This window comes from Natator depressus, chromosome 5 (assembly GCF_965152275.1).
Source record: "Natator depressus isolate rNatDep1 chromosome 5, rNatDep2.hap1, whole genome shotgun sequence".
NCBI lineage: Eukaryota > Metazoa > Chordata > Testudines > Cheloniidae > Natator > Natator depressus.
This window is the reverse complement of record NC_134238.1, coordinates 105,821,958-105,894,046: the sequence shown is the minus strand read 5'-3', so window position 1 is coordinate 105,894,046 and position 72,089 is coordinate 105,821,958.

Sequence of the window (72,089 nt, the reverse complement as noted above, 5' to 3'; positions counted from 1 at the left end):
TTAAAAATATTTGTCAGAAATAGATTTTTTCCCATAAAACTTCCCTTCAGGATACTGAAAAATGTCTAATTCCGAGAAAAAAGTAGAACAGGTAAAGCGTTTACTTTTTTCTAAAATAAAATGGGATGGGAAGTGATAGGAAACTTTTATGGTTCCATAATGGCCAAGAAGTGATACACTCTTGCTCACAAATCAAAGGATTGAAAGCTGCAAAACTTCAATATTGAACAGGGCTTCTCAGAGCCAGGGAAAATGCCATCTTTTTATAGGTTCAACAATATCCTTCTGTTTCTCATCTTTTACACAGGCATTATACCAGTCATTCAAATCCCTGGGATGTCTAGGATTTTTGACTCTTGTAGAGCATCTAAAACACTGGGTCAATGTAATGAAAAGGAAGACAAAAATTCACTGAAGAAAAAAAAGGGGTAAAATCTGTGGATGAATGGATGTTGTGTGGAACATCAAGATGTGTGTTCATGTTAACGAAAATGTTGCAATTTAGCAAAACCGTGGGTTCAGGACCTACATTACGTTCCTATAGCATATAAGCCACTTTAAAAAAAATCCTTTGTGCAGGATGAAATTGTACCATAATTTATTACTGAGTGAACAAAAGTTTTAAAAATTAACAGAAAAACAAAGTTGTCTTATATCACTGACTACACAAAGTAAACCTTAACCTATTCTATATTTAGGATCCTTCCAAACCTTTACTTCTATTAGTAATTTTATTGACGTCTAATGAAATCGCAATCCTGAGAAGATTTGAATTTGGTTGTAAACTTCAAATTGGACCAGAATCTATTGTATTTTGTGAACCTGGGTGGAGTTTTAATTGCACCTGGCTGTGTTTTAAATGAAATAGGTCTGTTCTATGGTTTTGGAAAGCAGAGAAATTGGATGGTTTCACCCAGTTTAAATCTGAAACCAGACAAAACTGGACTGTTGTGGCTGAGTATTACTACATTTTTGGAGTTCATTAGAACTGGAAACTGAACCTAAATTTCAGAGTGAGAACTTGGACAAAGTGAATAAAAAGGGTTGTAGAAAGCCTGTAGGTGTGTACAAGAAACAGCAAAGTTCCCATGACACTAATTACAATGGCATTCAGGTAAATCTGTCAATAGACAAGAGAAGAATTGAAGAGGCCAAGTACTGAGCAAGATAAACAATAGAACAGGTCAACATTTTAAAAATATTAAGACTGACAAATTTGGAATTGAAGGGAAAAAAATCAGGAAAAAATTTAAATGTGTGATTTTTTTGGTTTGTTTTAAAATAGCTCTCAAACAATTGTCAAGTTTTAGTGAGAATAATTGAGCATTGGGAGGAAATGAGAAACTCAAGGAAAATGTTTTGACTTTTATTAGAAATAAAGGGTAAGATTCTCTCCTGGACTATATTCCATTTGTCACTTAGGGCTGTGAAACTAGCTATCTGAGGAGTAGCCCATTGTAGGAGGAATCCCAGGTGATGTAGAGCTTTATACAGAGTCCGAGCTGATGTGGAGCCCTTATGTTACCCTTTCTTGTAGCCATTGTCATATAGGGAATGACAGGGAAAGAGGCATGACCAGAATGTCTCTGGGATCTGTCAATTCCCATTTACTAAAAGGGCTCCTTGGGCTCATAGATAGCTTGGAGTAAAGCCACCTTTACATCCACACCTTGTATCCTGTGTCAAGTACAGTTTGGCCAAGCCCACATGTCAGGGCAAAATGTTAAGCATATACCTTTCAACCTTCAAAATCACCAGTGTGTTACACAAGTCACTGGAATGTGTGAAAAGTTGTCAAAAGATGGAACACCCATATTTTGTTGTCCGTTGAGCCATTATCAAAAGATTAAAATGACTTTTTAATGTTTCAAATCTACTTTTAAGATGATTACTCACTGTGATAATTAATTTAACTAATTTTGTAATCTGTTACACATATGGGAGGGGCAGGGAGGAAGGGACATGGACATTGCCCTGGATGGCTGATTTTGGACTTTGGAATGTGTGGGCAGGGTTCATACCTGGGCTTCTAGAAGAGCAGTAGAAGGAGTGCAGAGGAGGGGTGATTGCTGCCCACAGTCCATTTAATTCTGGTGATGGCCCCATCCCCATGACAAGGCCCTAGCTTTCAATATGGCATCATTGCTACTGCCCCCAAAGAGGTCCTTGTTGCGGCTGCAGTTCTGGGCCCCTGCCACATCCCTTCCCTCCAAGAAGTGGAGAAGCATCTTACAGGGAGAGAGCCCAGGAATTGAGAGCAGTGTTTAGCTAGGGAAAGGATGAGGAGGGAACAGGTTGAGCTGCTATATTTTTTTCACAGGGAGAGGAAGTGGAGCTATCCAGCTGGGGAAAAGTCAAGTTGATCAGGGCCTGCTTCACTGCCTCCCCCACTTCCCTCCAGTGGAAAGTATAGCAGTTCAGCCAGCTCCCCTCACCCATCCTCTTTCCAAAAATTGTCAGAGAACAAGAAGTACTGATCTCAGAGAAATTTCCCCTTCAACAACTGGGCTCTGATTATTGTGAGTAGAGCTGGAATAAAACCATTTGGTGACCTAGTCACACCACAACGTGGACTTCCCTGTGGTTCTGCTCCCTGGCCTGCATGGGTCCCCTCCGGGAGCCAGAGGAGGACTTCCTGCAAGAGGGACCCAGCACTTGAGGTGAATCTGTTTGGGTGAGAGTAGAGCCTGCTGTGCTGTTCTCCTCCTGTCACACACAGCCTTGTTGGACAGGTATTGGTGGGGGCCCCAGAGCAATGCAAGGTGCATTTCACCCTTCTAAGAGTTATTGTCTCAGTTTGCCTGCAGACTCTGGCAACATCACTGCGATAGTTACACTCAGTTCATGTTTCCCAGCATTTATTCACAACCACGAGAGCTAGAAACTTACCTTTTTTCCCCATTCTATCACCATAATTTTTCAATATCTGCATTGAATGATATGACGAGGCAGCTGTCGGTGGTGTTGAGTTGAATACCAGTCTCCTTCAAGAACTCAACTACAGTTTGGAGAATCACTGCAGCTGATGGTTGATCTGGTCAAGAAAGGCGGCGCATGCATTGCTCTAATTATTCATTTGGCTAAAACTAAGCCACTGGCCTTTACCATCAAGCAGCCTCCAACTCCGGTTTACAACCAGCTCAGTATTAACCTGTCCAGATGGAGCAGTGAGCAAATGGCAACTGTCAAATATTTCAGCAGCATCATGGATGGTGCTGGAGGATGCTTGAAAGATGTGAACACTCATAGCAGCTGCTGCTGCCTTAATTTGACCTCTTCAGTGGCCTCTGTGGGGGTGTAATGACATCAGGCTTGCCGCAAAGCTGCAGATGGATAGAATCATGGTTCTACCAATTTTATTGCATGGAATGAAATATGGGCATTGGGGAAGGCTGAAGAATACTGGATTAACATTTTCAATTCTTGTCATCTTCATCAGCTGCTCCATAGTAAGTTGCAGGACAAAATTAGAAATGGGGGTGTGTGGCAAATTGCTGGTACGATTATGATGGGTCCTGCGCTTCCTCTTCTTGGGGAGGTGTTCAGGGTGCAGTTTCCTGCCCCTGAACTAGGGTATCTACTGTCCCACTAGTAACCCAAAGAAGAGTAGTGGAGAGGGAGAGACCCAGGCCCGCCCTCTCCTCCGGGTCCCAGCCCAGGGGCCCTAGGGATAGTAGTAAACCATTTGAACTAGTGCTTCCTTCCCCTGGGCTACTTCCCTCTCCTGCTCTTCAGCTTGTGGGGCTTCCTGCCCTCTATCTCTGCACAAGCCAGGTGTCTCTTTACCTAGGGTCTTGGTCTTTTGGCCAGCCACAGCACTCCTTCAAACTGCTCTCTGCTCCAACTCCTTCCCCTGGAAGATTGAAGCAGGGAGTTTTTAATCAGGTGACTAGCTTCAGGTGCTCTAATTCACTTTAGGTGCTTTTAATTAATCTATAGAAACCTTTCTTCCCTCTACAGGGAATAAGGCTTCCCCTCATCCTGGGACTTACATATCTCTCCTATATCACTCTCCTGCTGCCTTCTGGCCATGCTGTATCACAGGTGTTTGAACACAGCAACCACCTCCATGAGGACTGGTTTAGTTTCAGTGGCTTTAATGGAAAATCAATGATTGCTAGCGAGTGTCTAAGGACTAAGGAATGTTGTTACATGTCTGGCGATCAAAAGCTTCGGTGGTACAATAAGATTGCCACTAATGGACATAAATTGAATATCCAGCCTAAGTAGAAATCGATCAGGTGGCACTCGATCTGCAAGGAGGCCATTGTCCCTTTGGGATTTGCCAGGATGATGCTTACATACACAAACCTAATAATAATATTAATAATACAGTATATACAACTGAGCACAATGCCATGACTCAAAAACTGATCCATGGACAGAAGAGAGGATTTCTTCCACTCAGCACCAAAAAGAAGTTCACTATCATACAACCCCTTACTGCAACTGTGTGCTGTTACCCAGGATTAGGTCAGTATGTCTAGTGATCTATAATATAAAATAATTGTTTGCATTTGTATGGTAAATTTGTCCAGGTTGAAAAATAATAAAATATCCACAGTTACAATGGATCTCTTTTGTTGAATAAATTCAACACTTTGTACAGTCCTAACGTTGTTTTTACTTTTAATGCAACAGAACAGTCCTATGATAGCATTAGGTGGCAATCAAAATTCAGTATGTTCAGTTTGTTATACCTTGCAGCCTAACATCTTAATCTTTTGTAACTATATGCTCTGAAAGAGATTGTATATCCCTTGTTCAGTTATGTCATGAAAAGCACAGTCACCAACTTAGCATACTAGCAAAACCCTTCAGGAAACAAGGTAAATTCCCCCAAGAAGTGATTCCTGTTTTTTTGTAAGGTTATTATCTCAATTACAGCATTGTCAGATCTACTCACTGGAGTTCCTAAATAACCAGCTTATAGCCACGTCCTTAAAGTAAAGTAGTTAATACAGAGACAGTATGTGCTGATTTCCATTCATGAATTCAAAAATAATTTACACAGTGGCTTAGTAACTGAACTGTAGCCTAGATAGAGCTCATAGAAGGCAGATTTAATTCAAAATTTGCTTAATCCAACAAAGGAACAGTCTAGTCTGACTTTAAACTAGGTATAAAAAAGGAGAGCAAGGACCTTTTTAAAATGGAAACGAAGCAGCAGTAGAAGAGTATAATCTAGAAAAGGGACAGAAAACACCCTTTGGTGTCTTGCAATACATGCTAATGACAACATAATTTTATTTTTTAAATTTTTCTCTATTTGCCCATCAGCATTAACCTACTGGATATGTTCACTGACAAACTTCTCTAACAGATTCTGTATGTCAACTACTTTCTTTTTGGGGTAAATACATACATTATGATGAGGCTTAATAAAAATAGAGCTTATTGCTCTTGGTCACTTCTTCAAAGCCAGCTCACTAGTGACCAAATGTTGCTTCCTTCCAATGGCTGCACAGTTGCCTATACTCTCTCAAACATACAATGTAACACTACATTGGGCATCTTTTGTGACCATCTCAGTAGAGATGCTAAGGACTGGCATGAGTCTCAACTGCCTTTCTCACCCTGAGAGTTGAGAAAGGGAGCAGAACTAACTTCTGGCTTCCAGGCAGTGAGAGTTGTGGTAGCTATACAGGAAGAGAGCTCTCTCAAGAACTCCTGAGTTCAGAAAAGACTGCCATTGCTTTGTGACTCTACCTATACTACGCTTTTAAAGCATTGCATGCTGAAGGAAATGTTTGGGCCCAAGGGGCATCAACTCAGCATCCATTTGTGAATGCACAGATGTGTGCACTTGCAGTCTTCCAGCACTATCATCTCAATGTGTGGTCAGTAACTTCCATTAGATGGCGGCTCAGGTGTTAGAATGGTTCCAATGTACTTGCAGGTGTCAGAACTCAAAAAGTGCATAAAACTTTGGGTCAGCATGTGCAAAACTGTGCACAGCCAAATGGAAATAGGCTGAGTCGAGGCCTTTAAACATAGAGCCAGTATATTGAGACTACTTAAAGCAATTTGGGACTATCCAAATCCATTGAAATCTATGGAAGTCATTCCTTGGACTTCAAAGAGCTTTGGAGCAGCCCTTAATCTGCATGTATGAGCATCACAGAAGAGGGATGCTGAATGCTAAATAGCTTTTTGAGAGTATTTAATAGAGAAAGGTCAGGTGACTGTAGCTCTGTTCTAGCTAGACTCTGCTGCATGTGTTTTCCTCTATATTTGGGTTCTCTTTTCATCTGGTTCACCTACTTTAAGGTCACATTTTGCTAATGAAAAGAAACTCCTACAAATTTCATTTCAGTGTCCTTTTGAGACTGTAGTACACACATACATACACACAAAGACCAAAAAAGGAGAAAATCTGCTGAATTTCAGTTACAATGAAATCCTAGCTGAAATAATTATCCCTGGAACGGAGAAAGTACCTGCTAGGCAGCTTGTCAAAACAGAGTGTGACTGTGCGCTGGAGAAAAACATCTGACCACAAGAATTAAAGGTGACAAAAGCTTAACAAATATATAAAGCAATTTGTTTTAGCTGCAGAAAAGTGCTTTGACTTGAATATTTTCATTCCGATGTGTTGGGAGTCTTGCTGGAAAAGTTATCAGGAACTCAGAATTGAAGTGTTGATTATTTCTTGGGCTCACATTCCCATTATTTTAAGGCTGTTTGGGTAGAAATAAAAAGTATCCTTTTAAAGGACTTTTTCCCCCCCAGATAATAAGCGTACACTGAAAGCATGTCAAAGTGGGGAAAGTGAATGAGGATGGTAGCAATTAAAATGTCACTAAGATTTCATCAAGATTAAGGCAAAAATATGTATACAGCAAGCATTGCTTTTCATACAAATCAAAGGGTCTGTATATAAGTACAATAGAAAAAAAACCCCTCCGTCCTTTAACAAATGTGCCATGAGTTTCACTGCTGTGAAATGTATGAAAATATATAGTATGTAGCCAAAAAAACCCACAAACAACAACCCCCAAACAAAACAAAAAAATAAACCCAAGCCCAGCCTACATTAAGAGACTGTCAGGGTTGCAAAGTCAAGCACTCAAAAGCTAGGAAATACCAGAATTAAGGTTGCCTCTTCAACCTTAATTGTGACTCCTTGTGTGTATGCATTATAATATGGTCTTCAATTATATGATCCCATACTACTTTTCCCTCAGGAGCCCTGCCTCATTCAGTGCACAGGAGAGATGGTGCTTACTGAACAGGTACCTGTTCAGTATTTCTTTTATCCTTGTCATAAGATGTGTGGCCCCAGGCCTTATTCACTACACATCGTCCAAATCCTGCACTGATTACAAAATTATTAATATCCTCATTGGTTTTTACTGTGGTGCTCATCTCCACAGTGGTGCTCATCTCCACAGTATCTGGGTGTTTCACACACATTAATGAATGCAGCTTCACAACACCCCTCTGAGATGCAAGATGTATGCTATTCTCATTTTACAAATAGGAACTGAGGCCAGAATAGTCAGAAGTAGCCACGAGTATTGGATTTTGCAACCTAACACCTAGGTTCTAATTCTTTTAGAGTACTTAAAATTTATGTAATCTTTTGCATATGATTCTGCATATACAAAGCACAGCTCCCACTGACTTCAGTTGCAGGTGTGAGTGCTCAGTGCTTCTGCAAATCAGACCCCAAGGAGCTCAAGTCAGGTATCCAGAAAATGAGGAACACACAATTGGTGACCACCTCTGAAAAGTTTGCTTTAAGTGACCTACCTAGAATCATCCAGGAATGCTGTGGTAGAATCAAATTCTCCAAAGCAGCATTCAACTGCCTTAATCATGAGCCTGTACTTGCTCTTTTTTCAGTCCCGTACCTTATTGACAATATGTTTTCCATCAGCCAATAACCTTATTAATCCATAATCTGGATTCATTCCCTGAGCACCTGGCTTGCCCTGCCCCCCTCTGCACCTCACCTCTCTGCATTCAAGTCAGGCCATTCCCCCCTTCTTCTCAATGCTGCCTTGTGGTCACAGGTGAGAGATGCTCTCAATTCCGGTGTCTAGTGCCACAATGGTAGCTAGGAAGATCAGTTGCAGCAAAAGCCCTAGTAAGTGCCTGTCATCCCGGGCTAAAGGAATACTCAATGCAGACAGAATCTTTGGAGAATTTACTTCCACCTTCCAACAAACTTCCATTGAGCATGTGCAAATAGTGATTTTTAGAGGTTTATGGCTAAGGCCCTTTGGCTTCAGTTTTTATTTTGTTTAACATTTCCCAGGAATTTATAGTGTTTATTACAAACATTAAAATCAGATGAAAATCAGTGCAATTAACTTCACAGTTTTCTCGAATGCACTCACACAGAAAAATGATAAAAGACAAAAAACACACTATTACTGTTGTTGGATCATATTAAATAAGTTCTGTATTAAAATCACCAATGAGTTTGATTCCCCATAATTAGTAATACTCTGGAATTTAAATAATGAGGTCTCTTGGTTTTTGGTACTGTTTCTCTCCCTCTGTGTGTGAAACGTGCAAGCTGCTAATTGTGTTAGTACATTCTAAGACAAAGTCTGCTCTCAAAGCAATTCTTTGTAACAACTACTCACACAGAGAGAGACTCAAAGCAATACTCTGTAACAGAAACAGCACCCAGAGACTCCCCACCCTTTTGTTGTATTCATCTCGCTTTGTTAACAATTGTGATTAAAATAGAGATAGAGGATGTATGTGGATGATAACTGAATGACCAGGGAAGTGCCAGCCTAAGAATCCGGTGTCCATCGGCTGAAGAAGGCGTCAAGCGGAAATAACCAGAGGACCACTGGAGGGCAGACTGGAATCCACCCAACAGCCTCAAGGATGGGAGAACCAAAGAACAAGGTAACATCTGGCAGCACGGAGCCATCAGGAATGTGCTGTCTGCTGATTGATTCAGCAACAGCATGATGAAGCAATTCCCATAGACTGGCATAGGAAGAAATTCCTATAAAAATGGACTCTAGAAAGTGAGAACTTTGGGGTCTGATTCTGCAAACCAACTTCCAGGAGCATCAGATGTGCATCTGATGAGGCCCTGCTCCCTTCTCACGTCCAGGCCACCTGGCCAGTGGCTTGGCATGAGCAACTCTAAGGCTGGTAACTATGATAACAACCTTTCAGAACCTGTGTGTGTTTGTATGAATGAATGTGTGAATAAATATGAGATTGAATGGAATGTTATAGCTATAACTAACTGCTTACTATGATTCTTTCTGTATTCACAATAAATGTGGTATTTTGCCTTTTCCCCTTTAATAAGATCCTGCTGGTTTTTATTTTATTGGTATAACACTGTGGGAGAACACTTTTCACAAAACGATCAATTGATATCTGACCTCTCAGTCCTTGTCTGCAAAAGAAACCTGTACAATGCTTTCAAAAGACAAGCCTGGGAACTTAAATTCATAACTTTTCTAGATACTAAAATCATGGCCTTGATAAAGACAATGGACTTAAGGGCTTATTACAACAATCTGTAACAAATTAACGCCCCCCTGCCCTCCTCCCCCGACTTTTCATCCTACAACTGCTACCTAGGGCACTACCCACCTCAAATGCAGATGAGTTAGATCTGTGATCTGGGCCCTATCTTATCCCCACTCCTCCACTAGCCAGCAAAGCTATCCAGCTTTGCAGTGAAGCCAATTGTGGCCCCAGGGTGAGCTCTCCTTGCATGTCACGTTAAATAGCATAAGAGTGGGATCCAGTGGAAGGTTTACTGGGTGCCAGTAACTCAGAGCAGTGAATAGGTTACTGAGTTCTGTCAGGAAGATATGATCTGAGTGAACTGAGATTGGTTAATATCTGTATAACTGAACATTATAAGTGCCACATATTATCAGTATAGATTTTGATGAAATGGTATCAGACTGCCCCCAATACAGACCCAACTACAGCATAAGGAGCAGGCTTTCTGGCCATCCCAAGAGAAGACCCCTACAATGCTGGAGGCTGGAAGGTGGAGGGCTTTGCACCTTCCATGGAGAGCAGATGAGGATAGCAGATCCTGCTCTCCTCCTCTGAGAAGACATCACACTAGGTAGAAGAATCTATGGCTGTTGGAGGGAGGGGATTGTTTAGGGTGAGTTAAAGTTGTGAGGAAGGGTTGTAGGGCCTGGTTAGAGAGATCTCACAGATTTGAGAAATTTGGGTGGGAAACAGAAGTTTTGTTTGCTTATACAAATCAAACGATCTCCAAACCAGAAAACTAGAACCAGACAATTTGCCTTTCATCCAATATAGATCAAAGAGTAAATCTTTTTCCTTTAGTTGAAAATAGATTTCTTCCTCTTCAAGATGCAGATGGAAATACAAGTAGAATGCCTTTCCACCCCCACCCCCCTTTGTAAACAACCCATTTTAGAAGACAAACTGGATTTTTCAGAGTAACAAAGAGTTTGCAAGTTCCAGAGAGATTTCAAATAATCTGACTCTTGCCTCGCTCGGTTTAGATTTATTCAGCATTTCAAGGTTGATAAAAAGAAAAAAAAAAAAGTATACAGAGTAATCAGCTCTAGCTTGCTGGAGCCAGTTTTGCTTGTGTTCAGAAAAGGAAAAAATATCAAGATTATCAATCATTGTGTTATCCCTAGAAAGTGTAAGATTGGTCTCTTCTTAGAGTGCTGCAATTATAGTGGCCAGATATCTTGATTAATCAGGTCTAACTGTAATGTCTTCTTTAAATTGTGTTCTTCTTTGGCTAGTTTATTATGTGCCATTTAATTATCAAATATTTATAGGCATACAATTTTATATATATATAGTGACCAAGTCAGGCCAGACAGCTACAAGAGAGAGTGGTAAAAGGCAGGTATATCAGCCTTAGATGGTAAAGGCCCTTTTCTCTATGAGCTGAAAAGAGGTTACCTCGGGTCATGACTCAGGACACCGGAGTGCAATTAAGGGCTGCCTGTGACCTTTAAAAAAGGAACAAAACAAAAAACTAACCCTCTTGTCAGGGTTCCCTCCCCACTCTGAACTCTAGGGTACAGATGTGGGAACCCACATGAAAGACCCCCTAAGCTTATTTCTACTAGCTTAGGTTAAAAACTTCCCCAAGGCACAAATCTCTATTTGTCCTTGGACTGAGGTATGCTGCCACCACCAAATGATTTAGACAAAGAATCAGGGAAAGGACCACTTGGAGTTCCTATTCCCACAAAATATCCCCCTAAGCCTAAACTCCCTTTCCTGAGGAGGCTTGAAAAATAAACAAGGTGAGCACAAACCAGACCCTTGGGTTTGTAGGACACTAAAAACCCAAATCAGATTCTTAAATAACAGAACTATATTATAAAGAAAAAAGTAAAAGAAGCACCTCTGTAAAATCAGGATGGATGGTAATTTTACAGGACAATCAGATTCAAAACAGAGGATTTCCCTCTAGGCAAAACTTAAAAGTACAAAAACCAGGGATAAACCTCCCTCTAGCACAGGGAAAATTCACAAGCTAAAACAAAAAGGTAAACTAACGCATTTCCTTGCTTTACTTACATTTTTGTAATCCAGGTGCTTAGTTCAAGTAGGGCTTGGGAGATGTATTTTCCCTGTCCTGATTCCTCACTGACCCGGAGAGAACCAACAAAGAAAACAAAGCAAAAACCTTCCCCCACAGATCTTCTCCCCTTATTGGTCTTTTTGGTCAGGTGCCAGCCAGGTTACCGGCGCTTCTTAACTCTCTACAGATAAAAGGATTTTGTGCCTCTGGCCAGGAGGGATTTTATAGTACTGTATACGGGAAGGTTGTTACCCTTCCCTTTATATTTATTACACCTCTCTTCTGGTGAGAGAGAGAGAGAGGAGGCGAGATGAGAGGCAAGCTACAGCAAGGGAAGTGGTAGCACGGACAAGAGGCTCGGTGGATGGCTGTTCTCCTCCCTATGGGGGAAGCAACCAAACTAATGGAGTATTTGGGAAGGAGTGGCACCCAGAAGCCAACATAACAAGGCAGTCCCACAGGAAGAGGTATTCCCTTTTGTGCTGTGTTTGTTTCTGCTGTTTGGCTGAAAAGTACAGCTTGGGCTCACGCTGAGGCCCACTGTATAAATATCAAAAAATAAATCCAAGTGAAGAATAAAAATCTCTGGAGTGGGACTGATTTACTCCAGCTCCTCATCGACATTACAGAGGGGGAAAATGCTGAGCCGGATGAGGCGAAGGAGATGCTTATGTCCCATAACAGTAACAAATAAGACTTATGAAAACTATGTTACCTCATTAAATCCATTCAGAAACTGAATCTAGTGCAGAATATAGCAGCCCACTCATTAAGATCGGTATCTCACCATGAGTATAAGTCACCATGTATCTGCACAGGCTGCCTATTGGCATCCCATTGGCGTTTGCAAGTGTTGCAAAGCCCATCTATGACTAGGTTTTTGGATGGGAGGAGTGTACTGAGGACTGTACATGTGGGTGGAATGGTTGATATTGCTTATGTTTGATTTTCATTGTTGATTGTTCAGTTTCTGGTCTTGTGATAGATGAGATATTACCAGCTTTATCCTTGTTTGTACAACCATGTTTTTAATATACTTTGCTTTATAAACACTTAGAGCTTTGGACAGGGCTTTTTAAAACCTTCTTTTCATATCATTAGTATAAACGTTAATAAATAAGTCATTAGAACAAGATCCCTTTCTAGGAACTTTAGTTAGATCAATAGAAACCCAGCAAGATTATCAACCTTAAGTGCCTTAGAAGTACCCATCACCTCTGTATGTAATCAGAGCAAAATTCTAAGAACATATGGGAAAATGTATTAATTATTTCTGTTCTGCAGAATATAGGGGTGTGTGAATTAAATTATGTCTGGCTTTATTTTTATCCAAGCCTGCTCTTCCTAGGGGAATCTGTTTAGAAAAGGTATTTTTTCAAGTCTGGACTTAGTCTAATCTTTTCTTGCAAAGTCAGAGTCCTGCCGCTGAAAATGTCCTGCCCCAAGAACCTGACAGTCAAAATATGGGTCTTTCCCACTCCATGTCCTGATGGAACATAGCAATTTTGGGAAATTGCAGAAGGCGAAGCAGTCCCTGAAGTAGCTAGGGTCCTATCTATGAAGGATTAAAAGCAGGACTCTGAAATCTGTTCTCAGTGACAAAGAGCCAGTGGAGTTTGCAAAGTGTGACATGGCCACATAGTGCCTAGAGCAAGCATCTCAAAAGCAACAAAAACCTATCTTCATTCTTTTTCATGGTTGTTGCATTCAGCCTGAGGTAGAGAGCTGGAACAGTGCAACTTGGAGGTGAGGAAAAGGTAGCTAGGTTCTTGTCCGTGAGAAAAGGGGACAGTTTCCTGGAAAGACAGTGAATACAACATTCATGGTTTGCTACAGAGACCTTACACCATGTTAATAATAGGTCCTTTGGCCACTGGTGAGGTAAAGGCATTGACTCGATGATCCAACTAAATTTTGAGATGGTGTGTTATCCAACATATACTAAAAAGGACTATCTCCCAAGTGGAAGTTCCTCTGATTGCACTGAGTTGGGCCCTCAGCTGATAGTTCTCCTAGAAACTGTCCTGACTGTTGAGTACATAAGAGCAGGTCTTTTTGTGTCGTGGAGTCATGACACTAGCTCTTGAGGATCTATGAATGTAACAGATAAGTCACTCCACTCATGGTCAGTCAACTCCCTTTGCCAGTTGATTCATTAGTGGCATCAGCATTGGATCTGGAGAAAGTCTGTCACTGAATCCATTCATGAAAATCAAATCAGCTCCACTCATAAGAAAAGAAAGGAGCATAATCTGAACAAAAGAATGGAATTCTTTGTCTTGTCATTGTAACTCTTAGAATCAGATTCTTCCTTCAAAAACAACAAGGAGTCCATGGCACCTTAAAGACTAACAGATTTGAGCATAAACTTTTGTGGATAAAAACCTCACTTCTTCAGATGCATGGCGTGAAAGTTACAGATGCAGACATAAATATACTGACACATGAAGAGAAGAGAGTTACTTCACAAGTGGAGAACCAGTGTTGACAGGGCCAATTCGATCAGGGTGGATGTAGTCCACTCCCAACAATAGATGAGGTGGTGTCAATTCCAGGAGAGGCAAAGCTGCTTCTGTAATGAGACAGCCACTCCCAGTCCCTATTCAAGCCCAAATTAATGGTGTTAATTTGCAAATGAATTTTAGTTCTGCTGTTTCTCTTTGAAGTCTGTTTCTGAAGTTTTTTGCTCAGGTATAGCTACTTTCAAATCTGTTATAGAATGTCCAGGAAGATTGAAGTATTCTCCCACTGGCTTTTGTGTGTTACCATTCCTGATATCAGATTTATTTTGTGTTCATTTATTCTTTTACGTAGGGACTGTCCGGTTTGGCCAATGTACATGGCAGAGGGGCATTGCTGGCACATGATGGCTTGTATAACATTAGACGACATGCGAGTGAATGAGCATCTGATGGTGTGGCTGATGTGGTTGGGTCCTCTGATGGTGTCACTAGAGTAGATACGGGGACAGAGTAGGCAACGAGTTTTGCTACAGGGATTGGTTCCTGGGTTAGTGTTTCTGTGGTGTGGTGTGTAGTTGCTGGTGAGTATTTGCTTCAGGTTGGGGGGCTGTCAATAAGCGAGGACTGGCCTGTCTCCCAAGGTCTGTGAGAGTGAGGGATTGTTTTCCAGGATAGGTTGTAGATCGTTGATAATGTGCTGGAGAGGTTTTAGCTGGGGGCTGTACATGGTGGCCAGTGGTGTTCTGTTATTTTCCTTGTGGGGCCTGTCCTGTAGTAGGTGATTCTTAAAACTATAATACCCACCTGGGGAAGTGAGGAAACAGATTGACAGAGCGAGACGGGTACCCAGAAATCACCTACTACAGGAATTGGTCCTGTCAGCACTGGTTCTCCACTTGTGAGGTAACTCCCTTCTCTTCATGTGTCAGTATATTTATGTCTGCATCTGTAACTTTCACGCCATGCATCTGAAGAAGTGAGGTTTTTACCCACGAAAGCTTATGCTCAAATAAATCTGTTAGTCTTTAAGGTGCCATCGGACTCCTTGTTGTTTTTGTGGCAACAGACTAACATGGCTACCCCCTGATACTTGACACTATTCTTCCTTCAGTTACACCAAGATACATCCAGAATAGATTATCCAAAGACAGTGGAGCAACTCTAGATTTATCATGGCAAACTGGGGGCAGAATGCAGCCTTTTGTCTTTAATATTTTTGTTTTCCATTGTAGTTTCTACAGCAACTTTTTCTCCTAGTTGTGCAAAACCCATGGCCTCAAAATGTCCGGGGCAGTGGCCTAGTGTGCAAGTAATACAGCTGGTGTGCTAACCATTACTTTTCAACGCCAGTTTGACTCCTGCTGGGGAAAGTAATCACTGAATTTGGTGCTGTTGCCAGCATATCTGCTAGGTTTCTGAATTGCAATCCTACTGGGAAGGGGTCAAGGTCTGTGTGATTGTCTATTGTTTTCCTTCCAGATCTAGGTAGTTAACACAACTCAAATAGTTACAACTTGTGTTATGTTCTTGCAAGGTGACTGGCTACACTGTTATATCACATGTATATCCCCATTAAAAACAAAATCCTGTTCACTGGTAGACTGACTGAGGCTGATCCTACCAAAATTGTAACTGTTTAACTCCTTCCTCTTTAACTCTATCAATACAACTTGACATTTTATTGCTATTGACTACACTTGTTAAATGACAGATATAAATATTTTAGAAACTATCAAGTTGTCCAAGATGACGGTTGTTTAACAAGAAGCTGAAGGGGAAAAAACCATGTTTTCTTTTAAAACGGGACTCTAATATCCAGTTCCCTCTAGCACTGAGAACTGATGATCTGTACTAAGTTATTATACACCCAGCAATTCTAATATGTCTGCTTCTGCTTCACTAGAAACACATGAGTTGATCAATTCCATTTGTAATTACGTTTGGGAAAAGGGATTATGGAGACAAATATACTCAGCTGTTTTGTTCCCAAGAGCCTAACACGAAATTAATCACTGAACCAATCTTCCCCATGCTCTAGTAGTATTGATCAAGGCTAATCCTTTTCCAAGTCTGCTGCACTCTAATCCTAAAATCAGGGTCTTTAAGAACACAAAATGAGAGCATTAACTTCATGAAACAATTCAGTCTCATACTCCTGAGATCACTAGCCAGAATACCAGTGTGCTCTTTGATATACACGAGTTTTCGGATTAGATATGTGGATGCCTAGCATACGTGTCTGTTTCACTAGTGTAATGTATATGTATAGTTCTTTTAAAAAAATTGGTCATGGGGTAGAGGAGGGAATTCTCCAAGATCTAAAATGTGCTGACTATATCTATCTTCTGTAGAAACCAGTGCACACTGCCCTATGCTTATCATGCCCTTAACATGCCCCTGGATGGAGATGGGAGGGCTGGCATAGTCAGCTGTACACCACTTGAGGATTTCCTTGTGTCAGGGGGCACCCTCAGCTGCCCCTTTATGGCAAAGGTGCCAGACTCAGGGCTGAGTCTGTGGCCCTATATCTTTACTTGTTGTATATTAATCAGAATTATGGGTAAGCTTTAAGACTGGTCTTTGGTGCTAAGTTAATTCAAGTTATAGCTCAAATATTGCTCCTAACACAACTCCCATCCACACACAAAAATCCTTAGCTCAAGTGTGGTAGTACTTGTAACTTGAGGTAACTGGCCTGAGAAGGAGTGTAGGCTACAGCTGGCAAGAGTACAACTTATTTGTTACTAACGACTACTCCACAGTGGGGGATGCAGACTAGCTCCATTTGAGCACCACTAGTGTCTTCCCACAATCTCCCTTGTGTGCCCAGAAAGCACAGATCAGTTCTCCCACAATTCATTGGTAAAGATTTAATAGCACAGCTCAGCTCACTGCAGCACAAAGAGCCCTGGGATATCCCCCCAGAAATCTACATGCCACACATGACTGAGTCAGCACCAGTGTAGGTAGAGCAACTCCAGTGTTATTTCACACTGTGGTTGCTCACTTGACATGAGTTATTTACTCTTTTGAATTAGCCTAAGTTAACTCTGCAGCAAAGACCTTCCCTTAGAGATGTCACAGATACAGTGTGAGCACCACTAAACCTCAACATAGGCCACTCCATAGTGTCTCATAGATCAATAAATGTTGGGTTTTTAATGTTATCCACTGTTCATTCAAAAAGATTGGATTCCTCCTGCATGTGCTGCTGGACATGCAGTACCTGAATTCTTACTTTACCTAGATATAGAGCTGGTCAAAATTTTCTCCACTGTCACAATTTTCCTTCAGAAAATGTTAATTTGACAAAAACAAACATTTTCTGGGAACCTATTGACTTTATTGTAATTTTTAATGAATAATTATCAAAACATTTATTTTGATTAAATTAAAGTTTGACTTTATCATGTTGACATAATATTACTAAATTAAAGTCAACACAATGAAGTTGAAACAAAGCTCTTCAACTTTATCTAAATGAAACATTTTGGAAAGGTCATTTCTACATTTCCAAAACAAAATTTCAAAGGGAACATCAAAGTTTTGGCTTTTTTCATTCCTATATGGGACAAGAGGAAATCTTTTTAAAGTGTCAAATTTTCCTGAGGAATGGAAATTTGGAATTCTGACCAACTGTACTTAGAAACAAAGGCTTGATTTGCTACTCAGTTGTGCCAGTATAAATCAGGAGTAATTCCACTGAATCTAGGACTTGCACTGGTGTACTATCAGGCTCTGACCCATTATTGATTATTCTTACTAGGATAGTAGTATTACAGTAGTGCCTAGAGATGAGGACATCATTGTGCTAGGTGTTGTACATGCACACAATAGGAGACGGTCCCTAACCTGTAGAGCTTACAATCTTTCATAATCAATTCAAATCTCTGGTTAAAAGGGGTAAGAAAAAATATTCTGTTTATTCCAGTAAATATTGACACTGGAGACTAACAAAGAATTTGAAAGTTTATAATCTGTCTCCTGAAATTATCACCTTGCTATCCGAGGCTATGCCTCCTCACAGCTTGTCTATAACACATAGACTTAGATAAGAGTAGAGCTGTCACTAGATATCCCATAGATGTCAAAAAGCTGCCACCAAAAAGAAGAAAATAAATGAAACCAAAATGAATGTATTGGGCCTGACATCCCAATGATTCCTTGCATCTTCTGTCGTCATTTATACCCGAGGAAAAAGAGGGAGATCTTCCTTCACATGAATTATTTCTCATGTATTTAGTTTAAATGAGAGGACTACCAGGCCAGCTTACTCAAAATTAGAGCTGGTTGGAAAACCTGTTCTTTTGCCATAAAAAAAATGTAGAATGAAACATCCTCATTTTCGATTTTCTAAATATTTTCCTTAGCAAATTTCAAGGAAAAATTTTATTTCAGTTAGATTTGAATTGAAATTTTTGTTTGAATTTGAAATGAGGTTTTTTTGTATTTTATTTATTTTTTGAAAACCAAAATCATTTTGAAATTCAAACTTGTTTTATCCCCTCTATCTCCCCCTCTTTCGAGGGGATGATGTCTGTTTTTGTTGTGCAAAAAAGAAAAGGAGGACTTGTGGCACCTTAGAGACTCACATTTATTTGAGCATAAGCTTCTGTGAGCTACAGCTCACTTCATTGGATGCATTCAGTGGAAAATACAGTGGGGAGATTTATATACACAGCGAACATGAAACAATGGGTGTTACTATACACACTGAATACATCCCATGAAGTGAGCTGTAGCTCACAAAAATTTATGCTCAAAGAAATTTGTTAGTCTCTACAGTGCCACAAGTCCTCCTTTTCTTTTTGCAGGGACAGACTGACACGGTTGCTACTCTGAAACCTGTTTTTGTTGTGGTAGTTTTGATTTGTTCTTATTTTTACTTTCTTTTCCTGTTTCTTCTTCTCCCTCCTTTGTAACCTCAACATTTTTTCAACTTTAGAAAATTTACAGAGTGGCAAAGTTAGTGTTTCACTTTTCCTTTTTCCATTTTGTAACATTTTGAAAGTTGGAGAAATACTGAACAGTTAAAAAATGGAAAAAAAAGGAGGAAAATATGGCAAAAAAAATCCCTGGACCTTTTTAATTTCATTCAGTGACAAAGAAGAGAAAAGGGGGAAAACTGGAGGCAAGGGGAAGGAGCATAAAAGAATTCAAAACTTAAAAATGTTTTGTTTTTTGAAAACTAAAAAAAAAAATTACAACTGAGACATTTTCCATCAAAAACCAAAAACCCTTCTAAAAAGGCATTTTCCCATGATAAATTTGATTTTTGACTACACCCCATTTTGCAATAGGAAAACGGTTCAGTAACAAAAAAGACCAATTTTACTCAAAATCATAATATATTACTATAACTCTAATATTAAAGGCTTGAGTAAAATCTGGGCCCTTTCGAAAACCAATGACAAAACTCCCATGATTTCACTGGGAAAGATTTCATCCCAGATTCTGCCATCCTGCCTCATTAGTAGTATTGTACATCTCAAATTGACTCATTTAAAGGAACTAGATCATGTGAGGAGTAATCTATTGCTCAATGTGAATAATATTGGCAGAGTCTGGCCTTAAATATGTAAAAATATTATAATATAATGAAATATGTTGGTATGAAAGATTCTAAATATAATCAGGTTTATTACTAACTGTTTTTACCTGGTTAACATTGCTTTTGAAAATTGGTTATTGATTACATTCCCCTTTTGTTTCCTTCTCATATTTCATTTGTTTGAATGTCTTTGTTTAACTGACCCTTTCATCTTTTTGCTTGATATCAATATGTCTGTCCAGTTTTAAATTGTATTTTTGTGGAAAATATTTGCTAACTTTCTCTTTTCTTTGCAGCTGCTGTTTGTCATCTCTTTAACATCTGGAGAGAAACAAACAGGATGAAAGTGAAAACAGGCCATGGACAGAGTGCATTTCTCCATTTATTGAAGTTTTTTATTAATATTTTACAGGCTTCATTTCCTTTTTACCATAAGTAAAAATACATTAGAATTCTTTTTTTTTTTTCCAAATCAGTAGTTTTGGGACTTACAAGCAGCTGAAACTCAAAAATAATCTCAACTGCTGTCTGTACACTGGAACCTGCTGGCTGTTTTTCAGTGGGACTTCACAAATGCGACCACCTAATTTGTGAATGCACCAGACAGCATGCACAAAAACTCACATTTATGTGCATACAAGTATTTCCAGGCAAATTTCATTTCTTATCATAGATGCTGAAACTATGGGTGCTGGGGGTGCTTGAAGTGGTTTCCATCATATACAGGGTTTACAGTTTGGCTCTCAGCATCCGCACAATAAAAATTGTTCCAACACCCCTGTTTCTTATGCATCACCCTACGTGAGATAGGCATGCACAAATTCCCATTTGTGTAGTCTCCTGTGAGATTTAATGCACATAATAATCCACCCCAACATTTGCAGTGTGTTAGTGGATACCATCTGAAAAACTGCCCCAGAATACCTATAAATACTAGAGAAGGTGAAAATTATAGAACAAAACCACAAAAAAATCCAATGGAAAAGTGTAAGGATTTCCCCCCCCCCCCCCTAAGTACTACATGGTGCCTTTAAGCCTCAGCTCTGAGAAAGGGCTGATCTGTAAACTGCATCACAGGAGTATGAGCCACAATGCTTCCTGGGCAGACACTGCTCTGAATCACAGTCCCCTCCCTGCTTCCCCCTTGTGATGGCCTATACCAACATCAGATTACAACACCTATCCCATGTCAGTTCAGTTGTACTGGATGGTGAGTTGTAGGCCTGAGTTAAGGCTCCACCCATTCTCTGCCCCACCCCATTCCTGGGATTAAGGAGATGTGAGTTCATTTCCTGGCTCAGCCACAGACTTCCTGAAAATGTTTGAGCAAGTCATTCATGACTTAATTTCCTGGCTGTAAAATAGGGAGTATTCTTCCTACCTCACACACCTAATCCCTGACTAAATTGTTTTTCTTCCCAACATGACCCAAAAACTGCACCTGCTGTTGTGAATCAAAACTTCAAATCCTTTCAATTTGCAGTTCTAACCTTTCAGTCCTTTCCACTATTGGACAAGCTGACTTAAATTAAACTCTTTTAGTGAGGTTTGGATTATCAACGTACCAAGGATTCCCTCAGTGCATTGGGTATCTTTAATCTGATTGCTCAGGATGGGTGTAGTCTGCTATTTTCGTACATAAATCTTTACCTGCAAAAAAATGCCAAATATACAACCTGAATTCTGTTCTGCTGTTTTTATATGATATGTCATCTAATAATTATAGGAAAGTAAAACTATGAGCTTTCTGTAAAAAACAACAAAACACCACGTCTATCTTAAATAAAAAAAGACAGGATACCAGTACATAATCAGCTCCTTTGCACCACTTGAGCAACACTTTTTGTATTGCTCCAGTGTTGCAAAGGCAGCTGAAACCTCCCTAAAGTCTTCTATTGGCGATATCCCCAGCACTGGGGAGTTAATAAGAGGCCTAGATTGTACAGAACCAACCCCTGTGCCTCTCAGCCCATAGCCCTTGGTACATGGGGGGATGATGTGCGTAATCTCTTGGAAACGCATTCCAAGTACCCTTTTATAGAGTATGGTCCTTGTACCTAGCTAGTATAAATTACAGAAGACCCTAAACTGCCCCAAACTATGCTGGGATGGGACAGAGAATCATGGAGCTCTAAGTGCCTCCCTGGCAGCTCCCACAGATTACTCTGTACTACGTGGAAGCTGGAGGCAGCAAGGAATCTGCCCCATCATGTCTCGATGTCACAGCACAAAACACATTCTTTGAGCCACGGGATAGACTCTTCACTACTGTAAACTCAGCTGTGTTGGTGAACAATTGCCTTAGATTATGCTGTGGAGAGTCTCTGCTTCATCTCTCCCTTTAGCAAGCCTGTGATAAAAAGTGCTGCTTTGCTTTTTTAACAGCATTTCTATTCTTTTCAGATTCACACGCTATTTGCTGTATCAAATTGCCATACAGCCATGCTACATATGGAGACAATGACTTTTGCTCTTTTTATTTTTTTTTTTTTTAAAAGGCAAGGTAAATTACTAGCAAGCTGGGTAATAAGCAGGCTAATGATTGCATATATGTCTTGAATGTGAACAGCATTGCAGTAAGTTTGATCTTAAAATAGTGTCAATGAAATTAGAAATTACACTTTGTGTCCATTTTTCAATGCATTTTTAGATTTCTAGGTTTTGTGCAATGCCAATGTGCAGTGAAGGATAGTAGCAAAGAGAAGGTATTATGATATTTTGATCTACAGTCACAGACATCCTTGAAAACTAGTACTTGAGGGACATGTTTTATCTAAATCCTGAAAGAACAGCTGTGGAATAAAATCCCATAAGACATCATTCATGGTCAGTTGTGTTTTCCCTCCCTGTGGTAAACATTACAGAGACAAAGCGGATGTGGGTTGGCACCAGTCCTTGGCTCACACATACTAATGCTTCAAACTCCATTTTCATTTTGGATTCCATTTTAATTGAGTGAGTAGAGATACATTAATATTTGGCATGCTTTCCCTTTCCTCCTCTGCTTTCAAATTACTGTGGATGCCACACAGTGGCATGCGCATGGAAAACTCAACTGTGATTGGCAGAAGCAACAGAAAGAACTATGATCAAAAGTGGGACATTAAGGTCTTGCTTAGTGAAAAGGTTGCACTAAAAATAAGCCATCTGCTGTATATTTGCCTATACAAAATGTTGATATGCCACTCCACTCTGGCTGCTTCCATTTGTTTATTTATTATTGTTTTAGTCTTCTCTGGGTGTGTGCTGGAAGAGTGTTTACTATGCCTCTGACACAAAAACATAACAATGTCCCCTGAAATGAGTAGAAAATATATGCAAAATACAAATTATACAATTACAAGGAGATCATAAAATTCCATTTCCTGTTCAAGGGACTCATTCCCAAATATTGTAACACTAACCTATAGAAGATTATTCTGTCCAAAACCCACTGTATTTGTCAGTTGCTGTAAAATATAGGTTATATTGCTAAAATGCAAACTTGTATCTTTAAATCTACAACAGCACACAATCAGCATGCCCCAGAACAATAAAGAGATCAATCATTTCAATTCTATTCTGTTCATAAACATGTTCTACTCAACCTCCATTACATTAGTTGGGTGACATTCACATCTGTGCAGAGAGTGAGACCAAGGCCCAGGCATGACTTTAACCCTATTTAAATTCTTGAGATAGGTCATAAATGGGATACAAGTTTTGCATAGGGCTTGTTCTTACATTTCCTGTGTGGCTGAGTTTCACCCCTTTTGAGCAATAAAGGTAATGAATAATGGTTACTGAGGTTGCATTTTTAGAATACAATGCAGAAAATCCTGGATCCATTTGAGGCTTTGTCTGCACCGTCATTCAGAGGTGTGAAAAAAACCAAACACACACCACTCCAAAAGACGAACATGTTGCGGCCCCCGGCGGGCCGGCCCCCCTCTGACCTTGCGGCCCCCGGCGGACTGGGCCCCTGAGAGGGAGCAGATCCCCATCCCTTCCACAGATGCTGGATTCCAGGCCAAGCTGCGGGAGGATCCCTCCTTAGAAAAGCTAAGGGAACTTGCTGGCTGCAGCACAGCAAAATCCCTGAGGGAAGACTGCCGGGAATTCCTGTGGGATAAGGGTTTCCTGTACTGAGAACAGGCTCCCCAAGGGGAAGTGGAACCATGAGGGATCAGGAGACAGCTAGTGGTGCCCCAGAAGTACCGCCGCAGGCTACTGTACCTGGCCCACAATGTCCCTCTCTCGGGACACCAGGGAATCCAGTACACCAGGCAGAGGCTGCTACAGAACTTTTACTGGCCCAGGATCTTTGATGCTGTCCAGCAGTATTGCAGGTCCTGCGACCCCTGCCAGAGGGTGGGGAAGGCCTGGGACAAGGAGAAAGCAGCTTTGAGGCCCCTGCCCATCATAGAGGAGCCTTTCCAGAAGGTGGCTGTGGACATAGTGGGAGCCCTCAGTAAGGCAGCTCAGACAGGGAGAAAATACATTCTGGTGGTGGTTGATTTTGCTACTCGCTATCCCGAGGTCTGCCTATCAAGGCAGACACTGTGGCAGATGCACTGCTGACCCTTTTCAGCAGAGTGGGGTTCCCCAAGGAGGTCCTTACAGACCCGGGCTCCAATTTCATGTCAACTCTGCTCAGGTGCTTGTGGGAGAAGTGTGGGGTCCAACACACCTGGGCCTCAATGTATCACCCTCAGTGCAACGAGCTGGTGAAGCGGTTCAGTGGCACCGGGGCCCAGACCAAGGAGGATGTGATTGAACTAATGGGGCAGGAGAGACTATATGAACTCTGTTGCCTTGACCTGAGGATGTGGTTCATGTACAAGAGGCCGAAGGACCTGCTCCATGCAGGGCTGCTGGCTGGCGAGTTTGTAAACTGCACAGACCCCAAAGAGGATGCTGAAAACCTTTATAAACCAGCACCCGCAGGACTGGGACAAGTATTTACCCCACCTGCTGTTCGCGTTCCGGGAAGTGCCCCAGGAATCCACTGGGTTCTCTCCTTTCGAGTTGCTGTATGGAAGGAAAGTTAGGGGACCCCTGGACTTCTTGAGGGACGAATGGAAGGGGAAGGCCTCCCGCAATGGAAAATCAGAGGCGGAATATGTACTGACTTTCTGGGGAAAGCTCGCTGAGCTCATGGACTTGGCCAGGGAGAATTTAGCCAGGGCCCAAAGGAAGCAAAAGGTCCGGTACAACTGCTCAGCGCATGCCCGCTCCTATGCTACCGGGGACCAGGTGACGGTTCTCATTCCCATGAGAAAGAGCAAACTACAGGCTGCCTGGGACGGGCCCTTTAAGGTCATCAAGCAGCTGAATGAGGTAAACTATGTAGTGAAACCCTTGTGGCCAGAGTTGGGCGACGGCACAATGAGAGTCCATGAAAAATGTTACGTTTCTTCTGGGACAATTAGATCCTCAATAGCTGAACACATCTTTATGAAACTTATTCAACATAAGAATGGCCATACTGGGTAAGACCAAAGGTCCATCTAGCCCAGTACCCTATCTTCCAACAGTGGCCAATGCCAGGTGCTTTAGAGGGAATGAAGAGAACAGGTAATCATACTTCTAAAGCAGACAGGTAATTTATTTACTGGCTTTGAAATCTTGAGAGTGACAAACACACAAGCAAACCTGAACCATGCAGCCTCAGACAGTGAGCTGGTGAAAAAAAGAGTATTTAAGAAAGCATATAATTACAGGAAAATTTAAATTACAGTTTTTGGCGAGAGTAGCTAAACCAGGGCTAATGAAACTGAGTTGTTTAGACGTACATGCATACCTGGTTGGATGGGCTCTACACTATGCTGTTTAAGACACTCTAGCAAGACTTTCCAGACTGGGAAGAGGAAGAGTTCTGATCTTAGGTTGAAATAATCCTGGGAAACGTAGTTCAGCAAGCAACTACAATCATTTTAATTAGCTGAATTGCAGCATCTAGTCTGTTCTAGTACCCTGAGCTACAATGTCTCGGAACTACTCCGCCATAAAAGATCCCACATTCCTTCTGCTTTTGAAGAAGAACATAATTAGGGCACTGACAAACATTTAGCATCCGATTGTCAAAAGGCTAGAATGGTGGGAGCAGGCAGCTATGGATCACTTTTGAAAGTCTGGCCACTCCACTAAAGCACTCAAATGGGAACTGAGCTCTTGAAAATGTGGCAACAAGGGATCAATTCTGCTGCAGCACACACTTTTAGTATCTTATTAGTAAAGTTCCCCACTGAAATCAGGGGACAACTCATGGAATAAAAGTACCGCTCAGTGAAAGTAAAGGAGAGAGGAAGCCAGCCCTTAACGCACAGAATGTGGCTTTTCTAGTTTGGAGTTTGTTTATTGTTCCAAGGCAGCACAATTTATGTAGAATTAAGAAACAAAAAATAAAAATAAACCCACCAACCAAATTTGGGCTAGGCCAGGAGCTAAGTAAATTCTATTCTTAGCATCACAATTATTTATATGACTTACCAGCAATACCTATCCCATCCAAAGAAAAGGAAGTTTCAAGTAGGCAATCTTTGATTTCATTTTGTATGAAATTTCTTCCAAAGGACTTATGGAATATGGAAGTAAAGATTTCAAAAGCAAGTGCAACCTGGAGTGATTCCCCCAGCCCCTTAACCTTGTATCCAATATGGACAAAGTAAATCACTTCATGCTGATTTGCTGCTGAAAGGATCCCTTCTGCAGATAGGGGCCTGGCAGCACATGTACTCATGCAATATAAAAGTGGCCAAGGACAGTCAGTCATTTACTGTTTGCCAGAGGTGCTATCATCAGTGAGCCTGCCTTTGAAGGAAGTAGAGCTGGATGTAGACCAGGGTGGAGATACAGTGCTTGCCATGAGGTATAGGAAAAGAGAGTGGACAAGGAAAACTACAAAAATATAGTTGTTTCAGACATGCTGCAGTTAAAGCAATGCAAGAAAAAGCATTGTAACAGGGTTTACTCACTGCTATGCACTTCCTCAGGGCCAGGCATGGCAACACAGTGTCCTTGTGGGGTAGCAGCCCTTGTCACCAGTCACTCTGGGGCTGTGGTGGTTTCTTTCAGATAACTCATCCCTCCAGCCAGGGCACAGTCTTTAGCCCATTCCTTCCAGGGTCAGCTATCCAAACTAAAGTTCAAAACTATCTGAACAGAAATAAAACTCTCCACAGCTCTTCTTCAGCAAGGTCACAATTCAACCTGCAGCTCCCTCGCTGGGCTCAGCTACTCTTGTACACCACTTCCTTGGGGCTGGTAGGGGAATCCAGTCCCAACCTCAATTCTGAGTTACAGCCCAGGGCCCTATACTGCACAGCTACATCAAATCCTCTACCCATATTGCAGTTTTCCCTGCACCATTTCCTTCCTCACCTCTTTACTTCCCTTCTGAGTCTCCCAATCTGTTCTCCAGTTATTCAAGGTGCCCTCCTGCTCACTCAAGGACCTGCTGGCCCCTTTTGACTCCCTGCATTCTCTTTCCTCCAGCCCTTCCTCAGCTGGGCCCACTCAGCAGTTAAACCTGGAATCACCCAATTTCTCTCAAGTGGAGCCCATTCCATAATCAGGGCTGGCTTAGTCAGGGGCTCTCTATTATTATCTCAGAGCTCTGGATGATCTCTGAGTGTTGATCTCTCTCTCTCTCTCTCTCTGTGTATATATATGAATTTTGTCAGGCTCTGGCTCTGACCCTCTTGCACCAATCACTGTAACTGACTTCTACTCTGGGTTATCTGGATTCTTCTAAAGATATTGGGCCAGCCAATGGTGCCATGCTGCATTCCATGAGCTGAGGATCTGGCCCATTGTTCTCATGTTGGGCCAGATTCTGCCACCCTTAGGTTGACTAGTACAATACCCCACAATCATTTCATCACATTGTTTTTAAGCTGTACTATGCTGAAGAATCTTTTAATCTACTTAAGAGCCATTTGATGTTATCCATCATCTATGACTTTAGGTCTTCCTGTGGGAAAGCCAACCACAGGTGGATAAAAAGGGAGGAAAACACCACTAATTCATCCCCACTTAAGCTGTCCCAAAGTGCCTGGGATGGGACTTCCATAGTCAGGTTCCAAAGTAGTTGAGTTGTTGCTTGATGCTCACCACCACCATTCCCCTCTGGGTGGAAGGCGAACTCACATAAATGCACCTATGAACTCTGGGTCTTCACAGACCAAGCACAGCAACTGCGAGTGTGGTACAATAGAGGGAAAGGGGAGTGATGTGTTACATCTGTTGTCAGACTTTCATGCCATGAGGTGAGAAAGTGAGGAAAAGGATGCTGCCGAACATATTCAAATTGTGGCTTTGGTGTTTCCCAAATTAATGTTTGGTTCCTTTTCCCTTCTTATTCAGTTTTCTTTGCTACAGATTTAGTGCTTGCTTGGAGGCACCGAGGGTGTTTAATTTTCTGAGATTACTGGGCTGGAGCCAGTTCTGTGTTGTATTGCTGAGGAACACCTAGCTATTGAACCAAGCCCTTGTTGCTGCTGACTCCACCTACCAGAAGAGTTAGATATTATTGTTTCTTTACCCTGTGTACATTGATAAGACATTTCATTTTGTAACTAACGATTAGGATGGTTTAGTGTCAGGTTCCAAGAGAGACAGTAAAATCCCAGACTTGAATCCAAATGACTTGAACTACATTACATTACACTCACAAAACCTATGTAGATAATCACCAGTGGCTTTTTCTGATAATACAGCTTGGTTTAATCTAGAAAGCCTACTTTAACTGGACAGTATTTCAGCCATATTTTAAAAATACAATATCAGGGCTGCTCTATGTGACTCTTTAAATGGGTTGAATTGGAAGATTTTTTCCTAAATACATTTTTGTATGGGTTTCAGAGTAACAGCCATGTTAGTCTGTATTCACAAAAAGAAAAGGAGGACTTGTGGCACCTTAGAGACTAACCAATTTATTTGAGCATGAGCTTTCGTGAGCTGCAGCTCACTTCATCGGATGCATACTGTGGAAAGTATAGAAGATCTTTTTATACACACAAAGCATGAAAAAATGGGTGTTTACCACTACAAAAGGTTTCTCTCCCCCCACCCCACTCTCCTGCTGGTAATAGCTTATCTAAAGTGATCACTCTCCTTACAATGTGTATGATAATCAAGGTGGGCCATTTCCAGCACAAATCTAGTGTTTAACAAGAACGTCTGGGGGGGGGGGGGGTAGGAAAAAACAAGGGGAAATAGGTTACCTTGTATAATGACTTAGCCACTCCCAGTCTCTATTCAAGCCTAAGTTAATTGTATCCAATTTGCAAATGAATTCCAATTCAACAGTCTCTCGCTGGAGTCTGGTTTGGGAGTTTTTTTGTTGTAATATCGCAACCTTCATGTCTGTAACCAGACATGACCAGAGAGATTGAAGTGTTCTCCGACTGGTTTATGAATGTTATAATTCTTGACATATGATTTGTGTCCATTTACTCTTTTACGTAGAGACTGTCCAGTTTGACCAATGTACATGGCAGAGGGGCATTGCTGGCACATGATGGCATATATCACATTGGTGGATGTGCAGGTGAACGAGCCTCTGATAGTGTGGCTGATGTTATTAGGCCCTGTGATGGTGTCCCCGGAATAGATATGTGGGCACAGTTGGCAACGGGCTTTGTTGCAAGGATAGGTTCCTGGGTTAGTGGTTCTGTTGTGTGGTATGTGGTTGCTGGTGAGTATTTGCTTCAGGTTGGGGGGCTGTCTGTAGGCAAGGACTGGCCTGTCTCCCAAGATTTGTGGGAGTGTTGGGTCATCCTTCAGGATAGGTTGTAGATCCTTAATAATGCGTTGGAGGGGTTTTAGTTGGGGGCTGAAGGTGATGGCTAGTGGCGCTCTGTTATTTTCTTTGTTAGGCCTGTCCTGTAGTAGGTGACTTCTGGGAACTCTTCTGGCTCTATCAACCTGTTTCTTCACTTCCGCAGGTGGGTATTATCCCCGATAATGTCACAGCTAACCTGGTGGCTGAACTTTGTGACTTTGTCCTTACCCATAACTATTTTACATTTGGGGACAATGTATACCTTCAAATAAGCGGCACTGCTATGGGTACCCGCATGGCCCCACAGTATGCCAACATTTTTATGGCTGACTTAGAACAACGCTTCCTCAGCTCTCATCCCCTAACGCCCCTACTCTACTTGCACTATATTGATGACATCTTCATCATCTGGACCCATGGAAAAGAAGCCCTTGAGGAATTAATTCCACCCCACCATCAAACTCAGCCTGGTCCAGTCCACACAAGAGATCCATTTCTTGGACACTACAGTGCTAATAAACGATGGTCACATAAACACCACCCTATACTGGAAACCTACTGACCGCTATTCCTACCTACATGCCTCCAGCTTTCACCCTGACCACACCACACGATCCATTGTCTACAGCAAAGCTTTGCGATACAACCGCATTTGCTCCAACCCCTCAGACAGAGACAAACACCTACAAGATCTCTATCAAGCATTCTTAAAACTACAATACCCACCTGCGGAAGTGAAGAAACAGATTGATAGAGCCAGCAGAGTTCCCAGAAGTCACCTACTACAGGACAGGCCTAAAAAAGAAAATAACAGAGCGCCACTAGCCATCACCTTCAGCCCCCAACTAAACCCCTCCAACGCATTATTAAGGATCTACAACCTATCCTGAAGGATGACCCAACACTCTCACAAATCTTGGGAGACAGGCCAGTCCTTGCCTACAGACAGCCCCCCAACCTGAAGCAAATACTCACCAGCAACCACATACCACACAACAGAACCACTAACCCAGGAACCTATCCTTGCAACAAAGCCCGTTGCTAACTGTGCCCACATATCTATTCCGGGGACACCATCACAGGGCCTAATAACATCAGCCACACTATCAGAGGCTCGTTCACCTGCACATCCACCAATGTGATATATGCCATCATGTGCCAGCAATGCCCCTCTGCCATGTACATTGGTCAAACTGGACAGTCTCTACGTAAAAGAGTAAATGGACACAAATCATATGTCAAGAATTATAACATTCATAAACCAGTCGGAGAACACTTCAATCTCTCTGGTCATGTCTGGTTACAGACATGAAGGTTGCGATATTACAACAAAAAAACGTCATATCCAGACTCCAACGAGAGACTGCTGAATTGGAATTCATTTGCAAATTGGATACAATTAATTTAGGCTTGAATAGAGACTGGGAGTGGCTAAGTTATTATGCAAGGTAATGTTTTGCATTATGTTTTGCATCCTTGTTTTTTCCTACCCTCCCCCCCCCCAGACGTTCTTGTTAAACACTGGATTTGTGCTGGAAATGGCCCACCTTGATTATCATACACATTGTAAGGAGAGTGATCACTTTAGATAAGCTATTACCAGCAGGAGAGTGGGTTTGTGTGTGTGGGGGGCGGGGAGAAAACCTGGATTTGTGCTGGAAATGGCCCAACTTGATTATCATACACATTGTAAAGAGAGTGATCACTTTAGATAAGCTATTACCAGCAGGAGAGTGGGGTGTGGGGAGAGAAAACCTTTTGTAGTGGTAAACACCCATTTTTTCATTCTTTGTGTGTATAAAAAGATCTTCTATACTTTCCACAGTATGCATCCGATGAAGTGAGCTGTAGCTCACGAAAGCTTATGCTCAAATAAATTGGTTAGTCTCTAAAGTGCCACAAGTACTCCTTTACATTTTTGTATAATATGCTAACGCTTTGAATAGGGAAATCTTAATTTGTTTGCCTGCTGGTTCATTACTATTTAGAACTCTGAAAATGCAGATAAATGTACTTAAAATCCAGAATTCAGCAAGTGACTGATACAAAGCACATCAAAGTCAGTGGAAGTCATTTAGTGGTTTTTAGATTGGGCCCCAAATGATTCAGATTTTACTAAATTCAGCAAAAATTATTCATCCAGAGCAATACATTATTCATTTTTCCCTAAGCTAGATTGTGCCTCTCCTGTGCCATGCTCAGGTGTTACCATGAAAACAATCTCACAGTTCAAAGAACACTGCAGTAAATTTTTCCACCAGAAGTGAGACAGTTAGTAGGTTATAGAATCATGTGACTTTTTACACTGTCTGAGCATAAAGTGCTTTCACTGGCTTTCAAACTCAGTTACAGCACAATTTATTATGATACATCATCCTACAAAATATCACTAATCACTTCACCACGACTTAATAAATTCACACCTGCATAGTGATGTATTTGTGTTAATGCACTAGACTGTACATGCATGGATATTAGCTCAGGACTTGGTAAAGATAAGCTTTTCTTCATCTGCCTATGGTGGTTGTATAGTGTCTGTTACAATGCTAGGTGGATATTTAATCTATACACGGAAGCATAATTGTGAAGGGGCAAAATTCAGGCTAGCAAAAGAGTATGCTATAAGTCTGCCACTAAAGACTATTGTTGAACACTAGAAAGGAGCAGGAAAGTAAAGGTGTTGGACAAATTGTACAGTTTCAGTACTACAAATCAGATTTGCTAATAGTCAATTGTGACTCGGGACCCAGGGGGACTGCACTGAGGTTATTCAATTAGGGCAAACTGCAAGAATGGGGCAGCCAATCTGCAAAGCTCATGGATATTCCAATACTTAGATTTACCAAACCAGCACAAAACAGCGTCTACAATTCCAGAAGCCAAAACACAGTTCCCTTATAGCAACCCAGCCTTGGCTTCCACCCAGACACCTAAGTCAAATATGATGAGGATTACTGAAAATCTTATTCATCATAAGATAGTTCTACCAATCCCAAAGTACTGGACACATTACTTCCCAGGTTAATGAATATTTCAGATCTTACCCAAATACATGCTTACAGCCAATTCTTACAAACTAAACTAAAATTTATTTAAAAAGAAGAGAGAGAGAGAATTGGTTAAAAGATCAGTATACATACAGAAATGAGTACAGTTTTGAGATCAGTTTCACAGTATGGATGGTGAGCTTTGGACTTGCAAAGAGTTCTTTCAGAATTAATCCATAGGTAATAGTCCAATCTTCATATTCAGGGCGATCCAGGTTGGACTGGAGATCTCAATCTTACCACTTAAGCTTCCCCTGCATAAAGCATTAAGCAGATCTGAGATGAAAGGAGCAGGTCCCAAGAGTTTTTATAAAGTTTTCTTGCAGCCTCTTGACCATACAGTCCTGGCTGAACAACAGGCTTTTGAAGTAACCTTCTATTTCCTAAGCATCACCAGTAATTAACTACATGGTTTAACATAAGGCAATTATCCATTAAGCAGTTCATATACAATTTACCGCAAACTTCAAAGAGACATATAGACAATGATATTATTTTACCCAAGATTCATCTAAATGTTAATATTCCTTTTTGATTTCTGAATCAATAGCGATAGTGATAGGCAGGAACTGTCTGGTTACATGGCTAACATCTAACAAAATATAAGTAAACACATACAACTAGTATTACCTCTTATACAGGTTTGCATTTCAAAGTTCTAGCCTATCTAACATGGAATGGCCCTAATTACCATTTACATGCTTTTCTAACATGTATCTGAAGGTTGAATCTGGGTCATTTAGTCTGAGAGCTGCTTAACCCTTTCTGCCCATTTGTCACATCAATTATGGCACCTTTGCTCCACAGCTAGTTGCAGGGCTGTTGTTGTATTTGTGGAAGATGGAAAATGGAAGACGTTCACCTCACAAAAGTTTCATGAATTGTAGCATAAATGAATATACTGCAAAATGTGTACTAGAAGTGCTTTATTTACTATTTCCTCCGTCACCAAGTCAGGGAGCAGAAACGCCACATTTCACTTAAGTGTCCAAAACCACACCATCAATTACAGTATACAGTATACAGAATAGTTGAAGTGAACACTTCACGGACAACTTGTTAGCGGAATATTGTTTATTCAGATAACTTGACAAATGGTGATGGCTGATTAACAAATAGATTCACAGAAATCAGGCGGAGGCATGGCAGTGCATGCTGTGCTTCTGCTATGCTGGCTCTTGTGGCTCTATGTGGCTGGTCACACTGGAGACCATTACCAGTTCTTCATGTCTAATCTAACCTGTGTCTGGGGTGAGATCAGATAAGACAAGGACAGAAAAATAAGTTTTCCCCAGACTGGCTGCAGTAGTTATGACCCAAGCCCCAACAAATAGAGTTCACTGAGAATACACACTGAATCCGGTGCGGGACATCTGAACAGAGAACTTACAGGACCACCAAAAAATTACTCAGGGGGGCTTTGGAGAAGAGGCAAGTGTTAATTTTTGGACCTCCAGAAGATGCAGTCCTTCACTAGCACATCTGTAATTTTTGGATTCAATCATCTTGTCTTTGTCTTGTCTTCTTTTAGGACATAGAAGGTCAAGATTAATAGAATCTGCAGCTCAGATAGAGAGAAGTGATGATCACATGATCTTCTTTGTTTGGAGGATGTTTAACACAAATACACATTCATACCCATTATCTGCCAGCTGTAAGAGTAACCACTAGAGACAGTTTTCTATCATATAAAAGGAGATCTGGGCAGGAAAGAGTTTTCCCCATCCCCTGAAAATTTTGGGAATAAGATTTTTTTTTTTTTTACTCATGTGAGATTTCAATTTTGTGAACTACAAATCCCAAAAAGTTTTGGATTGGGTCAGTTGAAATATAGTTTCCAAGTGTTTAATTTTGAGTATATCCTTTTTTAAAAAAATGTAAGTATAAATTAATGTAAATTTTTAAATGAAGTCATCTTGACCAAACAAACAGAATACAGAAATTTTAAAAAGTGAAAAATGGGTTGTTGAGCACTTTGAAACATTTTTCCAGAAATGAGAAATGAATCAAAACTGATCCTTTCCTATACACCGATTGGGTTTTGATACCCAACTTTTTCTGACAAACATAGTTAATTGAAAAATGGACATGCTCCAGTATTAACATTCTGTGAACGTGACTCATGTCATGTGATGGGGATCAGGAAATACAGTTAAGTCTCTTATCAGCATTACAGGCAATGCCTCTTCCTGTTGCTATCATTTCCTTTAGAACCAATACATTAAATTTTGCTCCTTTGATAGTTTACCCACAATTCCCCATCTAAATTCAGTACAAGTCACATGCAGTGAGACCAGAACATGTTCCAGTTTTCTATAGCTGGGGAAATGCAAAGTGCAAAATTGCAAATTACATTTTGGATGAGAAAATAACATGACAATTTTTAGCTCTCCATCTCTGCCATTATATTCAGAGTATGCCGAGAAAATACCAATAAGTGGACTATAATCAAGTCTATAATGTGGCATTTTTAGATGAAAATGAATAGTTTTATTGCAAAACATCACTAAAATTAATGTACACAGGTCTACATTGTACAATGAAAATATCCTGTGTATTTTGATAAAGATTTCCTTGAATGGAACTGACATTGTGTGCACAACCGAAATAACCTCATAAGAGTATTAAAGGAGAGTGAGAGTGAGAACATGCCATTAAATCAACCTCAAAATCCTCTGTGCAAGATTCTACTTTTATTTAATTTTGTTTTTCTATTTTAGGTTTCACATCTGAGACTCTATAATCTTATCTTTATCAAACCAGTTTGCTCTCTCACTTTAACAATCAAGGATCCTTGATGGTTGGCTTTAGACTTCATCTCAGGGGAGTGCAGCAATGCCTGTGAGAAACCTTATCTGAAAACCACAGGACATTTATTTTGCCTCTATTTCATCTCCGTATTTCACCTTTAATGGTTGTCATTGGACAGTGGAGATTAGCTGGTTCTGAGCTTTGACTTCATCAGTGCATCAGTAAAAGTTGATCATAAGGAGAAAGTATTTTATTAAAAACAAACATACTTACAAGTAGCAGCTGAACCACACAAAGGCCTAGTGTGAATGTTGCCTGCTTCTGTCTCCTCTTCCTTAGCTCTAGAAATACATATTCGTGTCTGTTTCCTGAAAGAACATTGTGAGATCATTGAAACAGTTATTGTGCAGAGAGAGATAATGTTCTATTTACTCTGTGACAGGAGGAGTTAGCCCATGTTTCATTACAATGAGTTGATATATCATATGGTAGCTATCAGATGAGATGAGTTCAGCGCATCACCAGGGTAACCTCAGGTACCAGACTGTTCAGAAGATTGTCAATACCTTTTAATATCTGTCTCAGAATCTGCCTGCAAAGGCAGTGTTGAGAATGCACAAATTAACAGATACAAAATAGTTATACAGGAAAGTATCATTATGGTTGGCCTGGAGTTGTCACCCTCCCAAGACTCAATAGTTCTCCTCATTTCCCTTCCCCCTCCACCCACCCTGACTCCCATCCATTCACAGGGAGCTTCTGTGCCCACCCCACCTCCTCCAGGTTTGTGGATAAAAACTAGACACAAGATAAAGTCAGAAAAAAATATCCTCCAATTGATAATGTAATAGGCACATATTATTACTTAGAAGTGTGATTGAGAATAACATTTTTTGTGAAGCTTCAAATTGGATAGGATGGTGTCAGGTAAGGGAGGATGGATAGAGATGTAGCAGCGCAAAGGGCTCTAAACTATAGATCTAAGTAAATAGTAAGTTATTTTACAACTGAAAATGCAAACTGCCAAAAACAAACAAACAAACCCCAAGAGGCAGGGGGGTGGGGAAGAAACTCCCTGGTTGGGAGCTTCTTGAATGTATACCAGGTCTTATGGGTGTGTAAGGATGGGGTGTCGGGGGGTGGAATTTCAGTGAAAATAATCCTCCCTTCTTCCCTTCCTTTGTTTGCACTGAGGTACTAGCTTTTATTGGACCAACTTCTGTGGGTGAGAGAGACGCTTTCAAGCCACACAGAGCTCTTCTTCAATTCTGAGAAAGGTACTCTGAGGATCACAGCTAAATGCAAGGTGGAACTTTACAAAAGTCTTTAGCATGTATTGTAAGAGACCATTCAAGGTAGATTTCAGAGTAGCAGCCGTGTTAGTCTGTATCTGCAAAAAGCAAAGGAGTACTAATGGCACCTTAGAAACTAACAAATTTATTTGAGCATAAGCTTTCGTGAGCTACAGCTCACTTCATAGCTCATGAAAGCTTATGCTCAAATAAATTGGTTAGTCTCTAAGGTGCCACAAGTCCTCCTTTTCACTCAAGGTAGAGTGGTCCATTAACACCTCTGCAGTCATAGGACAAAAAGAGGGGGATAGTGGGTTACAGATTATTGTAATAAATCATAAATCAAGAGTCTGTTAAATCTATGATTTTTAATGTCTAGCAAAGTGATAAATTTAAACTCCCAGGCTCATCTTCTGAAAGTATTGCACAGCTTTACTTTGAGGATGAGGACTGAGAGGTCAGACAAAGAGTGATTGCTTTGTGAAAAGTGTTCACCCACAGGTGATGTGGTGGTTTTGTTGTATCATTTTCCTGCGTGAGTTCATTCAAGAGCATAGTGATTGTCTAGTTTCACCTACATAATTGTTATTGGAGCAGTTAGTGCACTGGATGAGATATACCACATGTTGTGATAGGCATGTGTAGGATCTTTGGGTCTTGAAAGGTATGTGGGAGAGGCTCTTGAACATTGTAGCAGTAGAGATATGTCTGCAGGTTTTTCATCTGTTGTTCTGGCAGGGTCTGGTGCTGCTTTGAGTTGTGTCCTAGTCTGTGGAGAGCTTGCTTCTGATGATGAGCTTGGAGAAGTTGGGGGATTGTGTGAAGGCCAGAAGTGGGGGTTCAGGAAAGATTTCTTTCAGGATGTTGAAACACTGATGTTGTATATGGCTTATAAATACAGTGATATCTTGTACTGAAACCTTAAAAAAATTAAATCAAGGTTTTAAATACAATCTACTATATATTCTACTCATAGTCACTGATCCAGTGAAGCACTTAAGTACATGAATAAATTTAAGCATGAGAAGTCCCGCAGAGGTCAATGGAGCTCGATGAGTGCTCAAAGCTTCCCATGTATTTCAGCACTTAGCTGGTTTCAGGCCATATCCAGTCAGAAGATCTTGTGCATCTCCAAAGTTCCACTAGAAATATCTTCAAGCTTCCCCAAACTGCACCATCGCCCCAAATGAACCCCGCAGCATTTTTCAGCTGTGACTCACTCCCTCACACAGCTCTTTCTGAAGTCTTTCACAGATCACTCTTCATAATTATAGAACTTTGTATGGCAACATCAATTCCCCCAAGACAACCTTTGAAAACAGATCTAAAAAAAATAATGCTCAGTATTTCAAGTAAATTACATGTGAACTAGCAAAGCTGAGCAAATAATTACAGATAGTTAGCTGTCATCTCACAGGTTTATGGTGTCAGTGTGAACGACGCTGTGGAAATGCTGACTGAAGTGCTAAAATTATCTGATTCTTAAAATACATGCAATTTACCCTACTCATTGAAATTATGGACATTAATGGAATATAGACTAATACTATTAAAGTTTCCATCCTCAGCACTAGTTAGACTTTAAGGATAATTTATGATGCAGTTGCTGGAGCAATGAAAATAAATAGATCTTGATGTCATAAAACATTGGCACAGATAATACACCCATATGAATGAATGGGATGAAGCTAAGCATAAGCAGTCAAACTGTTGACAAATTAAAAATGTTAGTGCATTCACTTTCAATCAAATTAAACTTTTTAACTCAGCCACACAGCTTTTGTCAAAAGGGAAATGAGGCTGTGAGGGGACAAGAGGAGAGGGAAAAATCAAGCATGAGTATTATTAAAGAAAGAATATACTCCCATTATCCATTACATTGTAACTAGAAAAAATAAGTTCATATTGCAGTTTTGTTTTTAGTAATCTTTTTTCAGCCACCATGTAATCTATTATTTGGTTTCTGATACATTTTCTGATTTCTTCAAAACACAGAAAGAAAAAGTGACAAACACTCAACTCAAAAATAAGAGGGTTTAGAGGATTAGGTGGCTCAAGACAGTGTGTTTTAACCTCAAAGACATTCGTTCAAACTCAGTCAAGGTTACCAAAAGCTTTTCCTGCAGAGGATGGCTCCTGAATAATCTGTGTGGATTGAATTGACCCTCTCAGTCCACTTTGCTGTACTCCACAGAAATGCCCATCACAGATAGCTGTGTCGGTAGTATCATTCCTTGACCTTTGGGCAGATTGATCACGGAGACCAACTTATCTTGAGTTTTTGTTCTATGGATCAGGCCCCTATAGACATTGTCATTTCAGGTCTTGGATGGGACACTGGTTTGTTGATATTTCTACAGGTTATCAAAGAACTTAAATTGCCAATGCCACCTTTCTAGTATTGGACAGAACACAAGGCTACCCCAGCACCTGCCTGTCCCACCTCTGCCCATCTCCAGTCCCTCTTTCCTCTCCAAAGGAAAAATATAGGCCAATTCAGCTGCCAGGCATTCATATAATGTGGTATTTACTAACCTAATATGTATTGGTTAACAGCTGCTAAGATAACAAGTCTACTGAGTGTGTGTGAACTTATGTTTAGAGTTTTATAACTTGGTCAGATTTGGGCATTTTTTCCACAGGAACAGCACATGGCGTGTCCATCACAGTGTGGTGACCTTCTTGCCAAATTTCAAGTCCCTGCTCAAAAGCAGGGAGGCTTCTCAATCAAGAGTTGTAAGTTTGTTTGGTTTTTGTAACCCTTTGGGCAAAAGAAATGCATATTTTTCCTAACCTCGTTCTTGGAAATGAGTGAACTGTTTTATTTGAAACTTTCCAAAAAAATCAGCTTCAGGCAGAGAGTTGGGAAAATTCCACCTGATTAGTTTAAGTTTTGCAATATTATAAGAAACAAAAAACAGGGTCTTCTACTGGAAAGTGTTGGGCAACCATAATAACAGGTGTTACCTGTGCTGCACATAACACAATTTCTTTTTTTCTCTTATGTGCCCAACCCTGCCCTGCACATTTCACAAGCAAACTATTTTCCAGTTGCTTTATGAATAAAGAAGTTATCTTCTCAGCCCTCCCTACAGTAAAATTTGAACCACTGGAATGGGTAGATAAATCAAGGATGTGCAGAATAGATCTCCCACTGTTTTACAGAATGTCAGGCTTCCTGGGATATTGTTTTCAAGCCCCTATCTAAAAAATGAATCCATATCCCTGTGTACTCAACGTACCGGTGATAGAGATAATGTTTTCAGCTTTTCTGACTGTCTGTAGGAAGCTGGATCCTTCGTGCTCATCTGTAAATATGTTCTGCCTTGATACATTAATACTTCAGTTGTTATTTACTGACCCAGAAAAAAAGCCTTAGAAAAATCCTGCTTAAAAAAAGGGTATGAGTGTTGCCACATTAACCAACTCAGATTAAATCTGAACAAATTATTTCCCAAACCAAACTCTGATGGTCTTTGATTTATAGAATTCTGACAAAAAAAATGGTATGGAAGAAAAAAATATAAAGATTTTCTCTGAGACCTTGACATTGATTTTTTTTTTTTTTGCTTTGTAATCCCTTTCACTAGATATATAATTTGCTTCCCCTCCCCCCTCAACTCCTTCTCTGCCCTTTCATACATGGCAGCAATGCTAATTCTGCATTTGTTTTCCAAAAGCTCCCTAGACTCTAACAGCAAACAAAAAGCATGTTTTGTTTGCCAGTAGAACAGTCCTCTGATTATTTTCATCAGCGCTTGCATCTAGGTCAGGGCCAGATCCATACACTGAGCTGTGATATATCAACTCTGACCTTTATTCTATTGCTTAGATGACAGAAAACACCCTTAAAATTATAAGTGACAGGATGCTGATAGTACACTAAAACTATAGGTTTCAGAGTAGAAGCCGTGTTAGTCTGTATCCGCAAAAGGAACAGGAGTACTTGTGGCTCCTTAGAGACTAACAAATTTATTAGAGCATAAGCTTTCATGGGCTACAGCCCACTTCAGCGGATGCACAGAATGGAACATATAGTAAGATATATATATATATATACCTACAGATAAGTTGGAAGTTACCATACAAACTGTGAGAGGCTAATTAGTCAAGATGAGCTATTATCAGCAGGAGAAAAAAACTTTTGTAGTGATCATCAAGATGGCCCATTTAGACAGTTCACGACAAGAAGGTGTGAGGATACTTAACTTAAGGAAATAGATTAAATATGTGTAATGACACAGACACTCCCAGTCTCTATTCAAACCCAAGTTAATGGTATCTAGTTTGCATATTAATTCAAGCTCAGCAGTTTCTCATTGGAGTCTGTTTCTGAAGCTTTTCTGTTGCAAAATTGCCACCCTTAAATCTTTTACTGAGTAGCCAGAGAGGTTGAAGTGTTCTCCTACCGGTTTTTGAATGTTATGATTCCTGATGTCAGATTTGTGTCCATTTATTCTTTTGCGTAGAGACTGTCTGGTTTGGCCAACGTACATGGCAGAGGGGCATTGCTGGCACATGATGTTATATATCACATTGGTAAATACAAACCTATAGCTTTTCATGAATTTATAGAACAGAAGGTGGAGTACAGCAACTCTAGGAGTATACAATAAAAACAGAAGTTAATTTATAAAACAATATGACAGAACAGCTGAAATAATGCAGTTAACCAAACATTTAGAATTCAGTGTTTAAGTGAAGAGAACAAAAGATTATACTTGTTTAAGGATCTCAGTCACTGTCTTATGTGACTAACTTCAAACTGCATTCAGCTGATAAGAGGAAAGGATTGACTCAACAGAGAAAAATAAAAATGTTGGAGAATCTCAAAAAGCAAACAAATCTGTAAAAGTCAGTCTGTTCATGAAAAATTTGAAGGGGGAAAGGGAAAGGGATACATTTCTTTAGTTCACTGAATCATTTGTCCAACTCAAACTCAAATTGTCCTTTTCTAAATAGAATATGTATTAAAAATGTAGATTCTTATAATAGGTAAAACTATCTGTATGCCAATGATCAGAATGATACAGAATTATTACAAAGTCTTTTGCAAGTGTATTGAGCAGTATTAGCATCTGTTGTTCCTATTTTTCTCAACTACCAAATGATATATAAGTCACAAAGAACTGAGTCCTCATATAAAAGATAGTGTGCAATGATCACATGACAATGGGCTATTCCTTTAATCTACAAATGGTACCACTCATTTCTGTCCAGAGCATGATACAGAGAATATGGCCACATGCTGCTACAATGTCGTTTTCATGATGATAATCTAAGATTCATATTTTACTGAGACCTTTTAATGGAATGTTGACTATAAGCTTTCACACAGACAAGAAAAGACACATTCCCTATGCTTTGGTAGTGTTAGTTCTGCATCCTGGAGTTGTACTGGAGATGAATATTTCTTAGGAACACTAGCCAAAAGTGTCTTAGTGGTTTTCAGAGCTTTTGATTTCCATGGGTGGTTCTAGCCCTAATTACCATGATAGAACCCCTTTGATGGATACCCCATATATATATATATATATATATATATATATATATGATAGTCCCAAATTTATCTTGGTGCTTTAAGGTCTGCTGCTGTCAGAGACAGTAAGGTGGTATATCCATGGAAGAATGATAAGAAGAACTACACAGACAAAAATATTCTTGAACAGCCCCCCGCACCTCAAATCTTAAACCAAGATTTTCAAGAGTGGTCACCGATTTAGTGTGCTTCAATTTTTGGGTGTTCAACTTCAGGCGCGTGCGTGTCAGATGTACCAAAGATGTGCATTTCCCACTAAAGTCAATTGTCTTTAGACTCTCTCAAAATCAGGCCTTAGTTGTCTGAGGTTGAAGAGTGAAAAATTGAGGCACACAAAACCAGTGGTTACTTTTGAAGATTTTGCTGCTAGAGTTGGCTGTCACTATAGGAACAGCATTGTATCGAAGCACATTATGGAACCTTTAATGGATTATAGCTGGGTCCACACACAGAGCAGATTAAGGTTTTGTGGGGCCCAGGCCAGAGCAAGTAGGGGCTCCCTCCCACTCCTTCCTCCTGCAGTCCCACCCCCATTCTGCCCCTTCCAACCCATTTGCTCCTTACCGTCCCCGCCCCCCTCCGCTGCCGCACCAAGACCAGAGAAGCTTTGTCTCCTCTGCCACGGCCCCAGACCCGCAGTGGGGAGTGAGAGTTCCCCCAGCCCTGAGGCCAAGGCAGGGAGCTAGAGCTCCTCCAGTCCCGGGGCCGCAGCCAGGGGCCGGGCGGTGGGGCTTCCCCTGCTGGCACTTCTGCTGGGGAGTGGGGTGAGGGCACCCATTTTTCTGGGGCCCCCCAATTGCCTGGGGCCCTTGCGCATGGGCCCCATCAGCCCAGTGACTAATCCACCACTGTCCACACAGCACAGGAGGCTTGTGTGCTGTACATTCACACCCTGGCTTACTGCACACTAAAGTGCCATGTAGACAATCCCTAGATATTTCTTAAAAGAGAAGTTACTCCTGAGGGAATTCTGTGCCACTGCACATGCACAGACTTTATGTTCCCAAAGGATTTCTTTGCTTCCTTCCACAAAAATAACTTTCTGACAGGGAAGCAAAGGGAAGCCACAAGAGCCATTGTGTGGCTCTCACCAGCAGTATGTTTTGGGTGTCCAGGGCAGCTGGCAGAGAGGTAAATCACCATGGGGCAGGTGGCAGGACTGGGGAAGACCTGGCTGGTGGCTCCTACCCTGTGCCAGGCTTAGCTGCTAGTTCTGGCTGGGCTGGAGAGGATGGGACTTCCTCTTCCCCTGCACAGCATCCAGGGCCGGGTCAGACCCATCCCCATATTTCTTCCCCAGCTGCAGGAAGCTCTGCAAACTCTCTCTCTCTCTCTCTCCTCCCCCCCTTGCCTCCGCTTCCTGCACTCATCACTCCTCAGCTGCGGGGCAAAGGATCCCTGTACAGGGAGCTGCTCCTCCATCCGCCCAACCCCCATGCATCCAGACCCACTCAGACCCAGACCCTCCAGCTGAGCCTCACCTACCCCCCCCACACTCAGAATCCCACCAATAAGACCCGCTCCACCTCAACCTGGACCACCCCAATGAACCACCCGCACCCGGATCCCCACCCCACTGAGCTCCATTCCCTCAGCATCTGGACCCCCCCACTGAAACTCCCACACCCAGATCCCCCTGCTGAGCTCTATCCTCTCACACCCAGACCCCCCCCCCCGTTGAGCCCTAACCACCTGCACCTGGACCCCCCTGCAGAGTCCCATTACTGTTGCACCCAGAACCCCCCAACAAGTGCCTGTGCATCCAGATCCCCCCCACACAACTGGATCCCCCACTGAGCCACCCGCACCCATATTGCCCCACACAGAACCCTCTCAACCCACACCTGGATCCCCCCACACTAAGCCCCTCCACACCTGGATCCCTCCAAACTAAGCCCCTGCACACTAAGCCTTGCTGAGCCTGCCTGCCCACACCCGGTGCACCTGGCACTGAGGGGCAGGGCCCTGGGGTGTTTCTGGGGCAGGTCCGGTCCTTGTGCTGTGTCAGGGTTGGGTGCAGCCTCACCGCTGAACCTATGTAAGGGGCAAGCTTCACAGTGATCTTTCACCTCTGTGCAGCCAGTGGCCTATGCTCCCCAATGCCATCCATGCTGGATCCTCCACATGTAGTTGACAAATAAAATTTTCAGAATTTTAAAATATTGTGTGCAATTTTTTTTTTGGCACAGAATGCCCTCAGGAGTAAGAAGTGCAGCAAGACAAGTATCTTCGTGTTTGATTTTACTTATTAGATGGCAGATCTTTAAATAAGAGACAAGTGTTACCTCAGCAGAAATCACTGTGGACTTGAGCAGTGCAAAGTTTATGGGCATAATTCAGTCATTACGTGTGACCTCTACAGAAGATAAGAGGAGACAAATGGGCCTGCATATTTATGTATGAAATTTCATGATAATTACCTTGGATATTGTTATCATGCTTTCTATGTTTTGGCTGTGCTAGGAATATGAACCAGACATCGCACACCGCACTGAAAGGCTATATCATGCCATTGAACAAGAATGAATAATTTGGTCATTTGGCAAATCCTGTTTCAAGACAAAGCATGTGCTCCAGGAGAAGCTTTCACTTCAGATACCAAATGCCTTATCAAGATGGACAATCCTTATAGGGGATTCAGTACGCAGAAGAATCAAAAGAACATTCTGCAAGAGTGAGACAGACAACAGGATGGTGAGCTGTCTTCCTGGATCCAAGACTTGAGACATCACTAAAGGGAACGGATCCACTGGTGATGGTTCAAATTAGCAGTCATGACTCTGCATTGCAGGATCTCCCACAGATAACAGGTGATTTCAGGGAACTTATTGTGTTGAAGAAGAAGAATGTCCAAGTGATCTTTGGAGATCTTTCCTGTCCCATGAGTGAAGGAAGGCAGAAGATTCTGGACGTGAACTGCAGGCTAAGTAAGTGATGTAGAGTTTTAGTATTATGGAACACTGGTCCATCTCATATGGTGAGAGGGGCTGTATAGTTGATAGCATCCATCTCAGTAGAAAGGGAACCATGCATATAAAACTAACAGCAAAAAGAAGAGGGTAAAAAATAGCAAGATTTAAGCACCCCATGATGGGAAGAAATTTTATTGTCTATGAACAAATACTATGCTCTTGTGTAACAAGGGGAATTGGAATTGCCCATTTATAAGCACAAGTTTGATCTAGTGAATATTATTGAAACCTGATGAGATGATTTGCATGAATAGAATGTTAAAAGCAAGGGTTTTGCATGAGCAAAAGGGAAGGGGGAGTGGCACTATGTCAAAAATGGCATTACCTGTTTGAATCAATGACAACTTAGAAGAAATTAATCTTGAATGCTAAATGTACTAACAGATAAAACACAAGATGGGGGTATTAGTTGGTGTCTGGTAGAGACCACCAAACCACACGAGGGAAGAGTATGACTGGCTCCTCATGCATGTCTCTATAATGTGTAGGAAATAAAGCTATGTGATCATGAGGTACTTCAACCTGAGTGACATAATGCTAGAGGTCTCATGCTGCCAGTACTAAAATATCCTAAAGATTTCCAAATGGCGACAGTGACAATTTTCTAACTCAAAGTGTTGCATACAACATGGGGGAATTCTGTATTAGACCTCATCTTCACAGATGAGAACTGACCACAGAACTAAAAATTATGATAGCTTAGGTACAAGTGGGTCATGACTTGATCACATTTATAATGTGCAAACAAAATCAATTCAGGCCAGTAATATATACACGTGGTGCTTGTGACATTATTGACATGAACTGGGATCGTATAGATCACTGTTGCAACCAAGGTCCTGTAGTGGCACCAAATCTTGTATAAAGGGGGTCAAATAAGGTGTCTATGACAAGGTTATGATTTGCTGGTTATGATTATGCTATCTGTATATGTGTATCATTTTTGTCATTGAAATTATGAATATTGGATCAATACTGTCTGTATTTCAAACGTATGCTATGCTTCTGGGTGACACCACAGACAAGTTGGTGTCAGCTCTGCCTAGCCTGCTTGATGGCCCATTAAGGACCATCAGCTATACAACTGACCCACTGAAAGAAGGCAGACACAACTTGTGACTCAGCAAGGCATGCAGGGACATGCCTATAGACAGAACTCTGAGGTTTTTCCATGCCATGTGATGGACAGCTTGTCCTTGGGACAAAGAAAGAAAGACCACATGGCAAGAGAATATAAAAAGCTGCTGCAGCTCCTCCATCTTGTCGTCAATCCTGCTTCATAACTCTGGAGGGACTTTGCTACAAACGGAAGCGCTACACAAAGGACTGATGACCCATCCCCGCTGTGGATGTACTCCAGAGACTTTATTTGAACCTGCAGTTTATTCCATCACTGGTACAAGCCTGAACTAAGAACTTTGCCATTACTGTATGTAATTGATTCCATTTAACCAATTCTTGCTCTCATCTATACCTTTTTCTTTTTATGAATAAACCTTTAGATTTTAGATTCTAAAGGATTGGCAACGGCGTGATTTGTGGGTAAGATCTGAATTGTATGTTGACTTGGGTCTGCGGCTTGGTCCTTTGGGATCGAGAGAACCTTTTTTCTTTTACTGGGGTATTGGTTTTCACAACCATTCATCCCCATAATGAGTGGCACTGGTAGTGATACTGGGATACTGGAGTGTCTAAGGGAATTACTTGTGTGACTTGTGGTTAGCCAGTGGGGTAAAACCAAAGTTCTCTCTGCCTGGCTGGTTTGGTTTGCCTTAGAGGTGGAAAAACCCCAGCCTTGGGCTGTAATTGCCCTGCTTGAAGCAATCTGTCCTGAATTGGCACTCTCAGTTGGGTCCCACCAGAACCAGCATTGTTATAGTGCTTTAATAGGGCCAATTCACAAAGGTGAAAACAATTATGAGCCAAATCAGCTGGAAGGAAGAATTTAATCAGAAAAAAAAATGAATGGTAATTGGGGAATTTTTAAAGAACATTTCACTAGATGCCCCAAAACCACAATTGAGGAAGAAGGCCATATTGGTTAAAAAAACAACCTGGTTTAGAGGGGAATTGAAGGCAGCTATAAAAAATAAAAAGTTTATAAATACATATAAAACATATATAAATCAACTGGGAGAAAAGGGAAGTTGTTAGCAATAAATATAAATCAGAAGATAGGGATTAGTAGAACACTGATAAGGGAAACAAAGGACACAAAGAAATCTATGGTCAGCAGAGTTCAGGATTAAAGAGGGTTTTTTTTTAATATGTTAGGATTCTTTGTTCCTAACAACTGTATTGGTCCATTGTTAGATGGAAATGGTAGAATTATAAATGCAGAAAAGGCAGACATTTTGAATAAATATTTTTGATCTGTATCTGGGAAAAATCAAATACAGACCTATCATATTATAACTCTTTCCATTCCACTAGTATCTTAAGAGGATGTTAAACAGCTACTAAAATTAGACATTTTTGAATCAGCAGATCTAGATAACTTGCATCCAAGAGTTTTAAAAGAGCTGGCTGATGAAATTTGGACCATTAAAGTTGATTTTCAATACGTTTTGGAAAACTGGGAAAATCCCAGAAGACTGGAAGAAGGCTAATGAGCCAATTTTTAGGAAGGGTAAACAGGATGACCCAGGTAAATGTGGGCCTGACATTTATCCTGGATAAGAAAATGGAGCTGCTGTTATGGGACTTGATTAAGAATTAAAGATGGTTAGTATAATTAACACCATTCAATCTATTTATGAAAAATAGATTCTGTCAGACAAACTTGTTCTGAATGAGATTACAAGTTTGGTTTGATAAATGTAATAGTATTGATGTAATATACTTAGCTTCTATAAGACATTTACATTAATACTACATAGCATTTTGATTGAAAAACTAGAATATAAAATTAACATGGATTACATTAAATGGATTAAAAACTTGCTAATTGATAGGTCTCAAAATGTAACTGTAAGTGGAGAATCAGCAAGCAGGTGTGTTTTTGTTTTTGTTGGGTTTTGTTTTGTTTTGTTTCAGTAGGGTCCTGTAGGTATTGGTTCTTTGCCTACACTAGTTAACATTGTTTATCAATGAACTAGAAGGAAACAAAATGACTGATAAGTTTGCAGGTGGCGAAATTAAATAATGAAGACAGTTTACTGATAGAGAGTGATATGGATTTTTGGTAAACTGGATGCAAGCAAACATATGTATATATATATATCTATGGCTAAATGTAAATATATATATCTATTAACAAAGAATCTAGGCCATACTTACAGAATGGAGGACTATCCTGGGAAACAGTGACTCTGAAAAAAAATTCAGGGTTGTGATGGATAATCACCATGAGCTCCCAGTGCGATGCTGTAGCCAAAAGAGCTAATGCAATCCTGGGATGCATAAAAGGGGGAATCTCAAGTTGGAGCAGAGAGGTTATTTTACCTCTGTCTTTGGCACTGGTGCAACCTCTGCTGGCATGCTTTGTTCAGTTCCAGGGCCCACAACTGAAGAAGAATATTGACACATTGGAGAGGGTTCAGAGAAGAACCATGAGAAAGGTTAGAAAACTTGCCTTATAGTTGAAGACCCAAAGAGCTCAGTCTATTTAGCTTAAGAATGAGAAGGTTAAGGGCTGACTTTATAAGTACCTACATAGGGAACAAATATTGAATCTAACAGAGAAATGTGTAATATGACCCAATGGCAGGAAATTGAAACTAGACAAATTCAGACTAGAAATAAGACAATTAATTACCCTTACTGTTAAACCACTGGAACAATTTACCAAGTGTCATGGTTGCTTTTTCATCACTGACAATTTTAAAACCAAGACTGGATTTCTTTCTAAGAGATATGCTTTGGGGAAGTTCTGTGACCTCTGTTATGCAGCAGATCAGACTAGATGATCACATTGGTCCCTTCTGGTCGTGGAATCTATGAATCTAAATTTCCCTTATAGTACAATCACTGGGACCAAAGGGGATTTTCTTTATTTGTGTCTGCCTAGAAAAAACACAAACAAAAAGCTGTTGTAAATCTGTTCTCTAGTGATGCCACTGAATTATTAGCAATGCCTGTTGTTTATGTATTGACTTGTTCACATTTACTATTCCAGGATTTTATGTACTAAATACACACTCATAAATCCATGTTCTCCAACCTACTTAACAGATATTTCTAGAATGACAACAGGTCAGAGCAAAATGAATATTTCGTCATCTTACACTGGAAACATTGCTACAAAATTGACTTAAAAATAACTTGGATGGAAGCGGTTTATAATTTCTGTGTATTAGTAACTGTCAGCATAGGTAATGGAACATGAAATGTTTAAAAGTACATGGCACCAACACAACATGATCGGAACTAGAAGGACAGTACAGAGCTCCTTACACTGGTTTATATTTGGATAATGTGATTTGGTTGACAGCTGTATCAGAAGCATATTGTCATGTAGGAAACTGCACTTCAGTTTCTTTACCTAAGGAGAAGTGCAATATAAAAGCCATTCTAATCACTACATCTAATGAAAATAACACTAAATCACTAACAAAATGATTTTAAGCATACACTAATAAAAAAAGATTAGCTATCAATCAAACAGGAAGAATCTATCCTGACTGGTCTTACCATGTAATATCACTGAGGGCCTCCTGCCTTTGGACCCTGAAATAAGCAAAAAGTTATCAATGGGATTTGTGTACAGCTTACTCCAAGGACGAATTTGCCCCCTTGTCCTTTAAACAACCCCACAGAAACCAAACAATTACAGTAGTTGGATTTCCTTTGTATTAGCCTACACCATGGGCTAGACTTCTTGCTTGGAAATATCAATAAAATAGTGGTTATCACTGGGAGATTCTTTAGCATGGTCACTTTCAGAGAGAGAGGCATATCTAAACATTCATATTTGAATTAACTTAGTACAACCCTATGGCTTCCATGGTTGTACCTTGTGCTCCTTCACTATCCCTTAAAACCTACGTCTAACATGACGTCGATTTTAAATTGTCTAATGATAATGGCTAGACAGGTAGCCTGTTAGTGACTCACTATATCACAACTCTGTTCATTTTCTCATCTAATTCTCCTACCTGTCTCTGCTCTATTGACTCATTTTACCCTCCATTTGCATTCTTTCATTTAAATTGTGAGCTCTCTGGGGCAGGAACTGCGTACTTTGTACGGTGCGTAGCACAACAGGGTTTCTTTACTGGGGTTCTCAAGTGGTATCATAATATCTTTTGTCCACTTATTTTATTTGAAACAAACTTTGAAGTCTCCAAATTCTATATTTTGGCCAAGATTTTCAAAAGTGACTAGTGATTTGAGATATCTCAGTTTTTAGGTGCTCAACTTGAGACACCTAAATGGGACTTGACTTTCAGAAGGTCAGTGCTCGGCATTTCTGGAAAATCATTCTCCTTTTATGTGTCTCAAGTTAGGCACTCAGAAATGGATGTTCCCCAAATCACTAGTCACATTTAAAATATACACAATCACTCTTGTCTTCCCCATTTTAGCTGCTGCCCCTCTGTGCACTATACCCACCTATCAAGTCCAGTTCCTATTTAGACTGTATTTAGATTGTAAGCACTTTGGTGCTAGGAGTATCTTCTATTATGTTTGTACAGGGAGTAGCACAATGGCATCCCCATCTTGGCTGTAGCCTCTGGGCAGTAACATTATTATTATTCACCCTGATTTTCTAGATTAGATCTTGGAAGATACCTAAAACCTTGAGCAAAGAAAGGGAATGGTTAGCCAGCTTCTCTTCTTTTAGAAAATACCAGCTGTCTTTGCAGATTGACTAGTTTTAATGGGACATACTCCAGCTCGTTCATTGTGTTGGCTGGCATATTCTTCACGGTGCTCTGAGCTTTGGGGATATGGAACTCAGTCTTGTCTCTCTGTGTTAGACTTGGGGAAGCCAGCCAGTAGTCATTACATGTGCTTTTGGCTTGGGGGTGCTCAGCACTGGCCAGCCTTAAAGAAACCAAATTATGACTTCTAGGTGTAGGGACCCTGGGCCAAAGCCACACCTCTAATGCCAACTAGTTGAGAGCAAGCCAGCTGACATCTTTTTCTACCAGCCAGCCTTGTGTAAGTCAGCTGGAAGCACTTCACTGCACTTTGGGTTTGGGGAAGCTGGAAGTGGAATTAAAAGTACAGTACAACTGAGGGACATGACCAAACTCAATGTAATCAAGAGTTCCAGGTGCCATAACTCAGCTAATCGGGGCTGTAGTGGTGGATGAGTCTGCTGGCTTGCAAAAGTCTCTGTAATCATCCCAAAAGGTTAGAATCCAAGTGCAGCTTAGATGTAGAGCCTGTGGGATCTGTCAGGGAGTCAAGAAGGCCAGCTACATCCCATCATGGGATGAAATTAAACCTTGTATAGGATCAGCACAAGGGCATATGCACCAATAAATTCCTCTTTTGAGGTTTTAAGGAGCACTGATGTGGTGCATAGGCCTTGTGCTTACCTGCTCTGTAGGGGTGAACTTCCATCTCTAAGCACACTTTTCTTCAGTCTTTTTGACTCTTTTAAAAAAGTTATTTTGTTGTTCTTTCCTTATTGTAAATTAATGTGTTTTTTGTTTTGTTTTGTTTTGTTTTTTGGCAGAAGTAGCAAAGTCTTGTATTTAAGCCGCTTGACTAGGATTCAGGATGTCATCTTCACTTTCTGGATCTGCCACACACTTCCTAAGTGAGCTTGGTCAAGTCACTTCATATCTATGTGCCTTAGTGAAACGGGGATAATAACACTTCCCTACTTCACATGGGTGTCTCAAGAGAAAATTCCTTAATATTTGTGATATGTTCAGATACTTTGGTGATGGGGGCCATACAAATTCCCCTATAAAGGTAAGGATAGGAAAATACATTTTCCCCTATTTAACATCCACAAGCACAACATGGTTATTTCATTATATTTCCCTTGACAACTAATGCTTTAAATTAAGGGGGAAATTGTTTTGTGAAACCAAAGTATTTTCTAATACTTCAAAATACTTCAAAATAAAGGCTTCATGGTCATGAAATCCAGCAGTTTATTGGGATCTGCCATTTCTTGTTAGAGATACAAGGCACTGCTGGAGTGTGTACATATGTGAATACTGTAGCACGTCTCCTGCAATTACCAAAGGAATGAAATAATAGATGCTTTTTATTCTTTAGGATCATATTGATAATATGGCTGTGACACATTTTATCTGCCCTTGCTATACAGAATATCAGTAGATAATGAGATCATATTGAAGGCAACAGACAGGCACACAGAGATTGTCACTTTCACTGTGACATGCATCTTCAAAAAATTCAGTTTGTAAGATCCTGCATGTGCACACCAATAGCATATTGTTATGGTCTAAAACAAAACTGGAGTAGATTCTGGCTAGTAATGGTTGAGTCTTGTTCTGTATCCCCTCAGTAAACTTGTTAACAATGTGACCAGAAGCTCTTAGGGATGAGAGAGATGTATTTTAAAATAATAAGACGCACACCTCAACAGATTGTGTTGATTTTAGTCCTGATTTTACCTCCCTTTCACAATAAACTTGTGTCATCTCACTAGTTTATGTTGTTTCATTTAGGTTATTTAAACGGCCATTTATATGTGTTCCAAACTAAAATAGTTACAGGGAGATACACAATTGAGTAAGCACTTAGGAACTGTTGGGCATATAGCAGATGTCTGAGATTACACAGATAAATAATGCAACCAGTAAGTAACACAGGGATATTGACAGTCCATTGTTAAACTGGTAACAGGAAATCAAGCTAATATGTGTTACATAGAAGGAAACTCAGGTTATACAGATCAGTGATGTAAACAATAACAGGGTGGGAGTTGCTGTAGAGTCTCAAACCCACTACCACAGGCTCACTAAGTGAGTCTTACCCACTGCACCACAAACTCAGGTGAGCAAGCTACAGCTAGTACTCCCTCACCAGAGACTACACCCACTGACTGAGCTGGGTCAGGTGACTTGCAGCAGACTGCTGATTGGACATCACTGTACATAAAGTTTCCTGTTGCTGTTCCCACTTGCCTCTTGCCTGAGCAAGTAGTTATTAAAGCTGCTGCCCAAATGCCTATGTTCAAATTTCTGCCTCCTTGTTCCTGTTACCATACTTCAATCATTGCTCCTGCCATCTCACCTGGCTTCCACTCCTTGTTCCTGTTCCTGCTTCCTTGCCCTAATGCCAGTGACTGATTCTGGCTTGACTCTTGGCATGACTTCTGACTGATTCTGGCTTAACCGTTGGTATGGCTACCAACTCTGACCCTTGGTGTGGCTCTTCACTCTGAATTGACTCTTGGTATGGCTTTGGATTCTGGCTTTGACATTTGTGACTTCTGACTGCAACTCTGACTTGTCAGGTTGCCCCATTACAGGCCCTGACGTGGAGGGCTATTAACAATCTATTATTACACTGGTAGTGGAAAATTAAACTAATGTTTGGTGTAATAAATACTTCTGAAGTAGAAAGGAGACATGCAGGTTAAATGTATATGGAGTTTGGTGTGGTTAAATCAATAAGAGCAGGCAATTCAAATATTTGGCGTAGCCATATTGTATTTGGCTGAAATGCTGAAGTTCTCTCTCCATCCATAGCTATAAGTTAGTTATCAGAAGAATAGAATCTGGAAAATGGAGTTACCAAAAACTTTATAATGGCATATTAAATTAAGTAATCCCACACTGTTTCAAGCTTCCTACTCTATTACTTTTGTTGTCTCTCATTTTAAAAACTTGTATCACACATTTGGGTCTTTGAGAACAGTGTATGATGTAATAAGGCTTGAATCGTAACTTGTGTTGTTTTATTTCCACATAAAATTCAAGCAGGCAGAGCCAACAGTTCAGACACAAGTGACCTTTATCAGGGATTACTATGAAGTAAAACTGTCTTTAAAACAGTTAAGCTATGGCTTTGTTGTATACAAACTACCCTCCTGAGGAAGGCTATTTGTGGCTGAAATGTCGGGTCTAGCCTCTGGTACAAACCTTCTCTGGAAGTGAGAAATAACTTATGCCTAGAGCATTCTCTTTTAATGAGTTTTCCTCCTGACTTGGAATGCCTTGGGACTCACCATTAGCTATTTGGCCTTTGTGCCAGGAGAGATGATTTTGTGTATTACGCCAGTATGTTCCAGATGTCAGCAAATTATCAGCCTTCCAGTGGGCAAAGTAGGGTAACTTTTCTAATCTATATTTTTGCTTCCTAGATAAGTTTTACATTTTAGATTCTCCATGTCATGCTGTACATCTTTAATTTTTATCCAACAAATAATGGACAATTTACAAGGCATGAAACATCAGTGGAAATATGTTTATGCCTTTTGTAGACTGTTATATGAATATTATATACAGTAAGTGGTGTTAAGGAAAATGATATTGCTTATTACTACAGTGCATAAATGACTAATTAATCCATAATTGCACTATGGTACTGGCCATGTAAATACATGGGCATTGCAAATACCATGTAATCATAAGGTTAATTACCTGGTTATTTGTCTAAATGTAAGCATTGGCCTAAGATCTATTAGATTTCATGGTAATATTTGATATTAAATATAGTTGCCAAGTAAACTGATTGCAAACTTTAATTACTATTCTGCATTTAGGCCCTGGTCCAAATCCCATTGAAGTCAATGGGAGCCTTTCTATTGACTTTGGAGCAGGCCTTGGCTGCACATAACCTTTACCCAGGCAACAGCAGAGTAGATCCCTTGGTATGAGACAGAGAGTGAGCTTTAGCAAGAAGCCCATGGGGCGATTCACAGGCACAATGTTAACTCGAGCTCCCAAAATACTCACTGCAGGTTCGGCCAAGTGCAACTGCCACTGGCCACGGTTCACTGTCCCAAGCCAACGGGATTTGGGGGAAGCACTGGCCAGCACATCCCTCGGCCCATGACACTTCCCTCAGCCCCCATTGGCCTAGGATGGTGAACCACGGCCAGTGGGACCCGCGATAGGCTGAACCTGCGGACGCTGCAGATAAACAAACTGTCCTGGCCAGCCAGCAGCTTTCCCTGACGGGCTGCATGCCAAAGGTTGCCGATCCCTGGCCTACAGTGACAGAAGGGGCTTTTCCATTGCTATAGTAAATCTATCTCTTGGAGAGGCAGTAGCTACATCGATAGAAGAATTCTTCTATCTACCCTGGAGCTTAGGTTGGCTTAACTAGGTCTCTCAGGGGTGTAAATTTTTTGTATCCCTGTGAGATGTAGCTAGGTTGACCTAAGTTGTAAGTGTAGACTAGGCCTTTGAAGTATCTTGTATACCATAGGGTGCTAGTAGAGAGCAGCCACTGTGCTCAGGAGAATAGAAGGACTAAACATGTGGCCGGTATTTAAGCAGAGGATGTGAGGGGGAAAGATTAGGCCTTCCCTTGCACACTTGGATAGCAACATCAAGAAACCTAATGGGGATTGATATTAAATCTGAACTTGGATCCAGATCAGAACAACTCACCAGATCTGAATGCTCCCGAACTTGAAGAGGGTTAGAAGCTGGATCCAGATCAGAATTAAGTGGTCCAGGCTCCTCATTCTCATGGCATATTCAAAACTGGTACCACATATTGGTGAATTTCAACGTGTACAGAAAATCTTTGAACCACTTAATTCTCAGATTTGGTGGAACCTAAATTCTGACTTAGGCCTTCTGTTGACCCTATGCACAGGGATGAGTTTCACTCATTATAAGTTACTTACTTGCCAACAGAAGAACTGTATTAAAATTTGAATGACTCAGAACCTTCATTTCTCTCTCTTTTTCTATTTTTTTCTCAATCTCATCTTGTTGTTAATTTGAAGGCAATTTTGAAAATATGTTTTCATTCTGGATGATTTTTTTTAAATGTGGAAATTTCCTGTGAAATGGAAATTCTGAGTTTCACCCAGCTCTAGCTATGAATCTTATTAATTAGTGCTTGCAAGCTATCTGGAGAGCCTTTAATGGAAGACATATGTGTCATATATTATTTTTATTACATCTAGGTATTAAAAATCTACTATTAAAAATCATTGCTATTTTTAAAAGTAGGCTTTTCGATTAACACCCTACAATGTACATGTTCATACATGAATTTACATATACTAGTATCAAGTAAAGAAGGATAGAACACTGACCATTTTGTTTTTAAATAAAAAAAGCTTTTTTTTTAATTGGATTAAATGTGACAGGTGTAACAATAGTGAAATATAACTATAGAATTGAAGGGTAAAAATTAAACCAGTCAAAGAACAAAGATAGATTACATAAAACAAGGAAGCAAAAACTGTCCCAAAATAGTCCTCTTTACAAGAGCCCTGGCATGTAATTTGTCTTATGGATTCTGTGCTAAAGTAGTACTGTAATATAATACCATTTTGACTGTTTGGCTTCAGGAGGTTGTTTCTGTTAGCTCAGCTGGAAGTTGTAGGTTTGTCCTAATACTACTGTAAATCAACTATATCCGAAATATTGCCTATAACTATAGTAGAACCTCAGACTTATGAACACCGGAAAGGAGGTTATTTGTAACTGAAATGTTCTTAACTCTGAACAAAACATTATGGTTGTTCTTTCAAAAGTTTACAGCTGAACATTGACTTAATACAGCTTTGAAGCTTTACTATGCAGAAGAAAAATACATAGCAAAAATGCATTAACCATCTTAATTTAAATGAAAGAACCACAAAATGGTTTCCTTACCTTGTCAATATTTTTTAAACTCTCCCTTTATATTTTTAGTGATTTACATTTAACACAGTACTGTACTGTGTTTGCTTCCCCACCCCACCATCTCTGCTGCCTCCTGATTGCATACTTTCAGTTCCAAATGAAGCGTTTGGTTGACCAGTCAGGTCATAACTCTGGTGTTCGTAACTCTGAGGATCTACTCTGAGGCTTGGCCCTGGTCTACACTACGAGTTTAGGTCAAATTTAGCAGTGTTAGGTTGCTAAATTCCACACAACCTAACACCCGTCCACACAACCCGTCCACACAACCAAGCCTGTTTTGTCGACTTAAAGGGCTCTTAAAATCGATTTATGTACTCCTCCCTGGTGAGGGGTTTATGGCTAAAATTGACCTCGCTGGGTCGAATTTGGGGTAGTCTGGATGCAATTGGACGATATTGAGCTATCCCAGAGTGCTCCATTGTGACCGCTCTGGACAGCACTCTCAACTCAGATGCACTGGCCAAGTAGACAGGAAAAGGCCCGGGAACTTTTGAATTTCATTTCTTGTTTGGCCAGCATGGCAAGCTGATCAGCACAGGTGACCATGCAGAGCTCATCAACACAGGTGACCATGGAGTTCCAGAATCACAAAAGAGCTCCAGCATGGAGAGAACGGGAGGTACTGGAACTGATCGCTGTATGGGGAGAAGAATCCGTGCGGGCAGAACTCTGTTCCAAAAGACAAAATGCCAATATATTTGCCAAAATCTCCAAGAGCATGATGGACAGAGGCTACAACAGGGACACACAGCAGTGCCACATGGAAGTTAAGGAGCTGAGGCAAGCCTACCAAAAAACAAAGGATGCAAAAGGTCACTCTGGGTCAGAGCCCCATACATACTGCTTCTATGATGAGCTGCATGCAATTCTAGGGGTGGAGGGGCCCTACCACTACCTCACCACTGTCCATGGACACCAACAAGGAGGGAGTCTCACGCAACAGGGATGAGGATTTTGTAGATGAGAAATATGAGGAGGATGTTGAGGATAGTGCACAACAGGCAAGTGGAGAATCCCTTCTCCCCAGAAGCCAGAAACTGTTCATCACCCTGGAGCCAATACCCTCCCAACACTCCGAAGGCGGGCTCCCGGACCATGAAGCCGGAGAAGGCACCTCTGGTGAGTGTACCTTTGTAAATATAATACAGGGTTTAAAAGCAAGCGTGTTTAATGATTAATTTGTCCTGAAGACTTGGGATGCATTTGTGGCCAGTATAGCTACTGGAAAAGTCTGTTAATGTGTCTGGGGATGGAGCGGAAATTTTCCAGGGACATCTCCATGAAGCTCTCCTGGAGGTACTCTAAAAGTCTTTGCCACGCGGTGGGGGCAGGCCCGTTCATGCTGAGCTGTTCGCGTTTGGCTGAGAGGGATCTTCCCTGATACTAGCCATGCGGTGGGGGAGGGGAGTGAAGCACATGTGCTATGTAATGTGAATCACTTGATTCAGTGTGAAATAGTCTTCCCTTTGTTCTCTAAAATGTATCTTTTTAAATACTACTCTCCCTTTTTTCCTCCCACAGCTGAAAATGTTTCTACGCTCCCCCGATCATCTCTGTCCCAGAGGCTAGTGCAGATTAGAAGGTGAAAAAAATGCACTCGTGATGACATGTTCTCAGAGCTCATGCAGTCCTCCTGCACTGAAAGAGCCCAGCAGAATGCGTGGAGGCAAACAATGGCAGAGTCCAGGAAAGCATTAAATGAATGCGATGAGAGGAGGGAGGAGCATGCTGAGAGGAGGCAGGATGCAATGCTGAGCCTAATGGGGGAGCAAACTGACATGCTCAGGCCTCTGGTGGAGCTTCAGGAAAGGCAGCAGGATCACAAACCGCCACTGCAGCACCTGTGTAACCACCTGCCCTCCTCCCAAAGTTCCATATCCTCCTCACCCAGACGTCTAAGAATGCGGTGGGGAGGCTACGGGCACCCAGCCACTCCACCCCAGAGGATTGCCCAAGCAACAGAAGGCTGGCGTTCAATAAGTTTTGAACTGTAGTGTGGCCTTGTCCTTCCCTCCTCCCCTCATCTACCACCCCACCCGGTGTTTCCCTCCTCATCCAACTCTCCCAGGCTTCTTTGCAAGTTTTCCCCCTATTTGTGTGATGAATTAATAATGAATGCATGATTTTGAAACAATAATGACTTTATTATCTCTGAAAGCAGTGATCAAAGGGGAGAGGTCGGTTGGCTTACAGGGAAGTACAGTCAACCAAGGGGGCAGGTTTTCATCAAGGAGAAACAAACAGAACTGTCACACAGTAGCCTCGCCAGTCATGAAACTGGTTTTCAAAGCTTCTCTGATGCGCAGGGCACCCAGCTGTGCTCTTCTAATTGCCCTGGTGTCTGGCTGTGCATAATCGGCTGCCAGGAGATTTGCCTCAACTTCCCACCCCGCCATAAACGTCTCCCCCTTACTCTCAAAGATATTGTGGAGCACAGACAAGCAGCAATAACAATGGGAATATTGGTTTCACTGAGGTCTAACCTAGTCAGTAAACTGCGCCAGCGAGCTTTTAAATGTCCAAATGCACGTTCTACGACCATTCTGCACTTGCTCAGCCTATAGTTGAACTGCTCCTTACTACGGTCCAGGATGCCTGTGTATGGCTTCATGAGCCATGGCATTAAGGGCTAGGCTGGGTCCCCAAACATAACTATAGGCATTTCAACATCCCCAAAGGTAATTTTCTGGTCTGGGAAGTTCCTTCCTGCAGCTGTTCAAACAGACCAGAGTTCCTGAAGATGCGAGTGTTATGCACCTTTCCCAGCCATCCTACGTTGATGTTGGTGAAACGTCCCTTGTGATCCACCAGTGCTTGCAGCACCATTGAAAAGTACCCCTTACGGTTTACATACTGGCTCCCACAGTGGTCCGGTCCCAAGATAGGGATATGCGTTCTGTCTATCGCCCCACCACAGTTAGGGAACCCTATTGCAGCAAAGCCATCCACTATGACCTGCACATTTCCCAGAGTCACTATCCTTGATAGCAATAGCTCAGTGATTGCGTTGGCTACTTGGATCACAGCAGCCCCCACAGTAGATTTACCCACTCCAAATTGATTCCCGACTGACCGGTAGCTGTCTGGCATCGCAAGCTTCCAGAGGGCTATCGCCACTCGCTTCTCAACTATGAGGGCTGCTCTTATCTTGGTATCCTTGCACTTCAGGGCAGGGGAAAGCAAGTCACAAAGTTCCATGAAAGTGCCCTTATGCATGCAAAAGTTTTGCAGCCACTGGGAATCATCCCAGACCTGCAACACTATGCAATCCCAGGCCCAGAATTGGCATTCCACAGCAGGAACTTGCCCCATTACCACCAAATTGCCAGGGCCTGTGCTTTGAGAGAAGTCTGTGTCCATGTCCTCATCACTATTGTGATCGTGATGTTGTTGCCTCCTCACCTGCTTTTGCAGGTTCTGCACATACACCTCTACCCCGATATAACGCGGTCCTCAGGAGACAAAAAAATCTCACCGCGTTATAGGTGAGACCATGTTATATCGAACTTGCTTTAGCCTCTCCTGTTCCTTGTTCCCTGACTGACCCCTCAGAGACCCCCGTCCCTAATCACCCTCAGGACTCCACCCCCTACCAAACCCCCCTGCTCTCTGTCCCCTGACTGCTCCAACCCCTATTCCCCCCCCCCCCCCCTGACAGGCACTCAACGGCAGTGGCGGGAAGCAGAGCAACGCGGCCCCAGCCCGCTCTAATCCGCCACATCCCAGCCACGGTGCTCCACTTCCTGCCACCGGTGAGTGCGGGGAGGTTGGGGAAAGGATGCCCCCCATACTCACCTGCGGCGGGAAGTGGCGCGCCATGGCTGGGAGCTGGCAGACTGGAGCGGGCTGGGCCTGGGCTGCTCCGCTTCTGCCGCTGCTGGTGAGTGCGGCGGGGGGGGATCCCATCCCCCAATCTCCCTCCCCTGAGCAACATAGCTGGGGCCGGGGTGAGGGAAGCAGAGCCCCTGACCACCCCTGAGATCCTCTGCCCCATATCCAACTCCTCGGCCCTGGCCCAGCCCAGCACCCTTAACATGCTGCTCAGAGCAGCGTGTCGGAGCTTTACCGTGTTGTATGTGAACCCGCATTATATTGGATCGCGTTATATCAGGGTAGAGGTGAACTGCAGGATAATGCGCGAGGTGTTTACAATGCTCACAACAGCATCAGTGAGCTGAGCGGGCTCCACGCTTGCCAGTGGTATGTCGTCTGCAGGAGAGCAGAGTTGCAGCGGAAGCGGTGGATGATGACGGATGCCACGAGAATAGATATTTATACAGAATGACAAGAGGACCTGTGAGGTGGATTTATGGCACTAAGAGAGCAGAGCTGCAGCGGAAGCGGTGGATGATGATGACGGTTAGCAGTCCTCCTGCACCATCTGCTGACAGCAGTATGGCATCTGCATGGAAAAAAGGCACGAAACGATTGTCTGCCATTGCTTTCACGGAGGGAGGGGCGACTGACGACGTGTACTCCAAACCACCCGCAACAATGTTTTTGCCCCATCAGGCATTGGGAGCTCAACCCAGAATTCCAATGGGCAGCAGAGACTGTGGGAACTGTGGGATAGCTACCCACAGTGCAATGCTCCGAAAGTCGACACTAGCCTCGGTACTGTGGACGCACTCCACCGACTTAATGCGCTTAGTGGGGACATACACAATCGACTGTATAAAATTGCTTCCTAAAAATCAACTTCTATAAATTCGACCTAATTTCGTAGTGTAGACATACTCTTGGTCTACACTATCAACTTATGCCAGTATAACTATGTCACTGAGGGGTGTGGATCCTATATCAATGGGAGGGCTTTCCCCATCAACATAGCTACCACCTCCTGGGGAATGGGAGTATCTGTGAGGATGGTCTCCCATCAGCATAAGGAGCATCTTCACTAAGTGTTACAGATGCACTGTAAGTGTAGACAAGCCCATACTAACTTCACAGTATCTGTTATTGGTAACTGAATGCTGAAGGGACCACATTTAATGGCCATTTACTTGATAATGTTATGACCCAGTATCACCATAAAAGAGCATAGTAATTACCATACCAGACAAGGTCACTAGCTTATTTTAGTGAATACCTAGTGAGAATATACTGCCTCCAGCAGCGTATGTATCATTGCATCAAAGAAAGATAAAATACCCCATAATGTAGAAGGTTAATAGTGTAATGAGACAGTAAGGAGATTCTTTCTGATAACAGATAAGTCTTATCACATACAACTAGTTAATATTCTTGTTGAGGTAGTTATTGAAAACAGGATCTTGATGAAATTATGCTTAATGAAGCATAAAAAGAAATATTTTGCTAGGTGATCTTCCAAGACTGTCCAAAGGAATCATGACTTTCAGATTCAAAGATTCTACTATTTTATTTGACAGTGATGAAAAGAGGATACTGGACTAGAATGAGAAATGGTCTGCTCCAATATTCGAGTTCCTACATTCCTGTGTCTTGCTACTGGATTATTGGGAAATCTTTAGAGAACCTAGTAGTCCAGATAAATAAGGCCTCAGCTTGACATTTATCTGGTTGACTCAAAGGCTTATAAAGAGTTTTATCTCTGCAGTTATTTAATCTGTAACTTGGTTCTTCACAAGTGATATATTTAAAGACTTCAAAAGAGCTTTTTGAGTTTGACAATTAAGATTATATGATGAACCTATCTGACTGAAAATTAAACAGCAACATGATTGAATTAATGTACTGACTTATGATGAACACAAGAGATGAGGCTTTTCAATGAAATGGATTACTAAACAAGACTATGGGATGCAAAGGAATAGAGTAGTACATTGTTGCAGAATGTCATGCTAAAGGGAAAATTCTATGCAATAGTTTGAATATGCAGCCAGAGCTATAACAATGATTACAAGTATTAGTCTGGTAGTAATATACAGCTAATGAAACAGTTGTTGGAGTCTTACATCCATTTATCATTCTGTACATATTTTATCAAAGCTTTTTATTTGCCTATACTTTATCACTATACAGAACTGAACATAGTTACTTACATTTTATGTGCAATTATAAAAACAATTAGTTTTTATCTAGGCTTCTGCTGCAATCAGTTGAAAGCTATGGGTAGAGGACTGAAAGATGTCAGAGGTTCCTTCTTTTATTCTTCTTGTGATTGATCACATTGGGCTGGATCCTGCTCCCCTGAAGTCAGTGGAAGTTTTATCCATAGTTTGCAGGCCCATAGCCTGACCCCGGGGAATTTCATAAATTCTTATGGGCAAGATTTTCAAAAGTGGCTAGTGATTTTGGGTGCTTCATTTTCTGGGTGTCCAACTGGGGATGCCTTAAAGGGGACAGGAAGTGCTGAGCACTGGCCCTCTGGAAATCAGGTCTCTCAAGTTGCGCATCCAAAAAACGAGGCACACAAAATCACTAGTTATATTTAAAAAGCTTGGCCCTACTAGTATATACCGTACCATCCAATCATGGCACAATGGGAAATGTAAAGTACTTTAATTTTGCATTCATTTAATCCAATTAACCAAAGACTTCTTAATATTTATGAGACCAAAATAATTTAATGAACTTAAAAGGCTCATATTAGAAAACATAAATCAGGCTCCATTAGAAGAGATGTGATGTGACAAATCTTCTCTTTGTATTTGGTTCATACAGGAGCCAGCCAGTTTCAGTTTGTCCAACAGTGCTCTGTAAGTAAGCATAAATGTCACCTCACCCCATTCTCCTGGGTGCAGCTCCATGCCATTTTCCAAGCCACTCCCTTCCATATGCATTGAACAGACTTCGTTTTCCGCTATGCCAAGCAATCTGGTTCTCTTCCTGAAAGGTCTTCCACAAAGCAGGATTAGGGCTTAGATCATAAACTCTTCAGGACAGGAATTGTCTTTATTTATTATTAATTATTATTATTATTTTATTATTATGTATTTGTATGGTGTCTAGTGAAATGCAACATTAAGCTTTATTTGTGGGCTTGTAGTTGTCCATCACTTTCAGGATCAGAAGGAGGCCACTCTGGCTCACTGGTCAGGCAGCAAATAAGTCAATTAGCAGTCTGTAGGCTCTCACCCTCTTGGTCAGGCAGATCAATACACAATCTATATCCACATTCTCCTGACTGGGGCAGACAGTATTTAACAGTCTATAGGCCTGAGGGCCTAAGGTGATGGTTCAGTTAATTCCCAGCCATGGGGTTGGGACAGGGATAGGGGGAGCTGGCCCCACCCTACTCCACCGGGTCCCAGCCCAACCCAACCCACTAGATTGGCGGGGAAACCAAACTCCACTGCCTCTCTACAGGGCTGTAGGTACTGTTATCATATTCTAATACTGAATATTGCCAATCCTGGCTTTTGGGAGGAAAATTCCATATTTGAAAGAAGAAGGAAAAACTTTTGTGTGTGTACATGTTAAGCTGATTTTTAAAAACGAAAAACAGACAACTCTCAAGTTGTTCAGGGGTTTAGAATGTTAGAATAAGTCCAAGGGAGAAGGATTATGAACAGAGTACAGGTGAGGCAGACAAAGGTGCATAATAAATTCCTTTATCACATAGCTTTGTAATTAATCATATGGCTTTACAGTTCATCACATGGACGTCACCTCAACATTTGAGGGGTGGAAAGAGAGCACATAGTTTGATTAATTTTTAAAAAGATAGAGCACCAAATATATCCCTGGCACAACTCTGTTGACTTTATTAGAGTTACATTCGGGATGCATTTGGCTCAAAGCCTCTTATTCAGTTACAGTCTCATGCAGTTACCACCATTTTTACTCAGAGTCACTATCTCAACACCATTATGTAACTTTGTATCCCCTTAATGATCTTTCTCCTTTAATGACATTTTATACAGATGCTCACCTGCTAAAACATCACTAAAGGTATCAGTAAAAAATGCCCTAAATATAGAACAGATGCGCAAGATGCAGCTTGATCTGAATGTATGCTGGGTACACAGCTGTTATCACATTCCTCACCCTCCCATTTGCACCTGCTCATGTGGTGTGCTCCTGTCGATTGCTGGCAATTCACTCTTCTTGCAGTGCTGAGATTCTCAAATTCAAATCCAGCCTCATAGTTTTGTTTTCTCACATAAATTTAATGATTATTTCTCCTACATTTATACGGGTTTTGTGAGCTCCTATAATCAGGTACCTTGAATGTTTTAAAACTATTTTGTTCCTATTTATAATTTCAATATATGCTAGAGATGAAGTCAGATATGTATAGATGGCACATACAAACAGTTATGTACATATACCAATTGTTGTTTGTTGCAATGTTTGCAACAATACCTTCGGGCTTGTCCACACTGGGAAGTTAACTTGGATTAAGGTAGGGTGTGAGTTTAAAGTGGACCAGCTGTCCCTGATTAACTCCCTGGGTGGAGGCTCTTTTTCTGGTATTAGAATGCCTTATTCCAAATTAGCTTAACCTACTTTAAAGTACATTTTCTAGTACGTAACATAACGATCCTGTGCACTCATTCCCTCTAAGGTTATTCTACCAACTCATCCTTTCACTCCAGCTCTGTCACTTTGTCAAGCGAGCTGGCACTACACTCAGCTGTAGTCATTCCAAGGAATCTTCAGGATCAAAGAATCACCTGTTTCATCACAACAAACAACCTGTATGAGGCTTCAGTTCAGCTAGAAGCAACAGCAAAGTCACCACATTTAGGCCTTACAAAGAGCCATACAGCTGCAGAATCCTCCAGTTGTTGTTTACTGCCAGCATGTGTATATTTCTTGTTACAGAAGGTATGTCCATGTGGTTTTTTACTTAGCCCAAAGATAAGACATAGTCATCCCTGCAGATAAATGATAACAATCAGTAGCACGTTCAAACCACCAAAGACCAAAGGCTGCTAAGGACCGCAGCATGTCTTTTTAAAAAAAAAAAAAAAACCAAAACTTTGAGGCAAGGTATAAAACAGAACCCTCTGCCCACATCAGCTTTTAGTCATAAGGTCTAATTTTTGTTCTATTATACTTGTAAATGGATGGCACTGCATGTTGTGGCTGACAATGAGACTTCATTGTTTCTTTAACTTTGAACCAAATAAAGGCTTGGATCTCGTCAAGGAATAAAAAAGGGAGTATATCACCCTGGGCTTTAAAGCTAGATCAAGTAAACCATCCTTGAGGATCCTACCATCTCCTCCCCTTTTACATCCTACATGAAGCCCTTCTCATCTGACATATTTATTACAGATATTCAGAGTTTCAAAGCCACAAATTTTCAATTTGTTAATAAGCAGTCTTAACAGCTGGGTATATTACTGTGTGAATTCAAGAATAGTACATGTCTATAACCAGAAGCCAAGTTAAAGAGGAACACAGACAAATGGTGTAGTCATTGGAAAAGATACCTGAAGTTCTCTTAATGATGATACAATAGGACTTACGCTATTAAAAGCACAAAAACTGCCTTCCTCATCTTTCTTGTAGAATGGATCATGTTTTCTGCTTTCCAGTTTTATTGCAGACCTCTGCCTAGTTCTTTAGTAACTATACAGGGGTGAATGTAACTTGACGGAATTACGCAGGTTGGCCTGGCTCCTGGGCAAGGTGTGGGAGGTGGCTCTGGAGCCCCAGAAGGGGCGGGGCCTCTGGCAGAAGGGACAGGGCTGGTGCCAGGCTCTCCTAGCCAGCCTTCAGCGCTGCCTGGCCCGTGATGCCTGGGGCCCCGGCGGTGATTGAAAGGGCCTGGGGCTCCGGCCGCTGCTGGGAGCCCTGGGACCTTTTAAATTGCTGGGCCCTGGGGCAGCTGCCCCTTTTGCTCCTCCCATCAGCGGTCCTGCCAGTACGGTCCTTAAAGTGCTGCAGTGTTGGCTGTGTACTGGCCCATACTGGTGGCCACTTTCTTCCCCGTATGCCGTACCAGACCGTACTGGCTTACTTTCACCTTTGTAACTATATATATTGGCTTATTGGCGGATTATCTATCCATCTATCTATCTGTCTATCTATATTGTGACAGGGTCAGGCCAGATGGCTACAGGAGAGTAATAGAAGGCAGCTATATTAGCCCCAGGTTAAGTAGGTCCCTTTTCCCTGGGTAAGGTAACAGGGAAGATTCCAGAACAATCAGAAACTTTCTGGAAGCAGTTAAGGCAGACAGGCTGATTAGAATACCTGCAGCCAATCAAGGAGCTGCTAGAATCAATTAAGGCAGGCTAATCAGGACACCTGGGTTTAAAAAGGAGCTCACTTCAGTTTATTCATATTCCTTTTCCCGTGCTGGCCAGTGATGAGGCTAACTGAGTGAACGGCAGATTTGAGCCACGAAAGTGGCCAAACGGAGGGCTGCTGTGAACTTCTGAGGCGAGAAAATCAGCCAATAAGCGCAGGACCCACCAAGGCAGAGGAGGAACTTTCTCACTATATATATATATATATATATATATATATATATATATAAAATGTGTGCGTGTGTTGGATTTTATACTTTCAGGCTAATTGCCTAGTCTAGCTCCCTTTTATCTTTTCTTCAACCAACAGCCAAACCTGCATAAACATAGCAGTGGATTGGTAATGGTAGATAGGAACGTCCCACCCTGAAATGTTACTGATCTTTCTCTGCCTCTAACCTGAGCAAGCTGAACAGCATAAGGTCATTCAATCATCCAGCTTCCCAGAGGCTGCTATTCTTTACATTATTCTTTGCGGTTTGATTTGGAAGTACATTTTAATTATTTATATGGCATATCCAGTAAAAGATAAATAAAACATGCAACTGAATTTAAGTTCTGTCACTAATGTGCAATTTATGTGACTAATTCATTAGGTTTGTCACTTATTTATTAATTATACAACTTTTAAGCCATGTGCTGATTTGGATCCATATTTCATACTAATATCTATTTTATTAATAGCAGTCTATTTATAAAAAATGAGATTAAATGTTAACCTACAGTCTTGCCACTTCAAATAAGGGTTTGCCTCCAGCATACCATTCAAAGCCATAGCTACCTATAAAGATTTATGTCTGGCATGCAATATTTTAAACATTAGGTGTTTTTTTGCCCTTACCTAGATGGATTCTCTCCTTTTCCTTTCTGGGCAGGTGGAGGGGAATGGGGGAAAGGAATGATAATTCAAGTTCACACTGTCAGCAAGACAACCTGTACCTTCATCTTCTGTCTCTCCCAGTGATTCTGCCTGTACGGTAAGGCAGGCACATCAAGCAGAGTTTTAGATCTCTGGAGTTAGGATTCCATGTCTCAGTTCTTACCCTGATGCAGCCATGGGGAAACCACCACAGGGAGTCAGGAACAAACCACTCAACCGAGGATGTGGAATAGTTGAAGCAAAGTATCTAGTCACATAGGAGGCTAAAATAGCTTTAAGTAAAATAAAATGATTGCCTAATTGACTTAATTACTGTTATATGAATTTTTTATTTACAGGAAGAAACCTTCATGAACAAATGACTTGCTTAATTTGGATATTTTTTTTCTGAACTAACAGAGGTAAAAATCCTTCTCTGGTAAATTTTCTTTAGGTTAACATAAATTAGAATACATCATCTACTATAGATAGTAAATCACAGCAGGTGCTGGGCATTGCAGTGGATTTGTGTGCCCAGGAAAATTGGGCTTCTTGGCTGGATCTTCAAGAACCAGGCTTCATTATCTGAGGGTAACTGGTGCAGCAATGAGAGAAGATGAAATGGAGGGCTTTTTGAGATTAGGGGAATTTGCACTAATGTAACTATTACAATGTAGTGCAACCCCCTATGTAGACCCACTGCCTCGGCACACAATGGTGCTTACACTAGTGCAGTTGTTCCCAAAATTGGTCCGCAGCTTGTTCAGGGTAATTCCCTGGCAGGCTGCGAGACGCTTTGGGGCTCACTCTGAACAAGCCGCAAACCAAGTTTGGGAACAACTGCACTAGTGCATTTTACCCTGGTAATCTGCCAAGGTAAATCAGACCAGTTCAAGCCCCAACTTGCACCAGTATAGTACATCTAACTTGAAAATTTGCCCTGGAATAGCTACATCAGTTGCTACAATGGTGCAACACCCCTTCTTCCCCCAAAGTATAGACAAGAGCCTAAGAGTGTGTTTGACTATTCATGGTGATGTGAAGAGTAAAACAAGAGGTCCATCTGTTGGGCAGGTGGGGGGAATTTAGGGAGGAAGAACAAGGAGTTTTAGGGATTGGGACTGGAAGGAAGAGTCCATTCAGGGAAGCCTGATATTTTGGGAGGATCCTGAAGTTCTGATAGATCTGGACCCATTTAGGCTAATACCACAGCTGTGTTCTATGTGCAACATAGAGATATTTATCATATTTATTTCCAGGAATCTGTCCATTGCTTGAGGTATAAAGGCAACAACAAATATAGCCAGTTTACCAAACCCTAGAAATCATCCCTTTGATTCTCCCTCTCTCACTGTTATTGTAATGCAAACAGGCTGCCAGCTGCTCCCTCTTTCCTTTTCCAGCACCTACTTTGTCAAAAACAAAAAATATACAACCCACAACAAATCAGACTAAACAAAACAAACCCCTAAGACTTTCTGGTTATTTGATTTTTCTCGATAGCTAGCAATGTTTCCAAAGCCCAATACAGGCATTTCATTGCATACATTCATGGGATATGGACATATGAAATTTATTTTTTGTTATAATTCAAAATGCCAGTTGTTGAGAGATTTATCAATCCAAAGGCAGTATAGACCTTACTTTTGATGTCTGTTCAAGAGCCTTGTGGCTGTGGTTATCAAAAACCCATTGTTCTGTCATAAGTGTTGTATCAGTTACTTGTATGTTAAGTTGCTCTTTACTCTGCAAATAGTCCCAGTGGAAAAAAAGGGACTACTAGTCAATATGAATAAGGGTGGAAGAATCAAGTCCAAAACAGTTTAGAGAGAGAAAAAATCACTTAGATTATCTGCGATACTGTAATCCAACCCCTGCCATTGGAGGGTTGTCCTGGTCTCTGTCTGTTTTTTCCCCTGGTGTTTAATCCAACCTAATTTTAAAAGTCTCAAGTGATGAAGGCTTATTACTTGCATTAAATGTTAGTGGTGTTTTCAAGCAGATACTTAGTTCATGCCTTCTTTTTTGTTCTTGACTATTATGGTAACTCCACCTTTCAGTGGACCACATTCTGTTCTCAGTTGTGCAAATGCATCTCCCATTTGACCCAGTTCTCCTCTCACTTACACTGATTTTATACTGGTATAATTCCATAGACTTCAGTGCAGTTTCTCCTGATTTACACCAGCATGAGCGGGAAGTCAGGCCCATAGATTTCTCTGGGAATTGCATCCTTGTAACTGAGAACAATATTTGACCCAGTAACTTATTTTACAAGAGGACTAATTTTCTTACTATCTAGGCAGTACAACAGTACAGCATAAATGAAGGGGCTTATGAGTCATGCTCTCTCAATGATTCAGTAAGACTCTAAATTTGCATAACCTTCCCTTGCTAATGCATCCCCCCCAAAGTGATACCATTTCCTTTATTAAACATACAAGAGAAGCAATAAGCTGCATTTGCCTGAATTTTAAATTCCATGCACTTAAAGCTTTTAAACCAATCAGCTGGAAGTGATCTTTTTCTTTCATGTATGCATGCAACCTTTTTCCCTAAAGTTACATTGCTGGAAATATTTTGCTGACTTGACCTGGAATTGCTGCCTCCTAGCTCCCTAGGAAATTTCCCCTAATTGAGGTAACATCATTAGGCTACAAAGGTAGAAAAGTTGAAATGCCTTTCATCTGTCCCTGATGTCCTTGATGGATTTAGACCCTAGAGAGATAGCTGAGGTGCAGGTATCTCCTGATTCTATTGCCACATACTACAGTTTGCAACCACACTAGCCCAAGCTGTGATCTCATTAGCGCTCCAAATAAATAGGATGGGAGAACTCCAGTAAAAGCTTCAGGAAGTGCTGTTGGTGATTCAGTAGATAGCACTCTTCCTTTGCATCTGCAATGAATCAATGGAACCACATGGTGTTAGGGGGAGCCTACTAACCACTAAGAGAGAAGCAAGTATTTCTAAGATCAGCCTCTCAGGAGTTAAGCATTATGACACTCTTAAAGGTTGGTTGGGATATATCTTTCTATGTATGTGTATATTCACACTGACTTATGAAATATAACGACCCCTAGGGGTAGATGTGATAGCTGTTTAACAGTGCACAGCAATGCTAGACAACAGTGTATAACAGGGAGGAAGAATAATATAACTAAAGTTCAAGAGGAATTTAGGTATGGAGAATCAATTACTTAAAATAGAATTTGGCCAAGACATTAGGGTTAAAAAAACCACCCCTGCTTTTATAAAAAGTGCCACAAGATCATTAATGACAAATAGTTGGGAGGAAGCTTTGATTTATATCTCGTCTGAAATAGGGTAGCTCCAGCAGCACAGTTATGAGATGCTAGTTGGTGCTATCCATTAGAGTTGCCATCTTGCTGATGAAGTAAAAAGCACAGATCCCCAGGTTTTCTAGTAAACTGGCACAGTGTATGATTTTGAATTGCAATCATGCAAAAACCATGGTTTTGCACGGGGCTGACGTGAAACCAGATAGATAGTAACTTGACAGTTTCAAATGAGTTCATCCAAACTGGAAATTCAACCTGAAACGCTGTGTCTGTTTCTTCACAGTTATGCATGCACTCAAACAACAGGAATCACATTGGAGGGGCTGTTTTTGAAAATGAAGCACAGAGGAGTGCTTGAAAATACCCTGGCCACTTCTGAAAGTTTGTAGCAGCTACAAAGGAGAAAAATGTATCCTTTGAAGTTTGGCTGCCTGTGATCAACAGCACTTTGCAGATGGCTGAAATTCAAAGAAAAATATTGTGTTTCTGCTTCAGCCACCTGCTGCACACTGCAGAGCTCCAGAGGCAACAGGGCTGCTTTCAGTGCTGTTTAAATTTAAAATGCTAAAGCGAGTGAGAATTACTCCACTATAAGTGAACTTTGCACCTTTGTATTTGTGTAGAGTTTAAAATTCACTCGTGTATTGAAGTTGGATTTAAAGTAACAAACTATTTTTTTGGTAGGGTGCAATACTGGAATGATTTTCTAGTATTCTCTGTGCGTGTGGCAGCAAGGGGGATTTTCATTCAGGTCAAGTCATAGGGGCCTGTGCTTTAAAAGCTGAAGGAGCTGATTTCTCTTCCCAGTATCTCTGTGCAGTTCTAACTGGCCTGGGGTAGAGCATTGTGACAATCATAAAGTCACCAATTTGTTACAGGATGTTTACACCCCCTCCCCCTTTTTTTCTTTTGTCCCCTGGTGCAATATTTTCCACTCTCTATTTTCAACAAGGAATGTCAGAAGGTTAGTTTGGTGTAATAATTCAAGGCTCATTGACTTCCATAGGAGCAGGACTGAGTCCCATATGTATTTAACAGCACATGAATTATTACACTGGGTAAATCACACTCAGTCTTGTCTTCCTGC